Source organism: Gossypium hirsutum, chromosome A13 (assembly GCF_007990345.1).
Source record: "Gossypium hirsutum isolate 1008001.06 chromosome A13, Gossypium_hirsutum_v2.1, whole genome shotgun sequence".
Taxonomy (NCBI): Eukaryota; Viridiplantae; Streptophyta; class Magnoliopsida; order Malvales; family Malvaceae; genus Gossypium; species Gossypium hirsutum.
In genome coordinates, this window is record NC_053436.1 from 43,000,549 (window position 1) to 43,072,637 (window position 72,089).

The following is a 72,089-nucleotide window of genomic DNA, read 5'->3' on the forward strand; positions in this document are numbered from 1 at the left end:
CCAAGGTTGTTGTCCTCAGATCCTTCCATCGAAGCCCGCCACCCCTATATTCGATTTTCAGCAAGTCCCCAGAAGGACTTATATCAGCTACTTCGACTGTGACCACTAGGTTTAGGTCACTGTATTGATTGGGCTACTTTGCAATAGGTCTAATTAGCTGATCATGTGCGCGTGATTTGAGCACACTCGGGGCAACCTCGAATGCAAACCAAGATCTATTCGAGCTTCCAAAAGGCCCCATGACTCGAGCTCGAACCAAGCAAATTCAAGACGCTTTATCAGCCTTGGTGTTGCGCATTTGGGATGACAACAAGGTCCATGACGTTGGAGGAGCTAAGGACAATGCCTTGAAGACTCCATACACCCTTTTGCAATCTGATTTTAGCTCCTCTCCAGCTCCCCATGCGCCATTCAAATCCAATCAGCTCAATTGAGCTCAATTTAGCTCACTTGAGCTCGAATTTAGCTCATTTCAGCTCATTTCTTCTTCATTTTAATAAACGAAGTTTCGATTTTGTTTTTAACTAAGTTTGCTACAGCTCATGCCAAATTCCCTAGCTCAACTTAGCTCACTAAGTGCTTTTGACTATTTGAGTTAGCCGAATTTAATAGTTGACTTATAATTAATATGTCTGAATTTAGTTATTGTCATTAAGTTTTTTAGTTAATATTCTCAATTATGATTATATGAATAATTATTTTATTTAATTATGTTATTTAATTATGTAGGTTAGCCGAATATGGAGGTTCATTCATGACAAGGTGAATGTTCATTGAACGGGAAGATATATGCATGTTTCGGTTTAATGTTTGGAAGCCTTACATTCATGTACATGGAGGGTTAATGAATATTGAAAGATACATCTTCTTTGGACGGCACACATGCATGAATGGAGTACAATTAATGCAAGTGCATGTACGGCCAGGTTCAAGCCTCCTTCCAAGTTCCATGTACAGCCGATGCATGTGGGAGGACCCTTGGAGTTTTCTAAGCACCTATTTGGCCAAGAGACACCTCTTGAAAGTTTCATGCACACCTTGGCTGAACCTAGACAACCCGTTGAGCTCCCAATGGTGCACATTCATTCAAGTGATTAAAGCTCATACATGAAGCTGTCCAAACACATCCCCATCAGCCGAATCAAGACTAGTTACTTAATGTTTTCATTCTAGAACATTCTAGTTAATTCATGACCTAATTTGCTTAGTCTTTAAGCTAGCTAGTTTGTCCATTCGGTTACTACATGATTGCCTATAAATAGTTTGTTGATTTCATTGTAAAAGGACTTTTGCCAAATTTTTTAATGAACATTGTTCTTGTGAGGTTACTTCCTCTCATATCTCGTACAAGTTTCGAAGACTTATCTAGTTTGTGCTAGTGGCGTCTACCGATCTTGTTTGAACTTATCACCAGCTTTGGTGTGGCGTTCACCTATCCATCTATCCATATTTTTCACCTTAACCATATAGGAATCGGGGTGACACTTTTTAATGTTGAATCATTCCTGACGTTGAGTTCGTTTTCCATTCCCATTTCAAATTTCTTTCTTGTTAACCAAACCGAGCCTTCTATCCTTCATCCATCTTTGCTACCTTTAGCTGAACCTATTGCTAATTCTACACTTCTCGAAACCTTTCACTTATCCTATTCTATTTTTTTACTTTTATTACTAAAAATTCGAGGCATCAACAACTCTCTCGATTACGATCGGGCAACTAAGTGAATTCGACTCAACTACCCGGGCCGGATCACATCAGCACGCCTTTATTGCCACAACCTCGTGGGACTAGTTTTTTTTATCATCGAGCCTACATACACAGAGCTAACTTTAAATTTCTGCTCTACATTTACTCTCTAGCATGTGATGATGACTCATGACAAGCCAAGCATCATTACCTTCAGACTCGGTGGCCAGGCGCGACATATGAGTTTCCTTGAGTTCGGCGTTGCTTTAGGACTGTACACTGATGAGTTTATGAGTACTGGGAACTTTTTACACCTACATTGGCACATCCACTACTCTCCATCTCGTTATTGGGTTAATCTTACGGCAAGCACGGCACTTTATAACGCGAGTCGCTCGAAGGTGACTTCTCTCCCTCCAGCTTTACAGTATATTCTTGCCCTTTTAGCTCACACATTGACCTGTAAGAGGGAGAGCACTGGAACCGTCAGTACTATAGATGCCTATTTTTTATGGAGCATGGTCACAGGACATATTTTTTATTTAGTGTACTTCATTGCCCTTACCTTTTGCCATCAAATAGACCGCAACAGGAAGGGCCGTATCTGTTTAGGCCCTTATGTGACTCGACTTGCTTGACGCTTTGGTCTTCTCAACACACTAGGCAGTCCTCTACACTTACACTCGCCAGCCAAATGTCCCCACAAGGAATATTGAGCATGACCCATATGAGGATGATCGAGTGGCTTCATGGAGTGGATCCTCTTCAGTACTGATTATCTCGTTCTAACCTTCAAGATGAGCCCGAGGACTTCACTGATGATGTCTCTTTTTATCACGAGGACCCACTTCATCCCCCACCTTCGAGTCACCGTTCGATTTCTTCTGCTGCTACTTTAGAGGACCTCTCCAAGCAATTCACTTACTTCGAGCAGCATCACTTTCAGAGGCTCGATAATATTGACGCGAAACTATAGCAGAATCTGTCAGTACCTCTATATCTCCTCTTCGGCATCGACAACTCACCCTACTAATGCCTTCGACGATGAGGATCATTAATTTTATTTTTTTCTTTATTTTATTTTATTTATGTTTATGTTTATTTTTATTTTTATTTTTAGTTGTTTTGTTTTATTTTTATTTTCTTATACTTCTTTTAATTATTATATTTTGAATTATATTTTTATTGTTGTTTCTACTAGAGTTATAACCCCTCAATTTTCTTCACTATTTGTGTTTATGTTCGTATTAGTTTGCTCGAAATCATGCACTACATCTAGATTTGTCTACAATTTTGCTTTTCACCATTCTGGTAATTTCATCCAATATTCAGGGCAGTTATATTTTTCTCCCTCTCTTATGATATTCTGTTTATACTGTAATTATATATATATTTGTACATTAAGGACAATGTACATCTTAAGTGTGGGGAGGTTATTTATATTATTATTAGAAAATTATTGGATTATGTCTTGTTTTTAAGTAATTTTCTCATACTTCCATTAGAATGAATTTTTGTCGATTTGGAATTTTTGTTGATGTGTTTTAGATTAATTTGTTGATAATTATGTACTGGTTGATTTAAACTTTAAGACTTGAGAGAATCAAGCATGATAAGTTATTTTTTAGAAATTAAAATTTTTAGGTTGTTTCCCTAAATTGAAGTATTATCTTGAAGTTTGAGATTTGCAAGATTGACATCAAAAACCATGATTTTTTGTGAGATTTTGAGCCTTTAGAGCATACATTTTTCTTGCTCATTTTATTATTGGTTATGAGTGTGTCAACTTGATTTGTTATTTTAAAACTTGCTTCGATTATGCATGTCGAGACCACATATTTGACATGATTCACTAAGATGATAAAGGCACTTAGGTTTTAACCCACTTATCCTATAAAAAGCCTACCTTTTTAATTAACCCTTAGTGAACCCCATTGAGCCTAACACACCATTTCTTAATTTACCCATTAATGTTAACCCATAACTCATTTTTATTGTTGAGAATTTTTCCCGTTTTATTAACATACTTTTTGTCGAGATTTGATTTGGTTAGTTGCTTAACTATGCTCTTTTGTTTGATTTGCTGAATTATTTCTGATTGTTTTAGATAAAAAAAAGAGAAAAAATATTGATTATTATTTAGTCCTATGATTAAGCTTGAACAGTTAAATTCATATTTTGAGAAGAAGCTCATTTTCTTATTCTTGAATAGTTCTTGATTTATGCACTTGTTTTTAATTCAGCATTTGTTATTTTTCTATTTTGGTAATCTATGAATTTGGTCTCAATTTTAACCATCTTTTTCAGCCTTTCTCTACATCCTTAACCTAAGCTCTATTACAACCTATTAAAGACCTTTTGATTTGTGTATCATCTGATTTTATAGTGGTGGAGATTTGACTTTCATGCAAGCCTATGGTAATGACATTTCTTGTTTGACTATTGAGTGCTTATTCGTGAACCTTAAACACTTTGAGTGATTTGAGTGAATCTTTAGTGAGGGTGTCGATTCTTGTAGATTTTGAATTAAAGGTAACTACTTAAATAAGGGGAGACACCTATGTTTCTGTATTTAAAAATGTTAGCTTGGATTGTTTTAGAATTTAATGCTCTTTTGGTTGAATTGTCAATGCATGATTATTTTTGAATTATTTTGAGACATTATTTATGGAAATTACAAGTTGAGAAAATTAATTTTAATGTGAGTTGAGGATTTTGCTTAAGAACAAGCAAACGCTTAAGTGTGGGGATATTTGATAAGCTATAAAAGTAACATATTTTAATCCCATTCTTAATGCGTTTTTGGATGATTAATTATGCAAATTAGTGAATTTGATACTCCTAATCCTTTAAATTCATGTTTCTATACTTAGAAAAGCATTTGGGAGAAAAAGGAGCAAAAACGAGCCAAAATAAAAAAAATAGAGCTGTTTTCAGGATCCACGCGGCCTGGGCATTTCCACACAGGCTCAAAATATTTAACAATTTCACAAATTAGTCCCCAGGTTAGCTAGATTAAGTTACAATGATCTCAAAAATATAAAAATTACAAGAAATAGACTCAAAATAAACTTACATGCAAGGGGGAATCCATGGCAGAACCTTCAAGCTTTTTAGCTATGGTGTTTCGGTTTCCAATTGTTGAAGAAGATGGTCAAAAAAAGTTCTTTATTCCTTTTCTTTTTCTTATTATTATTTTAGCTTAAATTTTAACATATAAAAAAATTTATAATTTAGTGCTTTAACCGTCCACCAACATCACAATATGGTCTAGTTATCATATAAGCCTTCCATCATTCACTAATTAAGCCATTTAACTAATAATATTCAATAGCGATTAAGTTTTACATCTTTTACGATTTAGTCTTTTTTTTAATTAACTATTTAAACATTAAAATTTCTGGACCAAACTTTAATACACCTAAATTACCACTTCGTAAATATTTAATAAAAATATTTATGGGTTCGGTTTATAGAAACGAGGTCCTGATATCTCATTTTCTAAAACCACTTGACTTTAGGGACATACCACTTGAACCTAACTATTCGTTCAATTAACAAAAATCATTAAATCAACTTTCAACATATTTCTATATTTTACTCGTAAATATTAGATAATAATATTTATGGACTCACATGTCAAATTTGTGGCCATGAAACCACCGTTTTCGACACCACTGGAAAATGGGCTATTACAACATCTAAGTATATTTTTAACCTTGGCTTAGGTGCAATTTGTTGGAGTTCCAAGAAGCAACAAATTGTGACTCAGTCAACTACACAAACAAAATATATTGTTGCTACTGCTACTACAAACCAAGCAATTTGGTTGAGAAATTTACTTTTTGATCTCTATTTTGAGCAAGAAAGTGCCATTGTTCTTTTGTGTGACAATAAGTGAGCTATTGTCATTGCTGAAAATCCAGTTCAACATAGTAGAACAAAACACATCAATGTGAAGTTTCATACTATTCGTGAGGTTGAGAAAATTTGCTGATCAAGATGGAATTTTGTTATTCTGATATGCAGGTTGTTGATCTGATGACAAAGTCTCTTTCAAGGAATAGAAATTATTTTCTCAAGTGTGACCTTGGTATGTCCAATATTAACCTCAAGGTGGAGTGTTGATGTATTTTGAGTTTGGTATTGAAAATCATATATAGTTTTGTGTGCTAGTTGTTTTAGGCCTTTAGTAGTAATTACTAGCTATTTTAACTTTAGTTTTTATGTTGTAATTTTCTTTTACAATATATTTTACGTTCTTTTTTAACTCTAGTGTTAGACAACCATATCATTTAGGTTAGTTTGTATTTAAAAAACTTGTTTTTTTATTTATAAAAAGGTTGTGTGTGAAGTGAAGCGGTAACCTTCTCCATTAATTTCTAAATTTGTTTTTGTTTTCTCTTTTTCTCTTCCTCTATTTGTAATGAAAATTACACCAACAAAATAAATAAAAATTCAATTATATATATATCTCGAAATGGTTTACTTTTTTGTACTTTTTAATTATATCTTTGACAATTTTTGCTGCATTTGATTAGTCCGAGAACAATTATTTGGGGGCATAATGTTTGTCATAATCTTTCATCCTTTGGATTAGGCTACAGTTCTAACCTCATTATAAAAATAAACAAGGCAGATATTGCAACTACTTGAGGGTTGAAAATATTTTGATTTTCAAGGCGATATATGACTTTGAAAGAAAAGAAAGAAATCAACTAAAAGAAAATATTTCTTTGTCTAATTTATGGATATCTAAATTCTAGATTCTATAATTTCAGAGGATTAGCAATAATACTATAAATTACAAGGTTGGTTCATGCTTTAATTCAGTCAATTATCGTTTAAAAAATGAGGCTTAAAGAACTCCATGTGTTGGTCCAATGGCCAGAGTATTCACGGCCCCAAGTGTGGTTTGGGTTCGTGTCGCATAAATCAAGTTGTTATTAGGGCTATGACCAAGTTCTTAAGGTCTTGCTTCCATGTTAAATGCATCATACAACGCCAACTCTTATTCACCAAAATCAATCAATTGGTTTTTTTATTGATGGTCAATAATTGGTTTCTATCTATTAGTTCAAAGTGGTGAGGTTCGTGCATGATAACCTTAGTAGTCAGTTGAGAAATATTGCCTAATAGATATCAAACCACATCTTGAATTCAATTCTAGGCTACCAAAGTCACACCAAGAGTTCATTACTAGAACCTTCTCAATCGGAAACTCCACTTGTTTTTTTATCAACTATTCGTGCCTTTTTTTTTATCAGCAAGCATGTAGGGCTTGACAATACGGACTAGTAGTTGCTAGTGGAGATGACTAATTTGATATTTTGCTGGTCTCCACTTTATTGCATTTCCCCATATGACCTGCTAAGTAAAGCAATCATCTTCTGGCCTTGATTCAATGATATTAGTATTTCAAAATGGGCCACTATTGTCTATTTCATTGAATGGCGAGCCCTAATGCACTAAATTTGTCAAAATGGTATGATTTTTTGGGATGCAAGGCCATGTGATTCCCCCAATACATGTCTCTAAACCATTCTCTCTTTATCACTCAATTAGCTTGAGACTGCTGACGTCCCTACACCATTTGCTCTTTATAGATATAGATTCTAATGTATAGCTTAACCCCGTGCCAAGGCCATTCCTAACAGGTTCTCTAAGTTACAATTACATACTCACATATCCTCATCTTAACAATCTCACAAAAATCCATGGGTTTCCCCTTGCCAAGAATTGCTAGTGCTAAGCTGTGACAGCCCAAAATTGACCCTAGTCGGGAAGTGGTTTCGGGACCACAAAACCGAGTCTTATAAATAATTAAAGATTATATTCTGTGTTTATGATGTGCGTAAATGCTTGTGTGATAGTTCCATACTTTAATTTGGTCAGTGTATGTGGAATTTATTAGTAGGGACTTATGTGAGACAATTTAGAAATATGCTAGGCAAGTGTTCAAGTGGCCCATTAATATATGTGGGAAAGTGTTTGTCCTTGCATGTCAAATTAGCCAAATTAAAGCATAGTGGCTGGCCATGCTATGGGTGGAAACATGTCACCAACATGTTATGCTAGTGATGTATGCTAAGAAAAATAAAATAATGAGCATGGTGATTAAATAATGAAAGGAAGGGTGATGAAAAAAAAATAACATGGTCTCATCCATACCCCCTTGTTGCCGTGAATTGAAGAAAGAAAACAAAAAAAAAGTGTTCATTCTTGAACATCCTTGGCCGAATAGAGGAAAGAAAGGAAGGGGAAAAGCTTGAGAAAATCGGCTATGGTGGTTTGCTAGACTAAGGTATGTTTGATATTATTCTTTGAGATTCATGTATATTTTAAGTTGTGAGTGAAAATCTACCTAGCCATGGTTCAAATTTTGTTAATTGATGGAGATGATATTCGGCCATGAATGTTACATTCTTGGTTGGTATTTTGATGTCTTTGGTGATGAGGTATGAAGATGGTTGATTTTGAGTGTTTAATAAAAAGGATGCATGAATTATTGTTAAATAGTGGTCGAATGTAGCATGATTAAAGATGTGAATAAATTGAAGTTAAGGAGGTTGTCAATGAAAAATATGAGTTGGATGAGGCTTAAAGAATAAAAATCTAGGTGACTAGAGGTCAAGGACATTCGGTCATAGGCTTGTGTGCTAGCGAAATCGGCCAAGTGTTTATGTGGTGGAAATTAAGTGTTAAATGGAATGAAAATGATATTATATGGGGGTATGTATATTCGGCCATATGAGTAAGTATATAGATGATGTTAAATTTGATTATGTATAATGGGCATTAAGATGTGGAACATAAGAAATGTAGTCATATGTGGAATTACATGATGTTATAGTTGACATTGTACACACATACATCCATTCGGCCATCAACATGAGTAATTAGTGAGGATGGTTGCCGAATATACAAACATACATAAGCATGTGTAATTGAATTATGAATGTTTAACAAGATGGTTAAACTAGTGAATTATTGATTAAGCTCAAGGAGCTAAAGGAGGAGAATCAAGCAAAGGCAAAGAAAAGATCACTGAGTAGCCGAGTTGGAACCGTCTTACCCAACACAAGGTAAGTCATCAAGCATGTAGTTGGTATTATTTCAAATGGTCATAATGTTTATGTATTGATGCTGAATGGAATGAATAAATATACATATATATATGCATGTACGTATGTGATGATGAAATTGTTGAATGAAAAGAAAAGAGGTAAGATGTACTGAGTTGTTGATCTCGGCACTAAACGTGCGGGTATGACCATTTATGACCATGAGATTAGCGCTAAGTGCGCGGGATTAAATTGTACAGCACTAAGTGTGCGATTTGACTATGTTGCACTAAGTGTGCGAAATGAATATGATGCACTAAGTGTGCGAATTGACCATGCGGCACTAAGTGCGCGAGATTAATTATGTAGCACTAAGTGTGCGATTTGATTACGTAGCACTAAGTGTGCGAGTTGACTATATAGCACTGAGTGTGCGGGCTCAATATACATTCGTGAATCATTATGGACACTATGTGTGCGACACTATTGAGTCGATCGCGGACAGCGGATCGGGTAAGTGTCTTGAGTACATGGCTAATAGGTGCTATGCTTATACTTGGTGTTGAGCTCGGTAAGTTTGAACCTATGTGACAAATATATTTGAAGTCACGTACATAAAATTTATCGTAGGATGGGTGAAAGGCCGTTTAGTCGTTTGATTGTAACGAAAATAAATTGATTTATGAAAATGCTTCAATGTCCTATTGATGAGTATATGGAATGTGAATGCATGAATTGATATGAAACTGAATCGATAGGTTGGAGGAACTATGGTATGGTTCGGTATGGATGGAGTAAATTGTCTCGTTCCACTTTGTTTCCTCTTGTGATAATGTTATTGATGGATGGTAGTGCATTGCTTATGACTTACTGAGTTATAAACTCACTCGGTGTTTCCTTGTCACCCATTATAGGTTGCTTGGACTCATCTATTTTTGCGGGGTCAGGCCGTCATCGAAGTCATCACACCGGATAGCAAGTTTTGGTACTTTCTTCTTAGTTGGCTTAGAAGAACATTTTGGCATGTATAAGCTATTACGTTGTGTTTGAACTTTGGCATGTAAACTTTAAGCCATGCGAAAATGGCACGAATGTTCGATTGAGTTGGATCAAGGGTAGGCATGAAATGGACCTAGTTACTTTCGTAACAGATGCTGGCAGCAGCAGTGTCATGAGATTGAAAAATCACTAAAATAGTAGGAGTGGAATTAATTGATGAATAAATTATGTAATCGAAGCTCGATGAGTCTGTTTTCATGAGGAAGTAACGAAAAGATCATATGGGCAGTATATTAAGAGATAATCAGACTTTTGTGGGACAGGGCCAGAACGGTTTCTGGATTCCCTTGTCCGACTTTGGAAATTCATTATAAATTAACCAGAGATAATTAGGGGTCGTACCATATATGTATAGATTCCTATCTGAGTCTAGTTTTCATAGAAACAAACGGCATCAGTATTGAAGCCCCGTGCAGGGAGATATCCAAGTCGTAATGGGCAAAGGTCAGTGTAGTCGACCCCTGCAACATGGGAGACTTTGACTAATAAAATGTACTAATTGGACCGACCAAAAATTCTAGAAAAAAATACATAGATGGGCACATGAGTCTAGTTTCTGGGAAAAATTACGAAACTGATTTTCGAGTTACAAAACTCAAGATATGATTTTTGAAACGACTAGTACACAGATTGGGCAGTGTCTGGAAAATAAATTTTATAAGGGGTTAAAGTCAGTTAACACCTCGTGTTCGACTCCGGTGTCGGTTTCGGGTTCGGGGTGTTACATTTGATTGGTATCAGAGCTATGGTTTAGTCGGTTCTAGGACTACCATAGCACGTATGAGTCTAGCTATACCTGCCTTAATGTTAATGTTTAAAAGGGTGATGACTTCTGACGGTTGAAATGTTTTTGTTTTGATTAGTAAATGGACCCCGGTGAAGAAAGAACCCTAGCGGATGACGTTGAGAGTGTGGCGGCTGCTCCTGCACAAGGGACGCCGCCTGTTGAACCTCAGTCATCTGCGAATAATCAAGGTGAGGGGGCTAAACAAGCCTTCTTTACCATGATGAATGAGTGGGTCGCGCAATATGCCCGAACCAACCCGGCTGTCCAACAATTCCCAAATTTGAATAATCCACCCCAAGAGCCTGTAATGCCATCAGTCGCTGATCCTGTGAGGCTGAGTAAGCCACCTGTAGACTTGATTAGGAAGCGTGGGGCCGAGGAGTTCAAGGCCATAGTAACTGATGATGCCGAAAGGGCCGAGTTCTGGCTTGATAACACCATTCGGGTGTTCGATGAATTGTCATGCACACCTGACGAATGTCTAAAATGTGTTGTATCTTTGTTGCGAGACTCAGCCTACTATTGGTGGAGGACCTTGATTTCCATAGTCCCGAACGAGCGAGTAACTTGGGACTTCTTTCAAACGGAATTCCGAAAGAAATTTATTAGCCAACGGTTCATTGATCAGAAGCGTAAGGAGTTCTTGGAACTCAAGCAAGGCCGTATGACTGTATCTGAATACGAACATGAATTCGTAAGACTCAGTAGGTATGCCCGGGAGTGTGTAGCTGATGGGGTTGCTATGTGCAAAAGATTCGAGGAAGGATTGAATGAAGATTTAAAGCTACTAATGGGTATTTTGGAAATAAAAGAATTCGTAACACTAGTCGAACGAGCCTGCAAGGCGGAAGAACTTGGAAAGGAGAAGAGGAAGGCTGAATTTGAAGCTAGAGATTATCATAAAAGATCGACGGGTAAAGCTCCGTTCTCAGCTGTAAAGAAGTTCAGGGAGGACATTAATAAGTCGAGGGCGACTGCGGGAATTTCCATCAGGGCAAGACCATCGATGGGCTCCCGAGCTACTTCGGTAGCTAGTGTGGGCAATAATCGTCACGAGAAACCTGAATGTCCCCAATGTGGAAGACGACACCTAGGTGAATGTTGGGGCAAGTCTACTAGCAGGGCCTGTTACGGATGCGGTTCGAAGGACCACTTCATTAGAGATTGCACGGAGCTGGATGAGAAGAATAAGATTCAAGGTGCAAGACCTAGTGGAGTGACATCTAGAGGTAGACCACCGAGAATTTTAGGAGGCAGGGGTGGTAGTCAGAGGGGGGCCTCTGATACGGCCGATCGAGCCGAGAACCGTACTCCTGCTAGAGCATATGCCATTCGCGCACGAGAGGAGGCATCCTCCCCCGACGTCATCACTGGTACCTTCACTCTCTTTGATACTAATGTGATTGCATTGATTGACCCTGGTTCTACTCATTCATATGCATGCGAAACCTTAGCAACCAGTAAGACTCTACCTGTTGAGTCTACTGAGCTCGTAATTCGAGTATCAAACCCTTTGGGTCAATGCGTACTTATTGATAAAGTGTGTAAGAGATGCCCTCTAATAATCCGAGAATCCTGTTTTCCGGCTGATTTGATGCTTTTGCCGTTCGACGAGTTTGATGTTATTCTTGGTTTGGATTGGTTAACCGCGCATGATGCGGTTGTGAATTGCAAAAGCAAGACTATCGATTTGAGGTGCACAAATAACGAAATAATCCGAGTTGAGTCTGCGGACTTAAGGGGGGTTGCCAGCTGTAATATCAGCAATGTTGGCCCAGAAATATGTAAGGAAAGGGTGCGAAGCATACCTCGCGTATGTACTTGATGACAAGGAGTTAGAAAAGAAACCCGAATCGGTGCCGGTGGTTTGTGAATACCCGGATGTTTTTCCTGAAGAGTTACCGGGTTTGCCACCTGTTCGGGAGGTAGAGTTTGGTATTGAGCTTGTACCTGGAACTACGCCAATTTCGATCGCTCCGTATCGTATGGCACTAACCGAGTTAAAAGAGTTGAAAGCTCAGTTGCAAGAATTGACGGATAGAGGTTTCGCTCGACCGAGTTTCTCACCTTGGGGTGCACCAGTATTGTTCGTGAAAAAGAAGGACGGAACCATGAGGTTGTGCATTGACTATCGCCAACTGAATAAAGTGACGATAAAGAATAAGTATCCGTTACCGCGTATTGATGATCTGTTCGATCAATTAAAGGGAGCATCGGTGTTTTCAAAGATAGATTTGAGATCGGGTTATTATCAGTTGCGGATTCGAGATTCGGACGTACCCAAAACTGCTTTCAGAATGAGGTACGGTCACTACGAGTTCTTAGTGATGCCGTTCGGGCTCACTAATGCCCCTGCGGTGTTTATGGATTTGATGAATCGGATCTTCAGGCCGTATTTGGATCGGTTCGTAGTTGTGTTTATTGATGACATCTTGGTCTATTCAAGAGATGAGACCGAACATGCTGAGCATCTGAGGCAAGTGTTGCAAATTTTGCGGGATAAGCAGTTATATGCTAAGTTCAGTAAGTGTGAGTTCTAGTTAAGAGAGGTTAGCTTCTTGGGTCATGTGGTATCCGCATCGGGTATTCGAGTTGACCCGAGCAAAATTTTAGCCATACTTAACTGGAAGCCTCCGAGAAATGTTATCGAAGTCCGGAGCTTTCTAGGGCTCGCCGGTTATTACCGACGATTTGTCAAAGGTTTCTCGATGATAGCCACACCAATGACGAAGCTACTTCAAAAGGATGTTAAGTTCGAATGGACGGAGAAATGTCAGAAAAGCTTCGATCAACTGAAAACTCATTTGACTGAAGCTCCAATTTTGGTGCAACCCGAATCGGGTAAAGAGTTTGTCATTTATAGTGACGCATCCCTACTTGGGTTGGGTTGCGTATTGATGCAAGAAGGTCGAGTTGTGGCCTATGCGTCAAGACAATTAAAGCCACACGAGAGAAATTAGCTGACCCATGATCTCGAACTAGCCGCCATTGTGTTTGCATTGAAAATATGGCGACATTATTTGTTTGGTGAGAAGTGCCATGTGTTTTCGGATCACAAAAGTCTCAAATATTTGATGACTCAACGAGACTTGAATCTGCGACAAAGACGTTGGCTTGAGTTGTTGAAAGATTACGAGCTTGTCATTGATTACCACCCGGGAAAGGCTAATGTGGTTGCGGACGCCTTAAGCCGGAAATCACTGTTTGCTTTGCGAGCGATGAATGTACACTTGTCTGTTCTATCTGACAATGTGTTAGTAGCTGAGTTAAAAGCCAAACCATTATTGACTCATCAAATTCTTGAAGCTCAGGAAGTCGATGATGAATTGGTTGCAAAACGAGCTGAGTGTGTTCCGAACAAGGAATCGGAGTTTCAGATTGATGATGATGGTTGTTTGAGGTTTAGAAGTCGTTTGTGTGTTCCAAGGAATTCGGAACTCATTCCGATGATTCTGAACGAAGCCCATTGTAGCCGAATGTCAATTCACCCGGGGAGCACGAAAATGTACAACGACTTGAAACGTCGGTTTTGGTGGCATGGTATGAAACGAGACATCTCCGACTTTGTTTCGAGATGTTTAATATGTCAACAAGTGAAAGCGGAACATCAAGTGCCTTCAGGGTTACTTCAGCCGATCATGATACCCGAGTGGAAATGGGACCGAGTCACAATGGACTTTGTGTCCGGACTGCCATTGTCCGCAAGTAAGAAGGATGCGATTTGGGTTGTTGTTGATAGGCTGACTAAGTCGGCTCACTTTATCCCCGTGCGTACGGATCTTTCATTGGATAAACTAGCCGAATTGTATGTTTCTCAGATTGTGAGATTACATGGAGTACCTATTTCTATCGTGTCGGATAGAGATCCGAGATTCACCTCGCGATTTTGGAAGAAATTGCGAGAAGCTTTGGGTACCAAGCTGCATTTTAGCACCGCTTTTCATCCCCAAACCGATGGTCAATCCGAGCGGATAATTCAGATACTCGAGGATATGCTGAGATGCTGCATCCTTGAGTTTAGTGGTTCATGGGAACGGTATGTACCTTTGATTGAATTCGCTTACAACAATAGTTTTCAATCAAGTATTAAGATGGCACCTTACGAGGCTTTGTACGGTCGCAAATGCCGTACACCATTGTTTTGGACCGAGCTCGGTGAAAGTAAAATTTTCGGAGTTGATTTGATTAAAGATGCCGATTAGAAAGTAAAGGTAATCCGTGAAAGTCTGAAAGCAGCCGCAGATCGTCAAAAATCGTATGCGGATTTGAAACGAAAGGACATTGAATATCAGGTGGGAGATAAAGTGTTCCTTAAAGTTTCGCCGTGGAAAAAGGTACTCAGGTTTGGCCGTAAGGGCAAGTTGAGCCCGAGATTCATTGGGCCGTACGAAATCTCCGAACGAGTTGGTCCGGTTGCGTACAGATTGATTTTGCCCCCTGAGCTTGAAAAGATTCACGACGTCTTTCATGTTTCGATGCTTCGACGCTATCGATCTGATCCATCGCACATAATTAGCCCATCAGAGGTTGAAATTCAAGCCGATATGAGTTATGAAGAAGAGCCGATGCATATCCTAGCTCGTGAAGTGAAGGAGTTGCGAAACAAAAGGGTTCCGTTAGTGAAGGTGTTATGGCTCAAACACGGGATCGAGGAAGCTACTTGGGAAACCGAGAGCTCGATGAAAGAACGATACCCAAACCTATTTACCGGTAAGATTTTCGAGGACGAAAATTTCTTAAGTGAGGGAGAGTTGTGACAGCCCAAAATTGACCCTAGTCGGGAAGTGGTTTCGGGACCACAAAACCGAGTCTTATAAATAATTAAAGATTATATTCTGTGTTTATGATGTGCGTAAATGCTTGTGTGATAGTTCCATACTTTAATTTGGTCAGTGTATGTGGAATTTATTAGTAGGGACTTATGTGAGACAATTTAGAAATATGCTAGGCAAGTGTTCAAGTGGCCCATTAATATATGTGGGAAAGTGTTTGTCCTTGCATGTCAAATTAGCCAAATTAAAGCATAGTGGCTGGCCATGCTATGGGTGGAAACATGTCACCAACATGTTATGCTAGTGATGTATGCTAAGAAAAATAAAATAATGAGCATGGTGATTAAATAATGAAAGGAAGGGTGATGAAAAAAAAATAACATGGTCTCATCCATACCCCCTTGTTGCCGTGAATTGAAGAAAGAAAACAAAAAAAAAAGTGTTCATTCTTGAACATCCTTGGCCGAATAGAGGAAAGAAAGGAAGGGGAAAAGCTTGAGAAAATCGGCTATGGTGGTTTGCTAGACTAAGGTATGTTTGATATTATTCTTTGAGATTCATGTATATTTTAAGTTGTAAGTGAAAATCTACCTAGCCATGGTTCAAATTTTGTTAATTGATGGAGATGATATTCGGCCATGAATGTTACATTCTTGGTTGGTATTTTGATGTCTTTGGTGATGAGGTATGAAGATGGTTGATTTTGAGTGTTTAATAAAAAGGATGCATGAATTATTGTTAAATAATGGTCGAATGTAGCATGATTAAAGATGTGAATAAATTGAAGTTAAGGAGGTTGTCAATGAAAAATATGAGTTGGATGAGGCTTAAAGAATAAAAATCTAGGTGACTAGAGGTCAAGGACATTCGGTCATAGGCTTGTGTGCTAGCGAAATCGGCCAAGTGTTTATGTGGTGGAAATTAAGTGTTAAATGGAATGAAAATGATATTATATGGGGGTATGTATATTCGGCCATATGAGTAAGTATATAGATGATGTTAAATTTGATTATGTATAATGGGCATTAAGATGTGGAACATAAGAAATGTAGTCATATGTGGAATTACATGATGTTATAGTTGACATTGTACACACATACATCCATTCGGCCATCAACATGAGTAATTAGTGAGGATGGTTGCCGAATATACAAACATACATAAGCATGTGTAATTGAATTATGAATGTTTAACAAGATGGTTAAACTAGTGAATTATTGATTAAGCTCAAGGAGCTAAAGGAGGAGAATCAAGCAAAGGCAAAGAAAAGATCACTGAGTAGCCGAGTTGGAACCGTCTTACCCAACACAAGGTAAGTCATCAAGCATGTAGTTGGTATTATTTCAAATGGTCATAATGTTTATGTATTGATGCTGAATGGAATGAATAAATATACATATATATATGCATGTACGTATGTGATGATGAAATTGTTGAATGAAAAGAAAAGAGGTAAGATGTACTGAGTTGTTGATCTCGGCACTAAACGTGCGGGTATGACCATTTATGACCATGAGATTGGCGCTAAGTGCGCGGGATTAAATTGTACAGCACTAAGTGTGCGATTTGACTATGTTGCACTAAGTGTGCGAAATGAATATGATGCACTAAGTGTGCGAATTGACCATGCGGCACTAAGTGTGCGAGATTAATTATGTAGCACTAAGTGTGCGATTTGATTACGTAGCACTAAGTGTGCGAGTTGACTATATAGCACTGAGTGTGCGGGCTCAATATACATTCGTGAATCATTATGGACACTATGTGTGCGACACTATTGAGTCGATCGCGGACAGCGGATCGGGTAAGTGTCTTGAGTACATGGCTAATAGGTGCTATGCTTATACTTGGTGTTGAGCTCGGTAAGTTTGAACCTATGTGACAAATATATTTGAAGTCACGTACATAAAATTTATCGTAGGATGGGTGAAAGGCCGTTTAGTCGTTTGATTGTAACGAAAATAAATTGATTTATGAAAATGCTTCAATGTCCTATTGATGAGTATATGGAATGTGAATGCATGAATTGATATGAAACTGAATCGATAGGTTGGAGGAACTATGGTATGGTTCGGTATGGATGGAGTAAATTGTCTCGTTCCACTTTGTTTCCTCTTGTGATAATGTTATTGATGGATGGTAGTGCATTGCTTATGACTTACTGAGTTATAAACTCACTCGGTGTTTCCTTGTCACCCATTATAGGTTGCTTGGACTCATCTATTTTTGCGGGGTCAGGCCGTCATCGAAGTCATCACACCGGATAGCAAGTTTTGGTACTTTCTTCTTAGTTGGCTTAGAAGAACATTTTGGCATGTATAAGCTATTACGTTGTGTTTGAACTTTGGCATGTAAACTTTAAGCCATGCGAAAATGGCACGAATGTTCGATTGAGTTGGATCAAGGGTAGGCATGAAATGGACCTAGTTACTTTCGTAACAGATGCTGGCAGCAGCAGTGTCATGAGATTGAAAAATCACTAAAAATAGTAGGAGTGGAATTAATTGATGAATAAATTATGTAATCGAAGCTCGATGAGTCTGTTTTCATGAGGAAGTAACGAAAAGATCATATGGGCAGTATATTAAGAGATAATCAGACTTTTGTGGGACAGGGCCAGAACGGTTTCTGGATTCCCTTGTCCGACTTTGGAAATTCATTATAAATTAACCAGAGATAATTAGGGGTCGTACCATATATGTATAGATTCCTCTCTGAGTCTATTTTTCATAGAAACAAACGGCATCAGTATTGAAGCCCCGTGCAGGGAGATATCCAAGTCGTAATGGGCAAAGGTCAGTGTAGTCGACCCCTGCAACATGGGAGACTTTGACTAATAAACTGGACTAATTGGCCCGACCAAAAATTCTAGAAAAAAAATACATAGATGGGCACATGAGTCTAGTTTCTGGGAAAAATTACGAAACTGATTTTCGAGTTACGAAACTCAAGATATGATTTTTAAAACGACTAGTACACAGATTGGGCAGTGTCTGGAAAATAAATTTTATAAGGGGTTAAAGTCAGTTAACACCTCGTGTTCGACTCCGGTGTCGGTTTCGGGTTCGGGGTGTTACATAAGCCAAGTCTGAAACTGAGTCTTTCGTCATCGGAGACGATAGTAATGCCCAAAGGCCACTTTGGTGTTTATGTTGGAGAAGCAGAAAAGAAGAGATTTGTTGTTCCACTCTCATTCGTGAAGCATCTTTCATTCCAGAATTTGTTGAGTCAAGCTAGAAAAGAGTTTGGTTTAAATCATCCTATGGGTGCTTTGACAATCCCTTGCAGCGAAGAAGCTTTCATTGACCTCACTTGCAATCTACAAAACTCATGAGAAGAAATTGGCTAACCAAGTAGAGGTTGACTAATATTTAGCTCAACGGGCTGACACCTCCCAAATTTTTTTTTTAGGAATAGGAAACAAGTGCACAAGGTGGATTTTTTTCTGCATCCCATGCCCTTGTTAATTAATTTAATTATTGTAACCAAGACATAAATTAATGCAATTTTTTTAGAAGAAGAAGCTCTTTCTTTTTATGAATTTTGTCTATGATGTTGTGGTGATAATTTCGGCCAAAAATCTAATTTCATGACTTAACATATGATATCTCACTCCTGATTAAAAAGGATTCCATGCATTAACAAGATCGATTTGCTCAGAAATTGGACTTATTTTCTTAAAAAAAGTTCTCATTTCAGGAACATTGCGGTTGAGACCTATTTCTTTGCTTTCCTATGTTTTTACAGTGATGGCATGATATTGTGCTAGACAGGAGTATACATGATGAAAAGATACTTCAGACTACGTTTCCTTTAGACCCGTTTGCTGGCAGTCTGGCACACTTCAGATGAAATCCAGGACATGATGTACACAACCTCTATATTCTGACACTAAGTTAAGAAAGGTTTGTACTACTAGAAACTAGTTAAGGATTGGCTTTTTTATTTGGACTAGAAAGCTCTTTGTCCCCATAGTAGTTCAAAAGTTGACTTTAAAGTCTGGTCAACTAAAATGAGTTTTTTTTTGTCTAATCCATAGATACCTATAGTCTATTTTTGGTGACTATGGAGGATTATCCTAATCTCATTGTTTACAAGACTGGTAAGTGCTTCTATTCAACCAATGATCTCTTGAATATTGAGAAATTGAGGCTTCCCCACTTATTGAAACCATAAATTAAACAATGCATGGATTGGCAACTAGTTTCATTTTGTGTTCAACACAAACATAGAACAAATGGTATAAGCATCTCTGATGTATATTATTAGCCTCTGGTTCTAATTATTAGAAAACATGTGGGGCTTCGCGTACCAACTCATTTTGCCGATCACCACTCTCAACCACATGCTATCTCATCCATGTGACATGCCTAGTAATTTAAACTAAGGCTTTGGCAGTGGGGAAGTTGTTCTTAAATAGTGTATTTATGGAGAGAGGATTAGAAATGGTTTATGGCAAACTGAGGCTGAATGTGTGGTGGAAAAGAAATTTCAATGGAAAAATAGTTAAAAGACATATGGTTTGAGGAATCTTACGGTATTGCCTCCCAATTAATAATAACATTTGGACAAATTTGGTACCTAAATTTATCTTGTTGCAAATATACCATAACTGAACATTCAATGTAACCAAATAAGTTTCCCATTTGAAATACTATATATGGTTCAATTATGGCTTAGAAGATAATGACATTACTAGGCATATCACATGAAGTTGAGAGTGGTGAGCAGTAAAAGGAATTTGTACGCGAAGCCCTACATGTTTGTTGATAATTAGAATTAAAGACTAATAATGTATGTCAGAGATGCTTGTACCATTTGTTCTATGTCTGTGTTGAACAGAGAATGAAACTAGTTTCCAATCCATGTGCATTGTTCAATTTGTGCTTTCAAAAGTGAAGAAAACCTCAATTTCTAAATATTCAAGACATCATTGGTTGAAATTGAATAGAAGCACTAACCAGTCTTGTAAAGAATGATATTAAGATAATCCTCCATTGTCACCAAAAATAGACTACAGAGATCGATGGATTAGAAGAAAAATCTTTCATTTTAGTTGACCTGAATATTGATTTGTTAAATGATTTATTCATGGACAACAAAAAGAATGCAAAAAGAAAAAAAAGAGAGCATCTAACATAGGTTATAGGCATAGCATCTGAACTCTTTTCACAAAGACCAATCAATTACAGTAAACTTGAACTAAAATATACATGCTACTTAGCTACCATGTGCAACAAAGGGAACAGAGAGTTTTCTAGTCTAAATATAAAAGCCAATCCTCAACTAGTTTCTAGTAGTGCAAGCCTTGCTTAATTTAGTGTCGAAACATAGAATTTGTATACATCATGTCCTAGATTTTATCTGAAGTGTGCCAGCTTGCCAGCAAAGAGGTCTAAAGGAAGGTGAGAAACAAGTGCATGTTATATGCATGAAGTTCATAGGAAATGTAGTTTTAAGTACTTCCTCACCTTGTATGCTCCTGTCTAGGCCAATATCATGCCATCACAGTAGAAACCTATGAAAGCAAAGAAATAGGTATGAACTGCAATAGTCCTAAAATGAGAACTTTTATAATGAAATAAGTTGAACTTCTGTGCAAATAGGTCTTGTAAATGCCTAGAACCCTTTTTAATCAAGAGTGGCAGATCATAGGTTAGGTCATAAACGATGGGCCAGCATGTGAAATGAAAGGCTTCAGAACTTGGAAATTAGATTTTGACAAATTCATGAAACATAAGAGCTTCTTCTCTGAAAGAAATTTAGCATTAATTTATGTATTGGTTGCAACATTTAATTTAGTTGGCAAGGGCATGGGGTTGCGAGAAACAATCCACTTTATACACTTGCTTCCTACATATAAAAATGTGAGGTGTTAGTTGAGCTAAATATCAATCAATCTCTGCTTGGTTACCCAATTTTCACATCATTTCTTCTCATGAGCTTTGCAGACTGAAAGTGAGATCAATGAAAGCTTCTTGACTACAAGGGTTTCTTTTCCCTCTCTTATATCTTTTCTTCTACCTTTCTCTTCTAATTTGACTATAAAAATGTCTATCAATAGATTGGATAATAATACTATTTTTCGGTCTCTGATCTTTCTGAATAATTTTAAGACAATCTCATGACCAATGTCATGCTCATAGGCACTTACTACAACTGGTGCCCTTGTTTAGGATTTACAACTTCAAGCGTTTTAGGTATATAGCTTATCAAAGTGATTCATCCGTATGCATTTCTCTTTTTTACTTTAGTAGTTAGCCTTAATTTACAACCGCAATTTTATAACCAAGATAGAACATAGGTTAATGAAGGTGTTAATACTTCTTCAATAAAGATCCACATCAAAGACCAAACTTTCCCTTTGCCTTAAGTTATGTAGTTTTACATCTACATCTAGCATAAACTGTCACCTACCAATTTTTCCTCACCTTGGATTGTCTATTTTCTAATTTGTAATGTTGAAGTGGAAGCATAAAACTAGTCAAACCAAAAATATCAATGACAAGAATATGTCTGGTAAATTATATCATTCACCTACGAGCATAAATTAGATGTGATATAAAACTAGTCAAAGTAAAAATATCAATGACAAGAATATGTTGGATAAAAAGAATTTTTGTTTCTCTTTTCATTTATAGAGTGATTACAAAAAATAAATGAAGTTCACAAGAGCATGGGATAGCATAAAACAATCCACCAATTACACTTGCTTCCTAAGTAAAAAAAATACTTGCATTTGTCTGTTGAGTTGAAGAGAGTTAATGTTTGCTTGGTTAGCCATTTTCAAATCCAACTTTCATGAGCTTTGGAAACTGCCAATCAGATCAAGGAAGGCTTCTTCACTGCAGGGGATTGTTAGAGCTCTCATTGGATGATTGAATTCGTATTCTTCTTCAGCTTCACTAAACAACTTTTGGAAGAAAGGATGGTTTAGAAATGAAATTGGGGAAATGAATCTCTACTTTTCATCAGTTTCTCCCACATAAACAACAATGTGGCCTTTGGGCACCACTGTCTTCTCTGAAAAAGAAAGAGTTTGTTTTAGACTCTTAGCTTTAACAAATCTTGGCAAGCGAAACCCCATGATTTCCCAGTGAATATAGACTCTTCTTAGGTGTAGTAGCTGGAAAAAATGTAACTGGCTCGGCTGGGAAGGCTTTGGCAGTGGGGAAGTGTTGAGTTTTTAATCACAAAACAAAACAAAAGAACTGAAATTTGTGATGAAAGATGAAAAATGGAGCAAAACAGATGTTGAAGGAGAAACTAAAGTTGACTTCTCTCATTCATCAAATTGTTTAAAGATAAAATGTACATATATTAAACTATTACATTAAAAGAGCAATAAATTTTCTGAAAAGTAACTTGCACAAAAATAGTTCAATAGTAACATGCTGACTGTCTAAAGCTGCTTAGGTTGACTAAACTTTATCCAGGAAAAAAGTTATCAGATCAAATACAGATATAGGTCTCCTATTACAAAAAACATCCTTCATCCGGATAACATATGGTACTTTTGCATGTTGTTGATTTCATCTGGATAACGTACATATGCTGTTTGTTGCCACTCTTTAACACTCTTCCTTGGCTACAAAACAGCAAATTCCAATTTCCTTCCTTAAACACTCGAACCTTGTAGAAACCAATGGCTTGGTCAAAATATCAGCAAGCTGATCCCTCGAACAACAATGGACCAAGTTGATTTCCTTAGTCAATTCTGCTTCCCTCACAAAGAGATATCTGATCTTGAAATGCTTTATTTTGCCATGGAACACAGGGTTCTTGGCTATTGCAACAGCTGACTGATTGTCTACCTTAATCTTTGTTGCTTCTGTTTAACTAGCATTCAAATCATCCAACAGCTTTCTAAGCCAAATTGCTTTATTAATAGCAGTAGCAGCTGCAATACATTCAGCCTCTGCAGTGGACTGAGCTACTGTCTGTTGTTTCTTTGAACTCCAGCTGAAAACTCCTGAACCTAGAGTGAAGAAATATCCTTATGTGCTCTTCATATCATCAACTGAGCCAGCCCAATCACTATCTAAATAACCAACCAGCTTCAATTCTTCAGCTTTCTCAAACATCACACCATAGCCTAAGGTTCCTTTAACATACCTTAATATTCTTTTAGCAGCCTTGAAATGAGCTGTGTTGCAGCAATGCATGAACCTCGAGGAGAAGGCTAATAGCATACATAATATCTGGCCTTGTTGCTGTTAGATAGAGTAGGCAACCAACCAAACTCCTGTACCCCTTTTCATCTACTCAATCATGCTTACTGGTGCTTGACAGTTTCTCTCCTAGTGCAACGGGAGTGCTAGTAGGCTTGCACTTTGACATGCTTAATTTGCTTAGAACTTTCAGTGCAAATGCTTGCTGACTTATGAAAATGCCATGCTCATTCTGATTCACTTCCATACTAAGGAAGTAGGTCATTAAACCAAGATCAGTCATCTCGAACACATCTTGCATCTGCTTCTTAAAATCCTCAATCAACTTACTTCTGCAACTAGTAACTAATAAGTTATCCACATAAAGTGAGACTATCAACAAGGTTTCTTTCTCAGCCTTCTTCACATAGGGTGTAGGCTCACTAATACTCTTCTCGAATCCCAACCTTGACAGGTATGCATCAATCCTGTCATACCAGGCCCTAGGAGCCTGCTTTAGGCCATACAAAGCCTTTTTGAGCTTGTAGACGTTGTGTTCTTCACCAACAACCTTAAATCCATTAGGTCATTCTATGAAGATTTCTTCCTTGAGAAATCCATTCAGAAATGCTGATTTGACATCTAATTGATGGACTTTCCATTACTTCTAAGCAGCCAAGGCAAATAATAGCCTTATGGTATCTAGCGTTGCAACAGGTGCAAATGTTTCAAAGAAATCAACTCCTTACTGCTGACTGTACCCCTTCACACCTAGCCTAGCCTTATGTTTGTTCAGTGGCCGATCTACATTGTTCTTGGTCCTGAACACCCATTTGACACCAATGACCTTTCTATTTGCTGGCCTATCAACCAGCTCCCAAGTATCATTCTTATGGATCATCCTCAGTTCAGCTTCCATAACTTCTTGCCAGTAGCTCTCTCTTGAGGCTTCATCATAGCAGGAAGGCTCAACCATGGTTACATGACATCTTTCATAGATGTCTGCTAGTGTTCTAGTGCCTTTAACAGGTACATCATCATAATCACCTTCAGCTTCAGCTTCAATCTCAGCATGCTATAGGTCAAGATCATTTTGGTCCTCCTCAAGTAAACTTGCATTAGTTCCATCCCATTTCCAGTAGCTTGCTTCATTAAACTTCACATCCTTGCTCACTACAATCTTTTTGGTCAATGGATCAAAGACCCTGTATCCCTTTTTCACGTTGCTATAGCCAACAAACACTCCTGGCATGGACTTCTTCTCGAGCTTGGTTCTTTTTTCAGCTAGCACTAATACATAGCACAAGCAACCAAACACTTTCAAGTGTGAAACAATTGGTTTTTGTCCAAACCAAGCTTCAAAGGGTGTTTTACCCCTAACTGTATTAGTTGGTAGCCTATTCAACAAGTAGACAGATGTGTTTACAGCCTCAGCCCAAAAATTGTTAGGCATATTGGCCTCAAATAGAAGGCACCTGGCCATATCGAGGACTGTCCTATTCTTCCTCTCACAGACACCATTTTGCTGTAGTGTGTAACTGGTTGTCAATTGGTGTTGAATCCCACTTTCATCACAAATCTTTTGAAACCTCTGAGACACATACTCAGTTTCATTATCTGATTTTATCAACTTCAGCTTACAACTGGCTTGGTTCTCAGCCGATTCCTTGAATTTGCAAAGAAATTCAGCCACATTTGACTTTTGTTTCAAGAAGCTCACCCAACAAAATTTGGTGCAATCATCAATGAATAGTGCAAAGTACTTGTTTCCATTCAAAGAGGTGGTCTTCATAGGTCCACAAGTGTCTGTATGAACCAGTTGGAGCCTCTCTTGAGCTCTCCAAGCTTTGTTGATAGGAAAAGGCATTCTGGTTTGCTTGCCAAGTTGACAAACCTTACATACATCATTCTTGAGCTCGATCCTGGACATGTCTTCAACTAAGCTCATTTTTTGCAGTAAGCTTAGTGACTTATTATTCACATGCCCTATTCTCTTATGCCACAAACTTGATTCATCAGCCTGAGCCATATATGTCTTTGGTTCTAGCTGATTCACATCTAAAGTGAAGCTTCAATCATTCATGGCTACTGTTCCTAACACTTGATCAACAGCATATTTGATCACACAAGCCTTCCTTTCAAAAAAGAGAGAATACCCCTTCTCCAATAGTTGACCAACACTCAGCAAATTTTGGTCAATGTCAAGTACATAGAGAACCTCAGAAATGGTTTTGTTACCTGACTTTGTGCCAATCACAGTCTTGCCTTTGCCTTTGGCCTCTATGAGCTCACCATTTCCTATTCTGACTTTGGACACAAAGGTGGTGTCTAGCTCCTTGAACATGCTTTTGTCTGAAGCCATATGGTGTGTACATCCACTATCAATTAGCCATATCTTGCTGACCTTGCTTGAGCTTGCAAAACAAGAAGCTGTGAAGACATGCTATTCTTGTGCTTCAACATCCTCAATATCCTGAGCTTGGTTCTGGTGTTGTGGTTGTGCTCTTACTTTGTTCTTACAAACTTTCTCAATGTGGCCAAGTTGCTTGCAGCCTCTACACTGAATGTGAGGCCTGTACCAGCAGTATTTTTCAAGGTGAGTAGTCTTCTTGCAATGAGCACAAGGTGGAAACTTCTTTTTGGCACCATCTTTCTTGCCTTTCTCTTTCTTTTCTAGCCAAAGCTTCTTGCCTTTGTAACTTGAGCTTGAGCTTGAGTTTTCTCTACTCCTGGCCTGAAAAGCTCCCTCAGAGTGCTCCTCCATTCTGTTTACTCTTCTTTGCTCTTGTGCATAGAGAGCATTTATCAACTCTGTCAAGGGAATGGCTGATAGGTCTCTCGAGTCTTCAAAAGAAGAATTTTTTATTCATACTTCTCTAGTAAGGTTGTTATGACTTTCTCAACCACCCTTTGGTCACTAGACTCATCTCCAAGTAGTTTTATGTTGTTGACTGTGGCCATAATCCTGTCAGCATACTGCTTGATGGTCTCTGAGTCATTCATTCTCAGATTTTCGAACTCCTTTCTCAAGTTTATCAATTGTTCTGCCTAGTCTTGTCTGACCTCTGAAACTCCTCCTTGAGTTTGTCGCAGGCCTGCTTTAGAGTGTCACAAGCCATTATCCTTGTGAAGATGACATCTGAAACTCCACTCTGAAGGCACAACATGGCCTTGTACTTCTTGGTAGTGTCCTCACTATGCTGCCTGATTTGAGCTATGGTCGGATTAGCTCTCAAGGGAGGTAGCTCTGTGTCATTTAGAGCAACATTCCATAGGTCATGTGCCTGCAGATATGTCTTCATTTTTACAGCCCAAATGTTGTAGTTTTCACAAGCAAAAACAAGTGGTGGTGGTGGTGGTGGTGGTGAAAAACTCATCTTTGCAGCAACCAAACATGCCAACAAAAACAACTTCTGTTTCTTTTCTTTCAAACACTAGTCTCTCACAAACAACACACAACCAAGGCCCTTAAAGACAACAGGCTCTGATACCATTTGTTGAGTTTTTAATCACAAAACAAAACAAAAGAACTGAAATTTGTGATGAAAGATAAAAAACGGAGCAAAACAAATGTTGAAGGAGAAACTAAAGTTAACTTCTCTCATTCATCAAATTGTTTAAAGATAAAATGTACATATATTAAACTATTACATTGAAAGAGCAATAAATTTTCTAAAAAGTAACTTTCACAAAAACAATTCAATAGTAACCTGCTGACTGTCTAAAGCTTCTTAGGTTGACTAAACTTTATCCAGGAAAAATGTTGTCAGATCAAATACAGATATAGGTCTCCTATTACAAAAAACGTACTTCATCCGGATAACATATGGTACTTTTGCATGTTGTTGTATTTCATCCGGATAACGTACATATGCTGTTTGTTGCCACTCTTTAACAGGAAGTTGTTCTTAGAATGTGTATTTATAGAGAGAGGATTAGAAATGGTTTGTGGAAACTAAGGTTGAATGGATAGTGGAAAAGAAATTTCAATGGAAAAATCTTTAAAAGACATGGTTTGAGGAATCACATAGTATTGCCTCCAAACTAATGGTGACATTTTGATAAATTTAGTACCTAAGTTTATCTTGTTGCAAATCTACCTCAATGTAACCAAATAAGTTGCCCATTTAAAATATTACTATCTATGGTTCAACCTTGGCTTTGAAGATAATGATATTACTAAGCATATCATAAGTAGTTGAGAGTGGTGACCAGTAAAAGGAATCGCTATGTACAGCCCTACATGTTTGCTGATAATTAGAATCAAAGACTAATTATATACATCAGAGATGTTTGTACCATTTTTGAACAGAGAATAAAACTAGTTGCCAATCCATGTGCATTGTTCAATTTATTTAATTCATGTGGGGAAAGCCTCAATTTCTCAATATTCAAGACATCATTGGTTGAATTTGAATAGAAGTAGTAACCAATCCTGTAAAGAATGGTATTAGGATAATCCTCCGTAGCCACCAGATATAGACAACAGGCCTCAAACTTTTATTTGTTTTCTTTTTCTTTTTTTTTCTCGTGTTTTAAGTCAGCTCTTCAGCAACCACGAAAACAAAGAATTTTGAAATATATAAACCAAATCCTCAACTAGTTGCAAGCAAACCTGTAAAATGCTATCCTGGATTATACATACACACTCTAAATATAGAATTGTATATATTTTGTCCTGGATTTCGCAACTAAAAATAGAATGCAATAACATTCCAATTTCTGTATAATTGCAATTTTGGCATTGAAACCATACACTAAACCGAGGATAATTGATATTTTATCTAAAGAATGCCATAAAGTACTTTCTCATATTGTATGTTTTGGTTTAGGCAAATATAACATGCCAACCATAATACTTAATCAGGAGTTAATGATCATAGGTTAAGTGATAATCGATGGCAGAATGTAAAACAAAAGGCTTCAGAACTGGAAATTAGATTTTGGCTGAAATTATCCACATAATATTAGAAACAAGATTCATGAAAAGAATGTTTCATTGAAAAATTTATATATTGGTTACAGAAATCAATTTCATTGACAAGGGCATGGGATTGGAAAAACCAATCCACCTTACTGACTTGCTTCCTAAAACTAAAATTTGGGAGGTTTTAGCTGAGCTAAAGATCAATTAATCTCTTCTTTGTTAGCAAATTTCTTCTCATGAACTTTGCAGATTGCAAGTGAGATCAATGAAAGCTTCTTCGCTATAATGGATTGTCAATGCACCCTTGGGGTTAGTGAAACCAAATTCTTCTTAGCTTGAATCAACAAATTCTAGAATGAAGGATGCTTCAATAATGATATAGGAACAGCAAATCACTTCTTTTCATCAACTTGTCCAACATAAACAACAAAGTGTCCTTTGGACGCCATTGTTGTCTCCGAAGATGAAAGGCTCCGTTTCATGTTAGGTTTAGCATTAACAATTCTTGGCAGGTGAAAACTGATGGCTTTTTTGTGAGATGGTTAGGACAAGGAAATGTGAGTAACTTAGAGAACCTCCTAGGAAAGGCTTTGGCGCTGGGTGAAGCTATCCATCAGAATCTGTATTTATAAAGAGCAAATGGTGTAGGTTCAGCAGTCTTAGGCTAATTGAGTGGTGAAGAGTGAATGGTTTGGAGACATGTATTTGGAGGAATCACATGGCCTTGCATCCCAACAGATCATAATATTTCGACAAGTTTGGTACCTTAGAGCTCACCATTTAATGAAACCAACAAAAGTGGCCCATTTGAAATACTAATATCATTGAATCAAGGCTAGATGATGATGACTTCACTTAATAAACACTTAGCAGATCATACGGATGAAATACAATGAAGTACAGACCAGAAAAATATCAAAATGATAATTTCCACTAGCAACTATCAATCGATAAGTAAGGTCCTACATGTTTGCTTGAACACATAAACAAACAAGTTAGCAGTCCATGTGACTTTGTATGGTGCATTCAACAAGGAAGACCTAAAGAACTTGGTCAGTTGATCCTTGATTTTTAAGGGATGATTGATTAAACTAAAGCACGAAACAACCTTGTAATTTTATGGTTATTGCTAATCCTCTAGAATCACAAGAGATCCATGGATTAGACAAATAAATCTTCAAGTATCATTAAGATAAGAGGACTTTATAGTCTAAATAACTGTCAACTCTCAAGTAGTTGCAATCCCTGCCCTGTTTATTTTCATCATTGCTAGACACAAGAACGAGGAAGCCAATGCTGCTTAAAACATCTTGGAGGAGTGATGATAAGAACTGTGGCCTAATCCAAAGGAGTAAATGATTTAAGCGCAACATTAAGCCCCTAAACATGTGATATTGCTCCTAGAATGATCAAATCCAGTAACTTATAAAAATATAAGAGAACTTAAAAACATATATTTGTGTGTGTTGAATGACTGAAAAGTATAAAAAAGAAAGTAAATCACTTCAAGATAAAAGTAATTGACTATTTACTTATTCCTTTCTTTGAATTTACTTGAACAAAAAACAAGTTTACACAATTTTCAGGGATTAAAATCCTGAATTAAAGTTTAATTAAATGATTTAGTAGTCACATTTTCTTGTCACTTTAATTTTCTCACCTCACACTGAATTAAAGGACTTGGTCCCTTGCTAAAGGATGGCCTGAATCTCCAGACTCAGTAAATTATGGACAGATTTGATTTTTTTTGACTCCTACTGATAATACGCACAAGAAAAGTGGTAGCAAGAAGTAATTTTAGATCAAGATAGATCATGTAAGGTAGAATTAAATATCAAACAAGAACAATGGAGCGTCGAAAATTCAGAAAAGAAACAAAATCTTCAATTGAATGATACGTTACATGCCATCATTTTGATAGAAAAGTTACAGTAACCACCATCTCTAATTTTCCACTTAGGGAGATGCATATCTGCTCCCTAAGGGAGAAGGATGGGAAAAAGTGTCTACATGGTATTGTTGATGTTTTCTTTGCAAAATTGTATAGGGAGAGATTAGTGTTAATTCTTTGAAAATCAATTCAAGCAAAAGGTAACTTGAAGAAACATGTCTTCATTGCAGGGAATTGTGAGACCCCTAGTAGAATGACTATATCCGAACTCTTCTTCTGATAAGCCTAGCAACTTCTGAAACTGTAGCTGATTCAAGAATGAGACTGGTATCACAAACCGCTTCTGATTTTCTCCAACATAAACTGCAAAGTATCCTTTGGGAACTTTATTAACACTAACAATACGATGGAGGTGGATAGCCATAGTTTTCTTTGTTTTTGATGGATTTGTGCCTCTAGAAAGGAAGAAGTTTAGTAATTGAGAATGTGAAGATAAATGTTATCATTACCTGTATATAAAGATGTAACTTTTACGAGGGAAATGTTGGTCTATCAAGTGGGGTATGTTGAATGAGTGAGGAAGTGTTGAGCGTTGGCCTGCAATGCAACATGTGACCAGCAGCTCAACAAGCAGACCAGCAATGGAGTAGAAACGAGTGTAATAGCTTGTTTGGTCCATTTTGTTTCATTTTGTTCAAATGTAACTTGCTTAGTTAGCTTGTAACTTGTAATCAAAGTTAGTAGGATTAGTTTTTGATTTGTACTTGATGTAATGGCTGATGTATTAGCTAGCTTTAGTTTGAAATTTAACTTGTATTAGTTGTGTATTTGCTGGAGCAGTTACATTGTCAGGTAACTGTCTAATTTCATGTAACCTTCACATATATTTTGATTTCATTAAATGAAAATGATTATCCGGTTACATTCTTTCAAGTTTCAAACTTTTTCTTATTTTGTTTTGCTTTGGTTCCTTCTTGGCTTTTGTTTTTGTTTTGATTCATGTTTAAGTTGCTGCCATTATTCCAATGGGAAGGGACAATCAGAGCCTAAGTCTTTGAGGGCCTCTGTTGTTGGTTGTTTCATTTGAGAAAACAAAAGCTCGAGAAGTAAAACTTTGAAGCTGTTGAGCCTGTTTCAGCAGGATGAGTTTCACTCCACCTCCACCTCCAGTGTTTGCTAGTGAGAACTACCACATTTGGGTAGTCAAGATGAAGACATACCTTCAAGCACAAGATCTGTGGAGTGTAATTGAAAATGACATCGAACCACCACCATTGAGGGCTAATCCCACGATTGCTCAAATAAAGCAGCATGTTGAAGAAAGTACAAAGAAGCACAAAGCCTAAGCTTGCTTGCAAAATGGAGTAACAGATGTAATCTTCACTCGAATCATGGCTTGCAGCACACCTGAGGAAGCATGGGAAAGGCTAAAGGAGGTGTTCATGGGGTTGGATAAGACTAGGCAGTAACAATTAATCAACTTAAGGAGAGACTTTGAGAACCTGAAGATGAAGGAATCAGAGAACACTAAGCAATACTCAGACATGATCATGGCCAGTGTCAATAGCATGAGGTTGCTTGGTGAAGATTTTAGTGATAGCAAGGTTGTTGAAAAGGTAATCACCACTCTTCCTGAGAGATTTGAGTCCAAAATCTCATCACTCAAGGACTCAAGGGACTTGAAAACCATTTCTTTGTTTGAATTGGTGAACTCCCTTTATGCATTAGAGCAAAGAAGGGCCAATAGGCAGGAAGAACATCCTGAAGGAACCTTCCAAGCAAAGGCCAAAGAGAGCTCCAGTTCAAGCCAGAAAGGAAAGAAGCCTTGGCTCGATAAGAGGGATAAATTAAGGAGAGATTCAGGCAAGAGAATGTTTCCACCTTGTGTCCACTGCAAGAAGACCACACACTTGGAGAAATATTACTGGTATAGGCCAGACATCTAATACAGAAGCTACAAACAGCTTGGCCATGTTGAGAAGGTGTGCAAGAACAAAGGGAAGGCACCAATTCAGTAGCAAATTCAAGCTTAGGTTGTTGAGGACTTTCAAGCTCAAGAGGAGCATGTCTTCACAGCCTCCTATTTTGTATCCTCAAGCAAAGTCAAATCCAACTGGCTAGTGGATAGTGGCTGTACACATCATATGTCTGCTGATGAAGGTTTGTTCAGAGATCTAGATAGAAGCTATGCTTCAAAAGTCAGAATTGGCAATGGAGATTTAATTGAAGCTAAAGGCAAGGGCAATGTGGTGATCAACACTGGCTCAGGTAACAAGGTTATTTCAGATGTGCTTTATGTGCCTGATATAGATCAGAATATACTTAGTGTTGGATAACTAGTAGAGAAAGGGTATTCACTGATCTTTGAGAATGGTGCCTGTATTGTTAAGATACACAAGGGCAGGAGTTGGTATCAGTAGCTATGGCTGATAAGTGCTTCATGCTTAACATGAATCAGCTTGAAAAGAAGGCTTACACTAGCCTTGTTGATAGTACTGGCCTTTGGCATAAGAGACTAGGTCATGTCAACTACAGATCACTTGATCTGCTGCATAAAATGAATATGGTGGATGATATGTCAAAAGTTGAAGTAAAAGACACTGTGTGAAATTTGTCAACTTGGCAAGCAGGCCAGATTGCCTTTTCCAGCTAACATGGTATGGAGAGCTCGAAACAAGCTTGAGCTACTCCACTCTGATGTCTGTGGACCAATGAAGACTTCTTCTCTGAATGACAGCAAGTACTTTGTGTTGTTCATAGATGATCTAACTAGGTTTTTCTGGGTCTACTTCTTGAAATAGAAGTATGAGGTGTTTGATGCCTTCAGTAGATTTAAGGCACTAGTAAAGAACCAGTCAGGTTGCAAGATCAAAGCCTTGAGAACTGACAATGGCAGTGAGTATTTGTCTGAAAGATTTCAGAAGTTGTGTGAGGAATCTGGTATTCATCATCAACTCACAAATGTCTATACTCCTCAACAAAATAGAGTATATGAAAGAAAGAATAGAACAGTGCTGAACATGGCCAGATGTCTGCTGTTCTAGAGCAAGCTACCAAGCAATTTTTGGGCTGAAGCAGTCAAAACTTCAGTATATCTCCTTAACAAGCTACCAACTCATGCTGTTAAGGATAAGACCTTCTTTGAAGCCCGGCATGGACTCAAGCCAACAATTTCTCACCTCAAGGTGTTTGTATGTGTCTTTTAGGTACACATTCCTGTTGAAAAGAGGAGCAAACTTGAAGAAAGGGCTGTCCTTGGAATATTTGTTGGCTATAGCAGTACAAAAAAGAGGTACAGGGTGTATGACCATTCAACAAAAAGAATTTTGGTAAGCAGAGATGTAAAGTTTGATAAAGATAAAATTTGGAGCTGGAATGGTGCTGATGCTAAGCTAATTGAGGAAGATCAGTCCAACAACAACTTAAAACCAACTGAAAACGAGCTGAGCAATGAAGACTTTGATGATACTCCTGTAAGAGGCACCAGGACCACTGCAAATATTTACCAAAGATGCAATACTGCATTAGTTGAACCATCAGACTATGAAGAAGCTGTCAAGGACAAATATTGGAAGAAAGCCATGAAAGCTGAGCTGGAGATGATTCATAAGAATAAGACCTGGGAACTAGTGAACAGACCAGATCACCAGAAGGTAATTGGTGTCAAATGGGTTTTTAGAACCAAATATAATGTTGATGGCTCTCTAAACAAACACAAAGCAAGACTTGTAGCGAAGGGCTACAGTCAGCAATATGGTATCGATTTTATGAAAACTTTTGTACCAGTAGCAAGACTTGATACAATCAAGCTATTGTTTGCTTTAGCTACACAGAAACATTGGAAAGTTCACCAGTTGGATGTTAAGTCAGCATTTCTTAATGGCTTTCTGAGGAAGGAGATTTTCATTGAGCAACCAGAAGGCTTTAAAGTCCAAGGACAAGAGGACAAGGTTTATAGGCTGAAGAAGGCCTTATATGGCCTGAAGCAGGCACCAAGAGCCTGGTATGACAGGATTGACACCTACCTGTCTAGGCTCAGATTTGAAAAGAGTGTTAGTGGAGCTACACTCTATGTAAAAAAATCAGAAGGTGAGACTTTATTGATTGTGTCATTCTATGTAGATGATCTACCTGTGATTGGAAGCAAAGAAAAACTGATCAGTGAATTCAAAGAACAAATGCTGGAAGTTTTTGAGCTGATGGACTTGGGAGTCATGCCATACTTCCTTGGAATAGAAGTAAATCAATCTGATCAAGGCATTTTTATCAGCCAACATGCCTTTGCACTGAAGATTCTCAATAAATTTTACATGGCTAACTGTAAATCTGTCAATATACCAGTGGCACAAAGGGAGAAACTGACTAAAAATGGGAATCAAGACAAGGTTGATGAGAAGGAATATCGAAGCCTAGTAGGGTGTTTGCTTTACTTAATAGCAACTAGGATTGATGTTATGTCTGGTGTTAGTCTCTTGTCGAGATTCATGCATTACTGTAATGTGGTTCATTTTAAGGCAGCAAAAAGGATCCTCAGATATATCAAAGGGACCTTGAACTATGGAGTCATGTTCAGGAAGGAAGAGGAATATAAACTGATTGGTTTTTCTGATAATGATTGGGCTAGCTATGTTGATGACATGAAGAGCACCTCTAGTTACTTATTCACACTTGGCTCAAGGGTATTTTGCTGGAGTTCAAAGAAGCAACAAACTGTTGCTCAATCTACACCTGAAGCAGAGTACATTGCAGCTGCTACAGCAGTGAACCATGCCATTTGGCTTAGGAAGTTGTTATTTGATTTGAATGAAGAAAAAATGGAAGCAACTGAAATCAAAGTTGATAACCAATTAGCAAATGTTATAGCTAAAAATCCAGTCTTTCATGGCAAGACCAAACATTTTAAGATTAAGTTTTATTGTGTTCGAGAGGCTGAGCAATCAGGTGAAGTCAGCCTTATTCATTACAGCTCACAAGACCAATTGGCAGATATTTTGACTAAGCCACTTGGTTCAACAAGGTTCGAGGACTTAAGAAGCAAGATTGATGTATGTTGCATACAGTCCAAGGAGGAGTGTTGAGCATTGGCCTGTAATGCAACATATGACCAGCAGCTCAACAAGCAGACCAGCAATGGAGCAGAACCGAGTGCAGTAGCTTGTTTGGTCCATTGTGTTTCATTTTGTTCAAATGTAACTTGCTTAGTTAGCTTGTAACTTGTAATCAAAGTTAGTAGGATTAGTTTTTGATTTGTACTTGATGTAATGGTTGATGTATCAGCTAGCTTTAGTTTGAAATTTAACTTGTATTAGTTGTGTATTAGTGGGAGCAATTACATTGTTAGGTAACTGTCTAATTTCATGTAACCTTCACATATATTTTGATTTCATTCAATGAAAATGATTATCCAGTTACATTCTTTCAAGTTTCAAACTTTTTCTTCTTTTGTTTTGCTTTGGTTCCTTCTTGGCTTTTGTTTTTGTTTTGATTCATGTTTAAGTTGCTGCCATTGTTCCAACAGGAAGGGACAATTGCTGTAGTGAGTCTGATCAGTAATGGGGAATGGAGAATCACATGGTGTTGTTTTCCAACTCATTTATCAATAATACCATGGCAAAGATGGTAATGAAAAGTTTGGCTAGCCCTTCTAGTAAGACAAACCGACCCAGACCTTCGTGATCTGTGTTAGGCATGCTTGAGACATATAAGACCTGTTGGTGTTTTGAACAAGGCTGAGCTATGCTTCAGCTTTAATTTTTGCAGCAACCTCGTGGCTTGGTGAAGAAACAAGAGCAGAAATGTTGCTTAAGAACAAGAACAGAATCGGTAGCAATGAAAACAATGGAGAATATGAATGAAAAATAATAATTTTCATTGAAATTGAACATTGGCATATTTCCATTACATATACCAGACAATGGCTGGTCAAAATCAATAAATACATCACCTAAATATTACCTAACTCCACTTAACACATTTGAACTAGGTGAAATTAACTTGCACACTAAGCAAAGCTGGTAATCAGCTTTTTACCATCAAGTTACATCAAATACAAACTAAACTAAGTTCAAAATGAACTAGAACACATTACATTAACTAAAGTTACAAAATAAAATAAAAAAAACAAAAAATAGCTGCAACACTTGGCTTCACAGCTTCTTGCTTGGCATGAGCTACTCGATCTGCTTGCTGGTGCATGTGCTGCATGGAGGGCCATTCTCTAACACTCCTCCTTGGCCTCCATGCTGCTAACTCCTAACCGCTTCCTTAGTTTAATGAAACTTGACATATTAAGGGCCTTTGTGAAGATGTCAGCAATTTGTTCTTCAGAATTGTAATGAATCAGCTCCGCCTCTCGAGAATGCTCCATTTCCCTTACCACATGTAGCTTGATGCTAAAATGCTTCATTCTTCCATGGAAAATAGGGTTCTTTGCAATTGCAATAGCAGATTTGTTATCACAATAAATCTCTGTTGCTTCCCTTTGATGTAGGTTCAAATCAGCTAAGATTTTCCTTAGCCAAATGGCTTGATTAACAGCACTTGCAGTTGCAACATGCTCAGCTTATACTGTTGACTAAGCCACTATCGATTGCTTCCTTGAACTCCAACAGAATATAGCTAAGCCAAGTGTAAATGCATAACCAGAAGTGCTTTTCATATCATCTTTTGAACTAGCCCAGTCACTTTCAGTATAGCATATCAGCTTCAAGTTTTCAGTTTTTTCAAACTGTATTCCACAGCTCAAGGTACCTTTAATGTACCTGAGCACTCTTTTTGTTGCTTGTTGCAGCAATGCATAAACCTTGATAGCATACTTACAGCAAACATGATATTTGGTCTAGTTGCTGTCAAGTATAGTAAACAACCAACTAGACTCCTATAGGCATATTCCCTGACCTGTTCATGATCCTTTTGGCTTGACAACTTCATTCCAACAGCCATAGGTGTGCTTGTTGGCTTGCAATTCTCCATAGAGAACTTGCTTAAGACCTTTCCAACAAATGTCTTTTGTCTCAAGAAGATTCCACATTGTGTTTGTAGCACTTCCATTCCTAGGAAATATGTTATCTGCCCCAAATCAGACATCTCAAATATGTCCTTCATTTTGGCTTTAAAATCAGTCAACATAACCTGGTCTCCTCTTGTCACCAAGAGATCATCTACATAAAGGGACACAATAAGCTATGCTTTAACTTGTTCCTTCTTGGCATACAGTATTGACTCACTGATGCTTCTCTCGAATCCCAAGCTAACCAAGTAGCTATCAATTCTAGCATACCAGGCTCTAGGAACCTGTTTCAGGCCATACAAGGCCTTTTTAAGCCTGTATACCATGTGTTCTTTGCCAGACACAACAAAACCCTGAGGCTTCTCAATATAGATTTCCTCTTCAAGTATGCCATTGAGAAATGTAGATTTAATATCTAGCTGATAAATTATCCACTGTTTTTTAGCAGCCAAAGCAACCAGTAATCTGATTATGTCAAGTCTGGCTGCTGGTAGAAAAGTCTCCATGTATTCCAGGCCATACCTTTGACTAAACCCTTTGACAACAAGCCTAGCTTTCAGCTTGTTTAAACTACCATCAGCATTTTGTTTGGCTCAATAGACCCATTTCACACTAATGGTCTTTCTGTTGGCAGGCCTTTCTGCCAGCTCCCATGTTTGATTCTTCTGAATCATCTTGGTTTCATCAACCATGGCTTGCTTCCACCCTTCATGAGCTTCAGCTTCTTCAAAACTGCTTGGTTCCACTATGGCAACTTGGCTCTTTCATAAATCTCAGCCAAGGGTCTTGTCCCCCTGATTGGCATATCATCAACGTTCATTTTAGGACCAATTTGATCAGGTTCAACCTGATCAGCTATCAGCTCTTTAGAAATAGCCTCTGGCTCATTTCTTTCCCAATTCGAGCATGCTTTTTCATCAAAGACCACACATTTGCTCACTTGGATTTTGTTTGTTGAAGGATCTAGGATTCTATAGCCTTTCTTGACCATGCTGTAGCCTACCAAAATACTAGGTAGAGCATTTTTGGACAGTTTGTCCCTCTTCACAGTTGATATATGGCTGTAACATAGGCAACCAAAGACCTTCAAATGAGCCAATGATGGTTTAAACCCAAACCAAGCTTTGAATAGAGTCTTGGTGTTCAACGCCTTGGTTGGTAACCTATTCTGAATGTAAACAGCAGTGTTAACTACTTCGACCCACATGGTTTTAGGCAAATTCTTCTCAAACAAAAGACATCTGGCCATATCCATCAAACTCCTATTTTTTCTTTCACTAACTCCATTATACTGAGGGGTATAAACATTAGTCAGCTGGTGTTTGATGCCTGCATCATTGTAAAGAGCTTGAAACTGAGCTGAGGAATACTTAACTCCATTGTCTGACCTGATGGTCTTGAGTTTGCATCTTGTTTCTATTTCAGCTGTAGCTTTAAACTTTAAGAACACTTGAGCTACCTCAGACTTAAATTTCAAGAAGAAAATCCAACAATATCTAGTACAGTCATCAATAAAAAGAATGAAGTATATGTTACCATTAATTGACTCAGTCTTTGTGGGGCCACACACATCAGTGTGCACCAGCTGCAATCTCTATGAGGCTCTCCAGGCCTTGTTGGTAGGAAATAGCAGTCTAACCTGTTTTTCAAGTTGAGAAACCTCACAAACCTTATCTTTCTTAATAGAGTTGGTGAAGTTTTCAACCAAATCTTCACTGACCATTTGAGCCATTGATCTAAAGTTGGCATGACCAAGCCTTTGGTAACAAAGCTTGGAATCTTCAGTAGAGGCAATACAGGCTGAGTGTGAGTCACTTGGCCAATTGAATTTAAAGCATTTATCAGTCACAGTGACTGAAATGAAGCTTGATCCATTTGGGTCAGCAATTTGGCACTCATTGCCCTTGAACATAACTGAATAGCCTTTCTCAAGCAACTGAGTAATGCTGAGAATGTTCCTGTCAATTTCAGGCACCAACAGCACGTTTGAGATGACCTTATCACCTGTGGGAGTGCATATCAACACATCCCATTTTCCTTCAGCCTTGATAAATTGCCCATTACCAACTTTCACTTTGGTTTTGTAGCTTCTGTCCAAGGTTTTGAAAATGGTTGCATCCGGTGACATGTGGTTAGTGCAACCACTGTCCAATAGCCATCCTTTTGAGCTCTTCTTCTGACCAGCTGAGCATGACACAACAAAGACCTGTTCCTCATGGTCACTACTGTCTTCAGCTACTTGAGCTTCAACATTTTTCTGTTGTGCTTGGTTCTGCCTAGGTCTGCATTTTTTTTTTGTAAACCCTTTCAACATGCCCCATCTTCTTACAATGTTGACATTGTGCATCTGGTCTAAACCAGCATCTTTCTTCTAGATGACCAGGCCTTTTACAGTGCTTGCAAAGTTGGTCCCCTCTTCTTGCAGCATCAGGCTTAGGCCTATTTTTCCAATTCTTTTTGCCTTTGTAGGAATGGTGCTCGAGGCAGCTTTGGCCTTGGCTTGAAAAGCACCTTCTTGGTGCTCCTCCATCCTACTAGCTCTACTTTGCTCCTAAGCATAGAGGGCATTAATAAGCTCAGTTAATGAGATGCTTGCTAAGTTTCTCGAATCCTTAAGGGATGAGATTTTTACCTCATATCTTTCAGGAAATATTGAGAGCACCTTCTCCACGATCCTTGCTTCACTGAACTGTTCTCCTAGCAACCTTATGTTGTTCACCACAGCCATAATTCTATCTGAATACTGTTTCACTGTTTCTTCCACCTTCATCTTCAAGTTTTCAAAATCTCTTCTTAGATTCAACAACTGTTGCTGCCTTGTCCTCTCTATGCCTTGGAACTCCTCTTTGAGCGTGTCCCAGGCTTGCTTTGGTGTCTCACAAGCCATAATTCTTGTGAATATGAAATTTGACACACAGTTCTGAAATACAAGACATGGCTTTGTGCCTCTTGGTCTTCTCATCAGCATGTTGTCTGATTTGAGCCACTATGGGATTAGCCCTAAGTGGTGCTAGCTCAGCATCGGTGTTTACAACTTCCTACAGATAAAAGGCCTGTAGGTAAGTCCTCATCTTAACCACTCATATATGAAAGCCTTCTCCATTGAAGATTGGTGGAGCTGCTGGAAAAAAACTTGAAGAAGCCATTCGAGTTATGATTCAAATGCAACAGGTCCACTAAGACAAGGCTCTAGATACCAATTATTGGTGTTTTGAACAAGGCTGAGCTATGCTTTAGCTTTGAATTGTGCAGCAAGCCTCGTGGCTTGGTGAAGAAACATGAGCAAAAATGTTGCTTAAGAACAAGAACAGAATCGAGACCAATGAAAATAATGGAAAATATGAATGAAAAATAATAATTTTCATTGAAATTGAACATTGGCATATTGCCATTATTTATACCAGACAATGGCTGGTCAAAATCAACAAATACATCACTTAAACATTACCTAACTCCACTTAATACATCGGAACCAGGTGAAATTAACTTGCACACTTAAGCAAAGCTAGTAATCAGCTTTTTACCATCAAGTTACATCAAATACAAACTAAAATAAGTTCAAAATGAACTAGAACACATTACATTAACTAAAGTTACAAAATAAACAAAAAATAAAAAATAGCTGCAACACTTGGCTCGACAGCTTCTTGCTTGGCATGAGCTGCTCTATCTGCTTGCTGGTACATGTGCTGTATGGAGAGCCATTCTCTAACAAGACCTCAAGAGGACTAAAACCACATATATATCTACCAAGTTCTAAATCATGTCATCAATAAAAGAAACTTTTCTTATCCCAAAACTCCTTGATTTCAGTTTGGGTCCATGAATGGCTGGCCAATAATGCATTCTAACAGATGTATAGTCTCAATATCAACCTATTTCTTGATGATCTGTTGGAAGACAAAACCATGTGATCTTGAGCTTCTTATGTCTTCTAACCAAACCCCACCAGAATGTATTATAACCACTCAATCTGCACTTCATTAGTTTCCTAAATACATTCTTCCATCTATATAAACAAGTGCATTATCCACACCACAGCCAAGGCATTCTCACGTCCTCCTCTACAAAAAATCTCACCATTCATTTTCTAGAGTTTTCTCTAATCTCCTTCACAGTAATGGCTATCCATGTGACAAAATTTATACATGCTAAGCAGATTCTTCATCACTCTAAACTGTTTGCAAATCAATCAGCCTCAACCTCAACCCATATTCCCACAGAATACTTTTCAGTGTATTTTGGGGAGAGCCAAAAGAAAAGATTCATATTTCCAATTTCATGCTTGAATCAACCTTCGTTTCAGAAGTTGTTAAGTATAGTAGAGGAAGAATTCGGATTCAGTCATCCAATGGGTGGTCCCAAAATTCCTTACAGAGAAGAGATATTCGTTGATCTCACTTGAAGCTTGCTTTAGTTTCCTAGTACTAAAAATAATTAATTAATCAACTGAAACAATTTTTGACCATTGATGTCCATCCTTCTATTCATTTGGTAGAAATAGATGATCAAATGTAATATACTCTTTTGAAAAATTATTTTAATACAAATTATAGCTATTCCATTCTCAAATTTTACTCCTGTTAAATCAATTGTGTAATTCATATTGTTGATTCAAGAATGAAATTGGAACTACAAACCTCTTCTTTTGGCTCTCCCCAACATACACTACAAAGTATCCTTTGGGAACATGTTGAAGTTGGCATGCATGTAGCACATGAACAACCAAGGAGCATTCTATATAGTCCAAGTTATGTGGATGAAGTATGAAGATCAAGATGCTGTAGTACTTCCGAATGAAGTACATGCAGCTACTGGAGTTGATACTACTGTTCAATTTCGGTTTCATTTTGTTACTTCAAGTAATATTTTGTAACTTAGTTTAATTAGAACTAAGTAGGTAATATATTTAATGTAATTGGGTGCTGATAAGATTGATAGATGTGCTTACCTAATTGTGCAAGTTATGATTTGCAAGTTGTAATGTGCAAGTTGTGCAAGTTGCAATGAAGCCTAAAAATAGTAAATGAAACCTGTCAAAGTTGACCAGCTTATGACTGGTATATGTATTGGCATTATTCTATCTTTTTAATTAATGAGTTTCAATAGAAATCATTCAAGAAAAATACTCTCAATTTTTTCATTCATAGTTCAAACCAGATTTTGTTCGTTTGCTTAAAAACCCTCCAAACTTGAATTTCAAGCTTTTATCATTCTTTATCTAAATTTATTATGTTGTTGCTCAAGTTTTTGACTGAGCTTCATACTTCCTTCGGATAAATTGTTCCAAAATACTCCTCCTTCAGTTTAACCCAAGCCTGCTTTGGTGACTCACAAGCCATGATTCTTGTGAAAATCACATCAGACACACTATTTTGGATGCAAGACATGACTTTGTGCCTTTTAGTTCTTTCATTTGCATGTTGTCTGATTTGAGCCACTGTTGGATTGGCTTTAAAAGGTGCTAGTTCAACATCTGAGTTGACAACCTCCTACAAATCGAATGCTTGCAGGTAGGTCTTCATTTTCACTACCCAAATGTGGTAGCCTTCTTCATTGAAGACTGCCTTCGTTTCAGAAGTTGTTAAGTATAGCAGAGGAAGAATTCAGATTCAGTCATCCAATGGGCAGTCTCACAATTCCTTGGAGAGAAGAGATATTCATTGATCTCACTTCAAGCTTGCTTTAGTTTCCTAGTGCTAAAAATAATTAATTTATCAGTTGAAACAATTTTTGACCATTGATGTCCATCCTTCTATTTATTTGGTAGAAAGGGATGATCAAATGTAATATACTTATTAGAATTAAATAACCCGAATCTTTATTTAAATAAAATACAATGATAAAATAAAATAAAAGTAAAATTCATATAGAACTACACATCTTTTATTTTATTTTAGAATAAGGTTTTTTAAACCTTATTAAACTCCATCTATTTTATATTGACTAGAATAAGGTGTTTCAATCTTACTACACTCCTATTAGAATATGGCTTTATAAGCCTATAAATAGACATAGTCTATTCCTCTTGTAATTAATTTGAATTCGACATAGTGAATTTTCTTCTCATCTGCCCGTGATTTTTTCCTAAAATGGTTTCCATTAAAAATATGTGTTCTTTATTTTATTTTATTTTATTTTTTCACAAATTGGTATCAGAGCTTCTGGGTTGTTCATCTCGATCATGATAATGGTGTCTTTGAAGTATGAAATTTCGCTGTTGGATCGCAACACCAGATTTGCGTTGTGATACATTAAGATGCAAGCAGTGCTTGCACAAATGGATCTGGAGGATGCCCTGCTAGGGATAGATAAGATGCATTCGACATTAACAGATAAAGAGAAGAAGCGTAAGAATCGAAAGGTATTAACATAATTATATCTACATTTGTCCAACAAAATTTTGTAGGATGTGAGAAAGAGAAGACCGCCGCTGCATTATGGAAAAGGCTAAAACAAATATTTATGTCGAAAACTCTAGCAAGCAAGTTGCATATGAAGCAACGTCTTTATGCTCATCGTTTAGAGGAAGGTGTGTCTGTACACGAACACTTAACAATGTTTAAAAAAAAATTATCTCAAACTTGGAGGCCATGGAGGTTCAGTATGATAAGGAAGATCTAGGGTTGATTCTACTTTGTTCATTACCCCCGTCTTATTCAACCTTTAGAGAAACGATTTTATGTAGCCGCGAGTTTCTCACAGTTGATGAGGTTTATGATTCTTTGACATCGTATGATAAGATGAAGCATTTTTTGGTTAAACCCGACTCTCAAGGAGAGGGTCTCATTGTTCGTGAGAGACAAGATCGGAATTTTGATGATGATCGTGGAAGCACACAAGAACAGAATCCTCGCGATAAATCTAAGGGTAGATCAAAATTTTCAAATAGAGGTAAAACTTGTAACTTCTGCAATAAGAAAGGGCACATTAAATCTGAGTGTTATAAGCTACAGAACAAGATTAAAATGGAGGTTGCGAATCAAAAGAGAAAACAACCAGAAAATTCTGGTGAAGCTGATATTGTAGAAGACTACAGCGATAGTGAACTTCTAGTCACTTCTATCAATGATTCTAAAGTAAGTGATGAGTGGATACTTCATTCAGGCTGCACCTTCCATATGAGTCCTAATCGGGATTGGTTTACAACTTACGAAATAGTGTCTGAAGGTGTTGTTTTGATGGGAAATAATGCTTCGTGTAAAATCACAAGTGTTGGAACAATTAAAGTTAAGATGTTTGATGGAGTTGTCAGAACACTTAGTGACGTACGAAATGTTTTAGAATTGAAGAGAAATTTAATTTCATTAAGTACTCTTGATTCAAAAGGGTATAGCTGCACAGCTGAAAGTGGGGTTTTAAAGATTTCCAAATGTTCGCTTGTCGCAATGAAAAGGCAGAGAAAGACTGCTAAGTTATTTGTTTTGCAGGGTTCTACTGTTACTGGTGATGCAACTATTGCTTCCTCTTCCTTGTCAGATGATGATATTACTAAACTTTGGCATATGCGCCTAAGGCATATGAGTGAGAATGACATGGCAAAATTGAGCAAAAGAGGACTTCTTGATGGGTAAGGAATTTTCAAACTGAATTTTTGTGAGCACTGTGTCTTGGGGAAGCAAAATAGACTTTGATTCACTAAAGGAATCCATAACACGAAGGGAACATTGGAGCATATTCATTCTGATCTGTGGGGGCCATCCAGAGTGCCTTCGAGAGGTAGAGCTAATTATATGCTAACTTTTATTAGTGATTTTTCCAGAAAAGTTTAGGCGTTCTTCCTGAAACAGAAAAGTGATGTGTTTTCCGCATTTAAGTCTTGGAAAATTATGATTGAAAAACAGACGGGAAAACAAATAAAATACCTCCGCACAAACAATGGCTTAGAGTTCTGTTCTAATGAGTTTAATAGATTGTGCAAGTCAGAAGGGATCGTGAGACACTTGACAGTTCGTCATACTCCACAGCAAAATGGTGTTGCAAAAAGAATGAATAGAACGATCATGGAGAAGGTTTGATGTATGTTGTCAAATGCCAACTTACAAAGTCCTTTTGGGAAGAAGCAGCCTCTACTGCATATTTTTTGATCAATCGATCTCCATCCATTGCCATTGAGAAAAGACTCCATAAGAGGTATGGTCTGGTAATCCTGCTAATTATTCTGATTTAAAGATCTTTAGGTGTCCTGCATATGCTCATGTTGATAATGGAAAATTGGAATCGAGATCCATTAAATGTGTTTTTCTTGGTTATAAAGCTAGTGTAAAAGGGTATAAGTTATGGTGTCCTGAAAATAGAAAATTTGTGATTAGCAGAGATGTTGTTTTTAATGAAACTATTATGCTACCTAACTTATCTCTTAAAGACTCTTCCAATAAAGAAAATCAAAAGCAGGTGGAGCATCAGATTAATACAGAGTCGACTCCTCAAGCCAATATAAAAATTGAGAATAAAGTTGCTTCTTCACCGCAATACTCTATCGCCAGAAACAGAACTAGAAGAGAAATTAAACTTCCAAAAAAGTATGCTGAGGCTGATCTAGTTGCTTATACTTTAAATGTGGCTGAAGATATAAATGCGAATTACGAGCCATCTAATTATTCTAAGGTAGTTAGCTGTGAAGACTCAGAAAAGTGGATGTTTGCTATACAAGAGGAGATTGAATCACTCCATAAAAACATAACATAGGATCTTGTGAAACTTCCTAAAGGTAAAAAGATTGTTCGTTGTAAATGGGTATTTAAAAAAAGAAAAAAGGGACTCTAGGAGTTGAAGAACCCAGATATAAAGTAAGGCTTGTTGCAAAGGGTTACAGTCAAATTCCAGAGTGGACTTCACAGATGTGTTCTCCCCAGTTGTGAAGCATAGTTCGATTCGAGCTTTGTTTGGTATTGTGGCCATGAATGATTTGGAGCTTAAGTAGTTAGATGTAAAAACTGCATTTTTACATGGAGAACTTGAGGAAGATATTTACATGCAACAATCAGGGGGTTTTACAGTCTCAGAACAAGAGGACAATGTTTGATTGCTAAAAAAGTCCCTTTACGGCTTGAAACAATCACCAAGACAGTGGTACAAGAGGTTTGATTCCTTTATGACTTCTCATTATTTCAAAAGAAGTAGTTTTGACAATTGTGTTTACTTTAAGAAAAACAATGATGGTTCTTTTTTGTATCTACTTCTTTATGTTGATGACATGTTGATAGCAGCAAAATATAAAGGAGAGATAAGAAAGGTCAGAGCCCAACTAAGTGAAGAATTTGAGATGAAAGATTTGGGACCAGCAAAGAAGATACTTGGTATGAAGATTCTTAGAGATAGAAAGTAAGTAAATTGTACTAAGTCAGAAGGGGTACATTGAGAATGTTCTTTGCAGGTTCAATATGTAGAGTGCTAAGCCTGTTAGTACTCCTTTAGCAGCTCATTTCAAACTTTCATCAGCTTTGTCTCCACAATTAGATGATGAGATTGAGTACATGTCACATGTTCCACACTCTAATGCAGTGGGATCTCTCATGTATGCTATGGTTTGTTCACGTCCAGATTTATCATATGCAGATAGTGCAGTTAGCAGATACATGGCGAATCTCGGTAAAGAACACTGAAAAGCAGTTCAGTGGATTTTAAGATACTTATGAGATACTACTGATGTTTTTCTTATAGTTTGAAAGAATTAGAGATGGAGTCATTGGGTATGTTGATGATGATTTTACTAGAGACCTTGATAGAACAAGATCTCTCAAAGGTTATGTCTTTACAATCAGAGGTTGTGCAATCAGTTGGAAAGCCACTTTGCAAACTACAGTTGCTTTGTCTACCACTGAAGTTGAGTACATGGCGATTACTGAGGCTTGTAAATAAGCTATTTTGTTGAAGGGACTCTTTAGTGAACTCAATGAAGACCTTCAAATCAGTACAGTATTTTGTAATAGTCAAAGTGCAATCTTTCTTACAAAACATCATATGTTTCATGAGAGAACAAAACACATTGATGTTCGGTATCATTTAGTTCGTGATATTATTGCTCGTGGTGATATTGTTGTGAGCAAAATTAGTACTCACGAAAATCCTGCAGATATGATGACTAAGTCACTTCTTATAACCAAGTTTGAGCATTGCTTAGACTTGGTTGGTGTTTATTGTTGAAGTTAAACCCTTAAGGGGTTTTATGGAAGAGGTGGAGAACTTGTTCGTTGAGAGTTCGCGATGAAGAACTTGTTCATTGAGAATTCGTGTCAAGGTGGAGATTGTTAGAATTATGTGACCCGAATCCTTCTTTAAATAAAATACAATGGTAAAATAAAATAAAAGTAAAATCCATATAGAACTACACTTCTTTTATTTTATTTTAGAATAAGGTTTTTTAAACCTTATTAAACTCCATCTATTTTATAATGATTAGAATAAGGTGTTTCAATCTTACTACACTCCTATTAGAATATGGCTTTACAAGCCTATAAACAGACATAGTCTATTCCTCTTATAATTAATTCGAATTCGACATAGTAAATTTTCTTCTCCTCTGCCCGTGATTTTTTCCTCAAAGGGTTTTCACGTAAAAATATGTATTTTTTATTTTATTTTATTTTATTTTTTCACAATACTCTTCTGAGAAATTATTTTAATACAAATTACAGCTATTCCATTCTCAAATTTTGCTCCCGTTAAATCAATTGTGCAGTTCATGTTGCTCCTTTTCAAGAGTACTGTCAATCATTGGATTGAAAAACGGACTCTTCTTAGCATTAACAATTCTCTGCAAGTGCAAACCCGTTACTTTTGTGATTTGTGATTTTTTCTTTTACAAGTACTTAACTGCCTAGGAATGGCTTTGGCAATTGGCACGGAGTGGCTGGCTATCCATTAGCATTTGTATTTATAGAGAGCAAACTCTTTATGGTCATTGGTAAGCAGTCACAGTCAAATTGAATGGTGAACACTGAAGAAAGAGTGACTTAGAGACATATGTTTTGAGGAATCTCGTGGCCTTGAGTCCCAACAAATAATAACATTTTGACAAAGTAGGTACCTTACTGTATTCTGTTGCAATCTATAATAGGTCACCATTCAATGAAACCGACAATCATGGCCCATTTCAAACACTACTTATCATTCAACCATGGCCAGATGATAATGACTTTACATGTGATCGATAATTAGTCTGGCCTGGCAACAACTTAAAATGGGAAAAAAATGGCCAATAGAGAACAGGCTAAAGATTGGAAAAGGACTGTTGGGCGCTCAAGATTTTAAACATATGAGAAGCTCGTTGAACTTGGATAGAATATGCTTTGGACTTGATTAAAAAGATCCGAAATGCTAATATCAGTTGGCATTTAATATTGTTCGAGGCATCAACTTGCAGGACAAAGCCTTGTGAAGTACACGTGAAGTACCCCTTGGTAGCTTGTACTAGTAGCTCTCGTCACAACTAGGCCAATCTAGAACCACCAAATTGACGCTTGAAGATCAGTGATCAAATTGATTTGCAGACAAACAAAAGGAAAAAAAGATTGGCAGCCAACTCTGTTTTGAAAGGTCATTTCCTCAGACTTTAACTTCGTCAGTTGCCATTGTGTCAGCAATCAACATGGTAGGGGCAAAGTCTCATCATGTGGACAGCATTGCAACAAGCCTTGCATGGGATGGATCATATTTTACCTGCAATATCTTCAAGGACAGTTCCTCAAAATTGACTCATTATACTAAACAAAATTAACCTACACATTTTCAATAAATCGAAACTTTAAGCAAGAATGGTAAACGAAAAAAGAAGATTCAAATAGAAACCCGAAGAGATTTGTGCCTTCTGCTTTCATATTTATCCATACTGTATAGTTTAGACAAAATGATTTAAGGATAGGATCAATTATTATATGTGATAAAGAAGAGGACCGAGACAATGATTATTGAATATTAAGCCTTATATGATTTTAGCTTTTACAATTCTAAGCAAGGTCGAGATAATATGTCCACGGTGAACATTATAAAGGGTTTCATAAGTGTATCAATGTCTTCTCATTATAATGAGTTATAATTAACTCGTTCAGAGTGCTTATATCATTAGATCAGTGATAACAAAATAGGGAAAAGAAACAAATGTTTCAGGTAAGCTACCTTTAACCCTTTGTTACAGCTTCATCAGACACGGATTTAGAGAAAAGTTATGTCGTTTTTCAATCCAATGATTGACAGTACTCCTGAAAAGGAGCAATATGAACTGCACAATTGATTTAACAGGAGCAAAATTTGAGAATGGAGTAGCTGAAATTTGTATTAAAATAATTTCTTAGAAGAGTATATTACATTTGATCATCTCTTTCTACCAAATGAATAGAAGGATGGACATCAATGGTCAAAAATTGTTTCAGCTGATTAATTAATTATTTTTAGCACTAGGAAACTAAAGCAAGCTTGAAGTGAGATCAACGAATATCTCTTCTCTGCAAGGAATTGTGAGACCACCCATTGGATGACTGAATCCGAATTCTTCCTCTGCTATACTTAACAACTTCTGAAACGAAGGCTGATTCAAGAATGAAATCGGAACTACGAACCTCTTCTTTTGGCTCCCCAACATACACTGCAAAGTATCCTTTGGGAACATGGGTTGAGGCTGAAGCTGCTTGATTTGCAAACAGTTTAGAGTGACGAAGAATCTGCTTAGCATGCATAAGTTTCGTCACGTGGATAGCCATTACTGTGAAGAAGATCAGAGAAGACTCTAGAAAATGAATGGTAAGATTTGTTTGTAGAGGAGGATGTGAGAATGCCTTGGCTGTGGTGTGGATAATGCACTTGTTTATATAGATGGAAGAATGTATTTAGCAAACTAATGAAGTGCAGATTGAGTGGTTATAATGCATTCTGGTGGGGTTTGGTTAGAAGACATAAGAAGCTCAAGATCACATGGTTTTGTCTTCCAACAGATCATCAAGAAATAGGTTGATATTGAGACTATACATCTGTTAGAATGCATTTTTGGCCAGCCATTAATGGACCCAAACTGAAATCAAGGAGATTTGGGGTAAGAAAAGTTTCTTTTGTTGATGACATGATTTAGAACTTGGTAGATATATCTGTGGTTTCAGTCCTTTTGAGGTCTTATATGTCTCAAGCATGCCTAACACAGATCACGAAGGTCTGGGTCGGTTTGTCTTACTGGAAGGACTAGCCAAACTTTTCATTACCATCTTTCCCATGGAATTGTTGATAAATGAGTTGGAAAACAACACCATGTGATTCTCCATTCCCCATTACTGATCAGACTCACTCCAGCAATTGTCCCTTCCTCACTCATTCAACATACCCCACTCGATAGACCAACATTTCCCTCGTAACCGTTACATCTATATATACAGGTAATGATAACATTTATCTTCACATTCTCAATTACTAAACTTCCTCCTTTCTAGAGGCACAAATCCATCAAAAACAAAGAGAACTATGGCTATCCGCCTCCATCGTATTGTTAGTGTTAATAAAGTTCCCAAAGGATACTTTGCAGTTTATGTTGGAGAAAACCAGAAGCGGTTTGTGATACCAGTCTCATTCTTGAATCAACCACAGTTTCAGGAGTTGCTAGGCTTATCAGAAGAAGAGTTCGGATATAGTCATCCTACTAGGGGTCTCACAATTCCCTGCAATGAAGAAATGTTTCTTCAAGTTAACTCTCGCTTGAATTGATTGTCAAAGAATTAACACTAATCTCACCCTATACAATTTTGCAAAGAAAACATCAGCAATACCATGTAGACACTTTTTCCCATCCTTCTTCCCTTGGGGAGCAGATATGCGTCTCCCTAAGTGGAAAATTAGAGATGGTGGTTACTGTAACTTTTCTATCAATATGACGGTATGTAATGTATTTGAAGATTTTGTTTCTTTTCTGAATTTCCGACGCTCCCTTGTTCTTGTTTGATCTTTAATTCTACCGTACATGATCTATCTTGGTCTAAAATTACTTCCTGCTACCACTTTTCTTTTGCGTATTATCAGTAGGATTCTAAAAAATCAAATCTGTCCATAATTTACAGAGTCTGCAGATTCAGGCCGTCCTTTAGCAGGGGACCAAGTCCTTTAATTCAGTGTGAGGTGAGAAAATTAAAGTGACAAGAAAATGTGACTACTAAATCATTTAATTAAACTTTAATTCCGGATTTTAATCCCTGAAAATTGTGTAAACTTGTTTTTTGTTCAAGTAAATTCAAAGAAAGGAATAAATAAATCGTTAGTTACTTGTATCTTGAAGTGATTTACTTTCTTTTTTATACTTTTCAGTCATTTAGCACACACACATATATGTTTTTAAGTTCTCTTATATTTTTATAAGTTGCTGGATTTGATCATTCTGGGAGCAATATCACATGTTTAGGGGCTTAATGTTGCGCTTAAATCATTCACTCCTTTGGATTAGGCCACAGTTCTTATCATCACTCCTCCATGATGTTTCAAGCAGCATTGGCTTCCTCGTTCTTGTGTCTGGCAATGATGAAAATAAACAGAGCAGAGATTGCAACTACTTGAGAGTTGACAATTATTTAGACTATAAAGCCCTCTTATCCTAATGATACTTGAAGATTTCTTTGCCTAATCCATGGATCTCTTGTGATTCTGGAGGATTAGCAATAACCATAAAATTACAAGGTTGGTTCGTGCTTTAGTTTAATCAATCATCCTTTAAAAATCAAGGCTCAACTGACCAAGTTCTTTAGGTCTTCCTCGTTGAATGCACCATACAAAGTCACATGGACTGCTAACTTGTTTGTTTATGTGTTCAAGCAAACATGTAGGACCTTACTTATCGACTGATAGTTGCTAGTGGAAATTATCATTTTGATATTTTTCTGGTCTGCACTTCATTGCATTTCATCCATATGTTAATTGTTTATTAAGTGAAGTCATCATCATCTAGCCTTGATTCAATGATATTAGTATTTCAAATGGGCCACTTTTGTTGGTTTCATTAAATGCTGAGCTCTAAGGTACCAAACTTGTCGAAATATTATGATTTGTTGGGATGCAAGGCAATGTGATTCCTCCCAATACATGTCTCTAAACCATTCACTCTTCACCACTCAATTAGCCTGAGATTGCTGACCCTACACCATTTGCTCTTAATAAATACAGATTCTGATGGATAGCTTCACCCAGCGCCAAAGCCTTTCCTAGGAGGTTCTCTAAGTTACTCACATTTCCTTGTCCTAACCATCTTACAAAAAAGCCATGGGTTTCTGCTTGCGAGAATTGTTAATGCTAAGCCTAGTCTGAAACGGAGCCTTTCATCTTTGGAGACAACAATGGTGCCCAAAGGCCACTTTGCTATTTATGTTGGAGAAGTTGATGAAAAGAAGCGATTCGTTGTTCCTATATCATTATTGAAGCATCCTTCATTCCAGAATTTGTTGAGTCAAGCTGAAGAAGAATTTGGTTTCAATAACCCCAAGGGTGCATTGACAATCCCTTGTAGCGAAGAAGCTTTCATTGATCTCACTTGCAATCTGCAAAGCTCATGAGAAGAAATTGGCTAACCAAGCAGAGATTAATTGATCTTTAGCTCAGCTAAAACCTCCCAAATTTTAGTTTTAGGAAGCAAGTCTGTAAGGTGGATTGTTTTTTTCAATCCCATGCCCTTGTCAACGAAATTGATTTTTGTAACCAATATATAAATTTTTCAATGAAACTTTCTTTTCATGAATCTTGTTTCTGATATTATGTGGATAATTTCAGCCAAAATCTAATTTCCAGTTCTGAAGCCTTTTGTTTTACATTCTGCCATCGATTATCACTTAACCTATGATCATTAACTCCTGATTAAGTACTATGATTGGCATGTTATATTGGACATACAATATGAGAAAGTACTTTATGGCATTCTTCAAATAAAATATCAATTATCCTCGGTTTAGTGTATGGTTTCAATGCCAAAATTGCAATTATACTGAAATTGGCATGTTATTGCATTCTGTTTTTAGTTGTGAAATCCAGGACAAAATATATACAATTCTATATTCAGAGTGTGTATATATAATCTAGTATATCATTTTACATGTTTGCCTATAACTAGTTGAGGATTTGGTTTATATATTTCAAAATTCTTTGTTTTCGTGGTTGCTGAAAAGCTAACTTAAAACACGAGAAAAGAAAAAAAAAGTGTTGAAATTGGCTTCCGTGTAGACCAAGAAGCAAACCAAGCTGTCCGAGCCATACAAGTTGTAACTAAAGCTTATGCTACTATTTTGTTACTTTCAAGTTAATGTTTTGTTACTTAGATATAAACTAAATTGTTGATATAATTGATGTAATTAGGTGCTGATAGATTGATAAATCAGCTTTACCAAGTGTACAAGCAATGTTTATCAAGTTACTAAGCTACTTAGTGGAGTTAGGTATGTGTTTAGCTAACATTTTCTTATTTTCACCAGTTTTGGTATATGTAATGGCATTGTGCCTTCATTAAAATACAAAGAAATCTTTCAAAAAATTATTCTTCAATTGGTATTTACTTAAGCATTTTTGTTCACTAAACTCTAGTTGATTTTCTTATTTGTTCAACAAGATATCGATGCTTCATGCTTAAGTTTCTATCAAAATTTCCCGTTCTGTTTTCTTAGTTCCTACAATTGGTATCAGAGCTGATTTCTTAGTGGACCTTTCTCTTTTCAGTCCTCAAAAACAATGTCTTAATCTAGTTTCTCTCTAGCTCCACCACCAATGTTCAATAATGAAGGCTACCTCATCTGGGTAGTGAAAATGAAGACCTACATGCAGGTATTTGACTTGTGAGAGGTTGTCAATGCTGATGTTGAACCACCACCCTTGAGAGCTAATCCCACGGTAGCTCATATCAGACAGCACTTTGATGATAGAGCTAAAAGATACAAGGCAAATGTCCTACATTCAAAATAGTGTGTCAGACTTGATTTTCACAAGGATTATGGCTTGTGAGTCTCCAAAATAGGCTTGGGACAAGCTTAAGGAGGAGTTTCAAGGAACTAAAAGAACAAGATAGCAACAACTCTTGAATTTGACCAGGGACTTTGAAAATTTAGAGATGAAGGAATCAAAGACAGTTAAGCAATACTCAGACAGGATCATGTATGTTATGAATAGTATTAGATTGCTTGGGGACTAGTTCAGTGAAGCAAGAATAGTGGAAAAGGTTATTTCAACCTTACCTGAAAGATATGAAGCCAAAATCTCTTCCTTGGAAGACTCAAGAGATCTATCAAGCATCTCTTTGACTGAGCCAATCAATGCCCTTTATGCTCAGGAACAAAAAAGAGCTAGCAGACAGAAAGAGCATCAAGAAGGCACCTTTCAAGCCAAGAGCAGACCGACCTCGTGCTCCTCTGGCTAGAAAGGGAAGAAGAATTGGATAGACAAGCCTAAAAGAGATGGAGAAAAAAGAATATATCCATCTTACTCACATTATAGAAGGCTTAGCCATCTATAAGCAAAGACTTGATGTGTAGTGCAAAATTTGCAAATAGATGGGCCATGTTGATAAAGTTTGCAAAAACAAAGGCAAGTAGAAGCAAAATCAGCCTCAATAGCCTAGGCCTTAAGCTCAAATGGCAGAAGAAGGTTGTGATCAAGAAAAACAAGTCTTTGTTGTCTCCTACTTAGCCACCAGAAGATAAACCACAAAAGGGTGGCTGGTTGACAATGGTTGCACAAATCACAAGGCACTTGATGATACTATTTTCAAAAATATTGATAGATCCTTCAACACAAGAGTAAAAGTGGGCAATGGACATTACATTAAAGTAGAAGGCAAGAGAGATGTGTTGATTGACACTCTTATAGATACCAAACTTGTTTCTAATGTCCTGCTAGTACCTGAAATAGATAGAAATCTGCTCAGTATAACTCAGTTGCTTGAAAAGGGTTGCTCTATAGTTTTTAAAGACAAAGAGTGCCTGATTAGTGATCCAAGTGGATCCAAGCTCATGTTAGTAACTATGACTGATAGAAGCTTTGTTGTTGATTAGAGCAAGAACTCAGTTTGTACCTACACAACTGCTTTAGGTGAATCTAAGCTGTGGCACAAAAGGTTAGGCTATGTCAACTACAAGTCACCAATTCAGTTGACCAAAAGGGACTTAGTTGAAAATTTCACAAAATCAGTTAAAAAGGAGGATGTTTGTAAAGTGTGTCAGCTCGGAAAGTAAGCCAGATTGCCATTTCTTTTGAACAAGGCCTGAAGAGCCTCTGAAAAGTTACAGTTAGTCCACACTGATGTGTGTGGCCCTATGCAGACATAGTCTTTGAATGGTAGCAGGTACTTCATTCTTTTCATTGATGATCACTCAAGGTTCTACTAGGTTTACTTTTTAAAGCTCAAGTCAGAAGTGGCTTTAGTGGTTTGGAAATTCAAGGCTGCAGCAGAAATAGAATCAGGTTACAAGCTCAAGACACTGAGGTCAGACAACGGCACAGAGTACACTTCAACAATGTTTCAAAGCGTTTGTGATGAAACAGGCATTAAACACCAGCTCACAAACGTCTACACACCTCAACAAAATGGTGTTAGTAAGAGGAAGAATCAAACTTTGATGGATATAGCTAGATGCTTGATGTTTGAGAAATATTTGCCTAAGACTTTTTGGGCTGAGGTAGTAAACACTGTAGTCTATCTTCAAAATAGGCTACCTACCAAGGCTTTGCTTCAAAAAAACACCATTTGAGGCCTGGTTTGGGTTCATTCCTGCAGTCAAAAGGGACAAACTGGCAAAGAAAGTTCAGCCTGGCATATTAGTGGGCTACAGCAATGTCAAAAAGGGCCATAGGATTTTGGATCCCACAACCTACAAAGTCTCTATGAGCAGGGATGTTATGTTTGATGAAAGATCAAGCTGGAATTAGGACAAAAGTGAACCTGAAAGTATTGTTGAAGACTTAGTAATAGAGTAGATAGAAGCTGATCAAAATGATCCTGAAATGGACATAGACCATGAACCAGTTAGGGGAACCAGACCACTAACTAAAATATATGAAAGAGTAGATGTGGCTATTGTAGAACCAAGTTTTTTTAAAGAATCTCAAGCTCAATAAGGATGAAGGAAAGCCATGCTTGATGAAATGAGCATGATTGACAATAACTAGACCTGGGAGTTAGTTACAAGGCCAGCTAATAGGAAGGTCATAAGAGTAAAATGGCTGTTTCGAGCCAAACACAATGCTGATGGAACTTTAAACAAGCTGAAAGCAAGGTTAGTAGTGAAGGGATTCAGTCAGAAGTATGGTTTGCACCAGTAGCTAGACTTGACACTATCAGATTGCTGGTTGCATTGGCTGCTCAAAAGCAATAGAAAATACGTCAACTTGATGTAAAATCTAATTTCCTCAATTTCTTTCTTAAAGGGGAGATATTTGTTGAACAGCCAAAATGTAACACTCCAATCCCGTATCCGTCGCCGGAATAGGTAAAGGGGCATTACCGGACTTGAAACTCATATTAGAACAGTAAAATTTTTTTTGAACATTTCTTTAAATAAGTACTAAAGACAGTCAGGGATACAATTTAAACTTCTATAAGTACACATTCAAAAGATGTCATTTTCGCATGGCTTATATACATTAACCAAAATATTCTTCGACCACTGGTCTATTCTATACATGCCATAAAATAATTCTAAACATAACAGTAACAAGCAGTGGATAGTGAGAGTGTGACTAGTTGCTGACGATCCCCGAGCCTGTAGCTTCGAAATGAGATCTATAAAACAGAGAAAACAAAGTAAACGGAGTAAGCATTACAATGCTTAGTAAGTTTTAAGCAGTGTCAACAGATAACAATCAAATTATAACATAGTTGTTCGTATTTTTATTTCACTCTTCCTTCGGGCATACCATCCCTTTACCGAATATGCACCTCTCATCATATACAATAGGCAGATAAACTTTCACATAAAAGTGAGCTCATGTGACATAGATATATTGTATAATTTCACATAACCTCTCACATTGATCCGATGTCACATAATCATAGGAATAGTCTCATAGATTGCTCTCATATGCATCACATAACTACCTTATGATTTAGTTCAAATCAAGCTCACATATAAACTTGGAGTACATACCTGTTTAACCTTTCGCATTGAATATATTTATAAGCAATTCTTATTATGAAGTCTTATAGCTTTAACCTCTACTCGGATTATCGGCGAGACCTTTAGCTCAGACGAAATCTCCACACGAAGTTATCGGGTCTTACCCAGACAAAATCTCCACACGTAGTCATCGGGTCTTACCCGGACATAATCTCCACACGTAGTCATCGGGTCTTACCCGGAATATATTTCCAAGTTTCATGTACATTTAATCACAAGTTACAACATTCACATCGACTGTCATATTTGTAATTCATTTGCCTCATCAAATATCTAATAATACACACCTTTCACATTTGGTCGTTCGGCCACAATATACGCACATCGCCTACATGTTTCACACTAGCCATTCGGCTTTACCACATATACATATCTCATACATATTTCACACTAGCCATTCGGCTTTACCACATATACATATCTCATATATATATTTCACATTGACCATTCGGCTTTACCACATATGCATATTCATACATATTTCACATTAGCCATTCGGCTTTACCACATATACATATCTCATACATATTTCACATTAGCCATTCGGCGCTTTACCACATATACATATCTCATACATATTTCACATTAGCCATTCGGCTTTACCACATATACATATCTTATACATCAATTTCAGCAATATCTTATAAGCAACTCAAATAGTTTCATCAATGTTTACAACAAATTCACATATTCACTACAAGCTATTTTCCTGAGCAATAGTCACTAAATTATTTATAACTAGAGCTACAAAACTCAAAATCAATTTCCATTAATTTTCCCTGAATATAGACTCATATATCTTCCATCCATAAAATTTTCAGAATTTTAGGTTTGGCCAATCAATACCAGATTTTTCTTAAAGTTTCCCCTGTTTCACTATTTGACTAATCTAACCACTCTTCACTACGAATCAAATTTCTCATTGTACAGAATTCAAAATGTGTTTTATTTGATTTCATTTGAAACTAGACTCATTAAGGAGTCTAAGAATATAAATTTTATCTTATAAAAATTTTTGTACAAATTATAATGATTTTCTAAAAACCGAACAGGGGATTTCGGAGTCATTCTGACACCGTCTCACTCAACTTTAAATATCTCTTTATAGAAAATTTTTTTTCTCACACGGCCTCTTTTATAAGAAACTAGACTAATTAAGATTTGATTACATATTTTATTCAGCCTATAATTCCACACCATCAATTTATGGTGATTTTCTAAAATCATGTTACTGCTGCTGTCCTAAGCAAAATATTACAATTTGCTCTTAAATTTCCAAGTCCAAACACTTATGAACTCACCATTTGAGTTTAAAACATATCATGGCCACATCATATCTTATTAAATCAACTCATTATGTCCTATTATGATTGAATTTACTCAACGTTTAATCACTTAAAACTTACCTCGGAAGTGGTCGACGACTAGATATCCACGGCTATTCGTTTACTTTCTCTTTTCCCCTATCCGACTTTGATCCTCTTTGCTCTTAAGCTTAAGTAAAACAATAGATTTGCTTAAGTACTTAACTAATATTATTCACTTAACAATCGCATTTGGCAATCACATATCATTTAATCTATATCTAAAACAATAGATTTCAATATGTATCATATTTAATAATTCATGCCATGACTCGATCTCATGCTTATTTAATTTATATCTAATTCACATTCACAAGCAAAGAGCCACTTAATTTATCATGCTTCCTTATACATGAATTTAATCATATTGCCGAATATTAACCCAACATCACAAGCATAATCACCATGAACTTGCCTTAATACACATTTTATCCCATTGCCGAATACATATATATATCATCAAACAAATATTTATTCACATAACAACAATTCAGTCACATCTCTATAAATGGTCATACTCGGACATTATAAACAAATCAACTAGTTTAGCATTCAAATTCTTCTAACCATTCCTCAATCATTTACTCAATGAACAACAATCCAAGCACATCAAAGCATAGTCGAATGTATCATTCTTCTTAAATTCAAAAATAAATGCATGGGCTAACTTCAAAATCTATTTAACAACTCAACTTTATAAACACATATTCGGCTAGGAAGAAAGATTGATAATTTAACAACCTTAGCTTAACATATAATTTGTTGTAACACATCTTTAAGCATTCTTTTATTCCATCAACTCAAAACACATTCATCACTCACAATAACTAAGTTCATATTCGGCAATGGCCTCCAATATAGTGACCGATTCTTCTCAACTAGCACCTAGTGTACACACATGATCATTTGTTTGATTCAAACACCTATCCACCAAAAATTCATCCAAATTAACAAGAACAACAACTACATTCCATGTTATCTACCATGACCGAAACCCATATTCATTCACCAAATATCAAAAATTTAACATGGGTCCAATAAGGAACTTAGAAATTTACTAGGATTTAACTAATATTTCAAAAATTAACCAAAACTTCTTACCTTAATATTGACCTTAGATGACCGAATGCTTCATTCCCTTCTTCCTCTTTTCATTTCGGCCAAGAAGAACCGATTTCTTCTCTTGTTTTCATCACACTTTCATTCTTTTCTTTCTTTATTATCCTTAGTATTTCTTTTATTTATTTCCTTTCTTTTACATAAAATAATGACCATTTCATGAAGATTCACTACATATTCTAATATATGCACCATCATGGCCGGCCACTATGTATAAAAAAGGAGTATTTGAAATGCAAAACCATTGTTTTCACTACATGCTTTAATAGGTCCTTATAGATTAACCTATCACATTTCACAAGTGTCACACATAAGTCCTATTAACTAAATTCACAAGCAATTAACTAAATCGAAGCTTAAAACTTTCACACATTCATATTCACATATTTTAGACAATAATTATCATATTCAAATAATTTGGTGACTCGATTTAGCGGTCCCGAAACCGCTTTCTGACTAGGGTCACTTTAGGGTTGTCACACAAAAGGTTTTAATGTTACTGGTGAAGAAGACAAAGTATTCAAGCTCAGAAAAGCCTTGTATGGCTGAAAATAGGCACCAAGGGCCTAGTATGATAGAATTGATACCTACCTAGTAAGCCTGGGGTTCGAGAAAAGCATCAATGAGCCAACACTTTATGTGAAGAAGGAAGGTGATGAAACACAACTCATAGTCTTATTGTATGTGGATAACTTGCTGGTGACTGAAGGAAACAATGCTATGCTGACAGACTTTAAAGGCAAAATGGAGAGCATGTTTGAGATGTCAAATTTAGGAGAAATGACCTATTTTCTTGGTATTGAAGTATCACAAACTCAACAAGGCCTTTGCCTTGAAGATTCTGAATAGGTTCTCCATGTTGAATTGTAAAGCAACCAGCACACCAGTTGCTATTGGAGAAAAGTTGACAAGCCAGGGTGATTTCGAGAAGGTAGCTGAGTCAACATACAAGAGCTTAGTTAGATGCCTGTTATACTTAATAGCCACAAGACCAGACATAATGTCTACAGTCAGGCTTCTATCCAGGTTCATGCATTGTTGTAATGAGATCCATTTTCAGGCTGGTAAGAGAGTTCTCAGGTACATCAAAGGTACTCTAAGTTTTGGAATGATGTTTACCAAGGTTGACAGCATTAAGCTCCTTGGTTTTGCTGATAGTGATTGGGAAAGATCAATTGATGATATGAAAAACACTTCAAGGTATCTGTTTACCCTTGGTTCAACCATTTTTTGTTGGAGTTCAAAGAAGCAAACTGTCGTTGCTCAATCAATAGCTAAGGTAGAGTATGTAGCAGCTGTAGAAGCTGTTAACCAAGCAATTTGGTTAAGAAATTTTATGGCAGACATGAACTTGCATCAAAGAGAAGCAACAGAGATCAGATGTGATAACCACTCTACTATTGTAATTGCAAAGAATCCAGTGTTTCATGGGAAAACAAAGAATTTTAAGATAAAGTTTCATTTTGTTAGGGAAATAGAATAATCTCAAGAAATCAAACTGGTTTATTAAAGTCTTAAAGATTAGCTTGTTGATCTCTTGACAAAGTCTCTTTATGTGTCAAGATTCAAGGATTTGAGAGCCAAATTGGGAGTTTACAGTATGCAAGCCAAGGAGGAGTGTTGAAGTTGGCTTCCATGAAGACCAAGAAGTAGACCAAGCTATCCGAACTATGCAAGTTGCAGCTGAAGCTTATGCTGCGATTTTGTTACTTTCAAGTTAATGTTTTGTTACTTAGTTAGATATGAACTAAGTTGTTGATATACTTGATGTAATTAGCTGCTGATAGATTGATAAAATAGCTTTTCCAAGTGTACAAGCAATGTTTATCTAGTTACTAGGCTACTTAGTGGAGTTAGGTATGTGTTTAGGTAACATTTTCTTATTTTGACCATCTGATTGCTTGGTATATGTAATGGCATTGTGCCTTTATTCAAATGCAATAAAATCTTTCATAAAATTCTTCTTCAATTGGTATTTACTTAAGCATTTTTGTTTATTAAACTCTAGCTGATTTTCTTGTTTGTTCAGCAAGATATCGATGCTTCATGCTTAAGTTTCTGTCAAAATTTCTCATTATGTTTTCTTAGTTCCTACAAAAAGAAAACAAATAAAAGTTTGAGCATATTGTCTATATTTGTTGACTGCGGAGGATTATCCTAATATCATTCTTTACAGGACTAGTTACTACTTCTATTCAACTTCATCCAATGATGTCTTGAATATTGAGAAATTGAGGCTTTCCCCATATGAATAAAATAAATTTAACAATGCACATGGATTGGCAACTAGTTTCATTCTCTGTTCAAAAATGGTACAAGCATCTCCGATGTATATAATTAGCCTTTAATTCTAATTATCAGCAAACATGTAGGGCTGAGCATAGCAATTCCTTTTGCTGGTAACTATTCTCAACTACTTGTGATATGCCTAGTAATGTCATTATCTTCAGGGCAACTTATTTGGTTAGATTGAGGTAGATTTGCAACAAGATACACTTAGGTACCAAATTTGTCAAAATGTTACCATTAGTTTGGAAGCAATACCATGTGATTCCTCAATCCATGTTTTTTAAAGACTTTTTCATTGAAATTTCTTTTCCACCACCCATTCAACCTTAGTTTCCACAAACCATTTCTAATCCTCTCTCTATAAATACACATTCTAAGAATAACTTCCCACTGCCAAAGCCTTCCCAGCCAAGCCGCTTACATTTCTTCCAACTACTACACCTAAGAAGAGTCTACATTCATCGGGAAATCATGGAGTTTGACTTGCCAATAATTGTTAAAGCTAAGAGTCTAAAACAATCTCTTTCGCTTTCGAAGAAGACAGTGGTGCCCAAAGGTCACTTTTTTGTTTATGTGGGAGAAGCTGATAAAAAGAAGAGATTTGTTTCCCCAAATTCACTTTTGAACCATCATTCCTTCCAAAAGTTGTTGAGTGAAGCTAAAGAAGAATATGAATTCAATCATCCAATGGGAGCTCTAACAATCCTCTGCAGTGAAGAAGCCTTCCTCGATCTGATTGACAGTTTCCAAAGCTTATGAAAGTTGGATTTAAAAATGGCTAACCAAGCAAACATTAACTCTCTTCAACTCAACAAACAAATGCAAGTATTTTTTTACATAGGAAGTAAGTGTAATTGGTGGATTGTTTTATGCTATCCCATGCTCTTGTGAACTTCATTTATGTTTTGTAATCACTCTATAAATGAAAAGAGAAACAAAAATTCTTTTTATCCAACATATTTTTGTCATTGATATTTTTACTTTGACTAGTTTTATATCACATCTAATTTATGCTGGTAGTGAATGATATAACTTACCAAACACATTTTTGTTATTGATATTTTTGGTTTGACTAGTTTTATGCTTCCACTTCAACGCTACAAATTAGTAAATAGACAATCCAAGGTGAGAAAAAATTGGTAGGTGACGGTTAATGCTAGATGTAGATGTAGAACTATGCAACTCAAGGAAAAGGGAAAGTTGGGTCTTTGATGTGGATATTTATTGAAGAAGTATTAACACCTTTATTAACCTATGTTCTATCTTGGTTGTAAAATTGTAGTTGTAAATTAAGGCTAACTACTGAAGTAAAAAAGAGAAATGCATGCAGATGAATCACTTTGATGAGATATCTACCTAAAATGCTTGAAGCTGTAAATCCTAAACAAGGGCACCAGTGCCTATGAGCATGACATTGTTCATGAGATTGTCTTAAAATTGTTCAGAAAGATCAGAAACCAAAAATAAGTATTATTTTCCAATCCATTGATTGACATTTGTATAGTCAAATTTGAAGGGAAATGAGCAGAAAAGATATAAGGAGGGAAAAGAAACCTTTGTAGTCAAGAAGCTTTCATTGATCTCACTTTTAGTCTGCAAAGCTCATGAGAAGAAATGATGTGAAAATTAGGTAACAAGCAAGGATTGATTGATATTTAGTGAAAGTTTTCAATAGAGCATTTAATAAAACTATTATATACTTTATTAACTAAAGAACTGAACTTAAATATTCCATAATTCTTTTTAACCACATCATATCACAAATTTCTTGAGCCATTGATCTAAACTCAGCCTTTGCACTATTCTTGCTACAACATTTTACTTTTTGCTTTGGAAATTCACAAGGTTTCCCAAACAAATGTACAATATCCTGATGTAGATCTTCTATTTGTTATTGAGATTGTCCAATTTGCATCTGTATCAGCTTCAATTCCTCTTTGTTCTGATTTCTTGAAGAACAAGCCTTTTCCAGGTGAATTCTTCAAGTATCTTAGAATCCAAAACACTGCTTCTTCATGTTCCTCTATTGGGTGGACTTGTATGTGATAAGTAAATTAGCTTACCAATTAATCTTTGGTGTAACAACCCATTTTTGGTCAAATTAGAACAATGGTTTTAGAACCACAAATTTGAAATCAAAATATTTATTTTATTATTATTTTAATGTTTACATCATGATAGCATGTATGTGTGAAAATTTCGTGAAGAAATTTTATCATTTAACTGGTCAATTTGAAAAAAAGGACTAAATCGCATAAAGTGCAAAAGTAGTGTTCTATTAGCTAAAGGTATCTAATAGCTATAGAGCCTTAAGGTTGAGGTCCTTATGTGGTAAATATACCATTGGTTTTTTAATTGGACATTTATGGACATTATAAATGAATTTATAAAGGTTAAACTTGAGGTTAAATGAGTAACTAAGTTAATATGTTTAATAAAACAAAAAGAAATTAAGTGTCATCTTATTGAATATGAGAAACCACCAAAATTAAGGATTCAAAACACCATTTCAAAGCTTGGAAATTTCAGCTATGGTATATTGAGCATGTAAGTCCATTTTTAGTTCTGTTTTTAATGATTTTTATGTTTTTGTAATCGTTGCTTTGTATTTTAGCTAGCCTGTACCTTAAATTTCAAATTGTTAAAGATTTATCATGTTGCCATTGTTGAATGCTTGAGTAATTTGATGATTTGTTATAGATTTGGAAGGTTTAATGTTAGATTGATAGCTTTTGTAAAGTGATTTTTGACAAAAATGTCAAAAAGGGATTAATTTGAGAAAATGTGAAATATGGTGGTTAAAAGTGTGAATAAATTGAAAATATGGATTGCTAGTAACATGTATTAAATTTGGCTAAGCATGGGTTTGTACTTAATAGTATGAATTTGCAATTTTATGTGATAAGGACTAAAATGTAAAAATGTAAAAGTTTAGGGAAAAATGTGTAAAATAACCCTAATGTGTGTTTTGGATTGAATTGAATAAATAGAAGAATAAATAAGTTGATTTTGATTACTTATAGATCAAGAAAAGAGGAATTTGAACTTAGATCGGGGAGAAAGCAAAGTAATTGAATAGTCGGTCCATTTCGTCATTTCCGTACATGAGGTAAGTTCGTATAATTAAACTTAAATGTGTATCTATTTATTTGATGGATGAATTGAGATAGTATTTATTCTAATAGATAAATATGGAGATATTAAATTAATGTACGGTTAACATAAATCAGATGTTGAATAAGACCATAGCTGGGCTATGGCAAATCGGATAATAAGACCATAACTGGGTTATGGCATGTGAATGTAAGACCACGTCAGGGCCTTGGCAACTTATGTGTAAAACCATAGTTGGACTATGATACCGGAAAATTGAAGTATTTGTATCTTAAACATTTATAAGCCGAGTGGTTTGATAAGAGAATTGTTGAGAAATAGATAAGTATCGGTACAGGTATGTATAGAAAACTAATTCAAGTAAGAGTTAGAAGAAGTTGAGAAATTACGAGTTATGATATGGATAAACTTTATGTTAGCCCATTGTTGGATTCTTTAAATGTTAATTATGTTATCTATTTTGAAATGTTAATGAATGTTGTGATTATTTCATATTTACGTACAAACTTACTAAGCTTTATAGCTTACTTTGTTTAATTTTCGATGTTTTATAGTTTTACAAAGCTAGCTTGGATCCATGGATCGTCAGAGACTTCATCGCACTATCGGACATCTATTTGGTACTTTTGAGTTGTGTAAATATGGTATATGACATGTATAGGCTTGTGTCATTTTGGTATGTTTGATGAACATGTATTTAGGCCATTTGAGTTGGCTTGTGATGATGAATTTGTGAATGTATAAAGATGTGTAAATGACTTTTTTTTAAGTTAGATAATTGACCTATATTGAGTAAATGAGGTTGAATTGATAATGCATGTTTGGAATGGTTTAACTAAATGAATTATATATGTGAATTATGTATAGTATGGCAATTTGAGTTGATAGGTATTTGAATAGGTAAATGGAATTGAATTGAGTATTGAAATGATTGAATGTATGAGAAAAGTATATTTTTATGTATTGTAAGCCCGGAGAAAAGTATATTTTATGTATTGTAAGTCCAGTAATGCTCTGCAACCCTATTTCGACATTGAATATGGGTGAGGGGTGTTACATTTGGCATTGCCCTTTATCAACTAATCGACCTTCTTTATTTTTGAATTTTACATTTGGATCAATTGGTGTGTCAGTTGGGTGGCAACCACTCATCCCAGCCTCTTTTAAAAGATCAATCACATATTTTTTCTGACAGACCACAAGACCATTATTTAATCGAGCAACTTCCATTCCAAGAAAGTATTTCAAAAGACCCAAGTCTTTGATCTCAAACTCCAATGCTAGATGCTCCTTGAGATGCCTTCTTTCATCCACATCATCTCCTGTAAGAATGATATCATCGACATAAACTATAATAACTGTTATTCTACCTCTTTGTGAATATCGATAGAATATTGTGTGATCAGCTTACCCTTTTAAGTAACCTTGTTTTTTAACAACTTGAGTGAACCATTGAAACCAAGCTCAAGGAGACTACTTTAGACCATACAAAGATTTCTTGAGTTTACATACTCAAGTTCCAAATTTTTCTTCAAAACTTGGAGGAGGATCCATGTAAACTTCTTGTTCTAGTTTCCCATTTAGGAAAGCATTCTTCACATCTAGCTATTGTAAATACCAATAAAGATTAACAGCAATTAATAAAAGAACTCTAACGGAATTTAATATGGCTACTGAAGAAAATGTTTCAAGATAATCTATCCCATATGTTTGAGTGTACCCTTTAGCCACTAGCTAGGCTTTGTATCTATCTAAAGATCCATCCTGTTTGAATTTGGTTGTGAACACCCATTTACAGCCCATTGTTTTTTTCCCTACAGGTAATTCCACTATTTTCCATGTACCTATTTTTTCAAAAGCGTGCAACTCCTCTAAAAAAGCATCCTTCCACTTAGGAACCTGTAAAGCATCTTTTACATTTTTAGGTATTTTCACAGTATCAAGACATGAAACAAAGGCTGAGAATGTTGAAGATAAGGTTTTATAGGATACAAAGTTAGACATGGGATATTTGACAACATTTCTAACACCTTTTCTTTTAGCAATTGGAATATCTAAATTAGAAAATTCATTAACTGGATTATGAGCTTTACCTGGACATTTGTCAAGATCTTGCAAGTCAGATTCTTGGTGATGAATTTGGTGGCTTCCTCTTTCTTGATTTCGATTTCTTCTTGAGTAAACAATTAACTCATTTGTTTGTTCTTTATTCTCATGATCAGATTCTACACCTTCATACTCCTTTTTATTAATAACATTAACATCATTAATTTCTGTGTTAATCATAAATTCACATTCCCTAGCATTAGAATCTTTATGTTGTATATTCCTAGTATTTTCTTGATCAATTATAAAATCTTCCTTACTATAATTCCCTCCCTGAAGTTTAGAATCAAAATAAGATTGCGTTAAAACAATGTGACATCCATGGTAACAATAATCTTCCTATCAAGTGGATCATAACATTTGTAACCCTTTTTATTAGAAGCATAGCCAACAAAGACTCATTTTTTTTGCTCTAGGATCTAGTTTACCTTGGTTGTGAAGATGAACAAAAACACTACACCCAAAAACTCGGAGGGTTAAATCTATGATCAATTTAGAGTTAAGAAAGTTATCTTTAAAGAGACAAAAATGATTTCTATAGTTTAGAGTTTTACTAGGCATTCTATTAATAAGATATGTAGCTGTTAACAAAGCTTCGCTTGAAAGATAAGTGGTACCTAACTAGTGAACATCAAGGCTCTAGTTACTTCCAAAAGATGTTGGTTTTTTCTTTCTGCAATTCCTTTTTGTTGTGGTGTATTTGTACAAGAGCTTTGGTGAACTATTCCATGTTTGGCACTAAAAATTCCCCACCATTTTCACTCCAAAATGCTTCTATTTTCACACCAAATTGTTTTTTCACCATAGCATAAAAAGACTGAAACACATTTTTAACTTCAGACTTATCTTTTAATAAAAAAAATCCAACAAATACGAGTATGATCATCAATAAATGTGACAAACCAATGTTTTCATAAAATAGTTGAGACTTTTGAAGGTCCCCAAACATCAGTATGAATTAACAAAAAAGGTTTGGAAGCTTTATATTTTTTAGGTGAAAAGAATGACCGATGATGTTGAGCCAATTCACAAAATTTACAGTGATATGAAGAATGACTTTTATTTTTAAATAGATTAGGTAACAAATATATTAAATAATAAAAATTAGGATGTCCAAGCTTATAATGCCAAATCATAACCTTATAAAAACCAAAAACAAAATTTAAACATAAAGTAGTATTTGGTTGACTTAGATGGTCGCCATTGAGAAAGTAAATTCCACCAGATTCTTTAGCATTGCCAATCATCCTCCCCGAGACCATGTCCCGAAATTTATACATAGAGGAGTTAAATATAACATGACAATTCGAGGATTGGGATAACTTACTGACCGATATGAGATTACAAGCTAGATTTGGCACATGCAAAACATCATGTAAAACCAAGGTAGATAAAATTTTAATAGTGCCTTTCCCGACTATTGTCGAGAATGACCCATCTGCTACTTTGATCTTTTTTTTTTCCTACACAAGGTGTATAAGTTGAAAAAAGAAAATGACTACTAGTCATATGATCACTAGCTCCAGGATCAACAATCCATGTGTTTATTTTACAAAGGCTTGGCACTAAAAAAAATAGAAAAACTAGTATCTGATTGGGCAAAGGAGGAAGAAGGATTATTGGATGAGTTAGGAACAGAAGAATTTATTCGAAACTGTGGTGATTGAAAAAGTTTGTGTAGATGCTCTAATTGTTCCTTAGTGAATGCAGACCCTCTAGAAAACTTTGGCCCTCATAATTTTCATTAGTTGTTTGGAAAGCTCTGCTATCCCCTGATTGTGAACCACGACCATTGTCACTCTTTTTTCTTCCATTTGTCGATTTTCCATAGAGCTTTCAATACGTTTCTCGAGTGTGCCAATATTTTTTGCAGTGATCGCACCAAGGTTTTTTTTTTCTTTTTTTCACTATTATCATTATTTTTAATAGTTATAAGAGTAGAATTATCATCATTAGCTTCAAACCCTGGCCTTAACATTACTTTTCTCCTTGTCTCCTCTCTTCTAACCTCAGAAAAAATCTCACGGGGTCTTGGAAGCGGTTTTTTTCCTAAGATTCGAGATATTACTTTATCAAAATCTTTATTTAAACCAGCCAGAAACTGATAAGTCATATATATAAATATTTTTATCCTATGCTTGGCATATTTTTGGATAATTTATCATAAGATTTAGTGAATTTGATGATCCTAATCCTTTAATTTCATTTTTTATACTCAGGTGAGCATCGGAAGGTGAAAAGAGTAAGAAACGGACCAAAAACGGACAAAATGGGCTTATCTCAGTATTTCACATGGCCTAGGCATTTTCACACGGGTAAACCACATACCTATGTGAACACACGGGTAGGCCGCACGCTCGAGTGTCATGGCTGTGTCGACTAAAAACCAACTCAAAATTACACAGGGCCTGAACACCATCACAAGGGCGTGCCACACGGCCGTGTCCCTGTCGAGCCCGAGTCTAATTCTACTTAGAAAAGGCTAATTTTAAAGGTTTTGAAGCATTCCAAAGTCTATATAAACACCCTAGAAGAGGATTAAAGGGAACACGCATAGTGGAAGGCAGAAAATACTCAAGGACAGCCATCGGAATCAGCTTGGAAGCAGGATCTACTTCAAGACTGAAGATCTCCATTCAATTTCCTTAAAAGTTCTTTGGGTTCTTTATGTTTAGTTGTTTTCCCAATCTTGAGATGTTTTCCATTATTATGAACTAAACTCCCTAAATACCTAAGGGAGATGAAACCTAGAACAGATCTTATTACTATTTGAATTATATGATAAATACTTGTTCTTATTCTTAATTGTGAGTTCTAATTCTTGCTTTAATATTCCAAGATATTAATTCAAGTTTTGATGTGCTTATTTAGTAAAAGTCCCTATTTAAGAGTAGATCATTCATAATTAAGCGGAGTTGCATGCAATCCTAGAGATAGGACGACATAAATCTGCAGGATTAGAGTCAAATCTAATAAGGGAATCCATAGACCGAGTTAATGCGACAATAGGGGTTTTAATTAGAAAGAGATTTCAATTAATCAACCTAGAGTTAGTTGCTTTTAGTCTCGAAAGAGATGTTAACATAAATCAGGGATTTCTACGGATTAAGTCAAGTAAATAAATCGTCTAATTCAGAAGTGATAAGTAAAGTCTAGGTGGGTTATTCCTTGGGTATTGTCTTCTCCATTGGTTTTATAAAAAGTATTTTCCAACTTTAATTTCTTTCGTAATCTTAGTTAATTAGATAATTAGTTTTAGTTTAAAAACATCCTTTAATTATTAGGCTAGATAATAAAAAGATAGTAATTACTAGTACTTTTAGTCCTCGTGGATACGATATTCCCGGTCTCACCATAACTATACTACTGCTCATTAGGTGCGCTTACCTTAGTCGAATTTTTAGTTAGTTTCATGATCATCAGAAACAAATAAGCTCATTCATTTTCTTCTTTTTTCATAGCTTTTACACCATCTTTGAGACACTCCCATTCATCATTATAACACTGACCCAGTTCTTGCCAAAAAGACGTCATCTCGTTATGATAAAAAGTAACTTCTTTTTCCCCTTGTCTAACTTTCCAGAGTTGTATTTTTAACTCAAAGATCTGTGAAGCATTTTCTAAATTTGAATAGGTGTCTTTCATAGTGTCCCAAAAATTTTTAACATGCGGGAGAAAAATAAAAGGTTTACCTACGGATGCTTCCATAGAATTAATAAGCCATGCAATTATCATAGAATTTTCCGACCTCCACTTGCTCACCTTTGGATCGCCCACCTATGGTTGCTTGACTTCTCTAGTTAAATGACCTAGCTTGCCGCGCCCATTAATTGCTAATTTTATGGACTACGACCATTCCACATAATTCTTGCCATTCAACTTGTGACATGTTAGCTGAAAAGAAAGGTGAGAAGTCTCTGTCCCTTGAGTCATTGTACTATCGGTAGTTGTTTTAACGGTAGAACTTTCTTCCTTTGTTTAATTGCTGAATCTTTTATCTCCAATGAAGGTTGTTTTAACCATGAAGTTATTAGAGATTTAACTTAGTTCAGATGCTATGAAATTTTTCAAGAGAGCATTTAATAAAACTGTTCTATACTTTATTAACTAAAGAATTGATCTTAAATAGAGAAAAGAGTCCTAATCTTAATTGGAAAAATAATTCCACCATTTTTATATGTAGGAAGCAAGTGTAAAAGGTGGATTGTTTTTTCGCAACCCCATTCCTTTGTCAACTAAATTAAATGTTGTAACCAATACATAAATTAAAGCTATATTTCTTTCAGAGAAAAAGCTCTTTTGTTTCATGAATTTGTTTGTGGTGTTGTGTTTGAGTCAAAATCTAATTTCCAAGTTTTGAAGCCATTCATTTCACATGCTGGCCCATTGTTATGACCTAACCTATGATCTGCCACTCCTGATTAAAAAGGGTTCTAGGCATTTACAAGACCTATTTGCACAGAAGTTCAACTTATTTCATTATAAAAGTTCTCATTTTAGGAATATTGCCTGTAACACCCAATACCCGAGACTGTTGCCGGAGTCGAACACAAGGTGCTAACGGACTTAACTCCTTACTTAAACAGCTCATATAATTCATTTTTAAAATTTCCAGACGAGCTGGCTAACTGCATCACA

General features: G+C 36.4%; 2 protein-coding genes and 1 pseudogene across 2 annotated transcripts; 1 reads left to right on the forward strand and 2 right to left on the reverse strand.

Moving 5' to 3' along the window:
- Positions 1-30,520: 30,520 nt before the first annotated feature.
- LOC107894594 (indole-3-acetic acid-induced protein ARG7) lies at positions 30,521-31,015 on the reverse strand. Its single transcript, XM_016819851.1, has 2 exons — positions 30,846-31,015; positions 30,521-30,791 (listed from the first exon to the last, which is right to left on the reverse strand). The coding sequence occupies exons 1-2, from the start codon at positions 31,013-31,015 to the stop codon at positions 30,521-30,523; spliced, it is 441 nt and encodes a 146-aa protein (XP_016675340.1).
- Positions 31,016-49,748: 18,733 nt separating this feature from the next.
- Positions 49,749-50,043, reverse strand: LOC107894593 (auxin-responsive protein SAUR21-like; annotated as a pseudogene).
- Positions 50,044-50,791: 748 nt separating this feature from the next.
- On the forward strand, positions 50,792-52,860 carry LOC107894592 (uncharacterized). Its single transcript, XM_016819850.1, has 2 exons — positions 50,792-51,010; positions 52,489-52,860. Exons 1-2 carry the CDS (start codon positions 50,792-50,794, stop codon positions 52,858-52,860), a joined length of 591 nt encoding a protein of 196 aa, XP_016675339.1.
- Positions 52,861-72,089: the final 19,229 nt, after the last annotated feature.

Coding starts and splice junctions, on each gene's coding strand:
- LOC107894592 (XM_016819850.1), top strand. CDS start 50,792: ATGGCTATCCGCCTCCATCGTATTGTTAGTGTTAATAAAGTTCCCAAA. Junction 51,011..52,488: donor ATGAAGAAATGTTTCTTCAA/GTTAACTCTCGC, acceptor TCTGATGGATAG/CTTCACCCAGCGCCAAAGCC.
- LOC107894594 (XM_016819851.1), bottom strand. CDS start 31,015: ATGGACCAAACAAGCTATTACACTCGTTTCTACTCCATTGCTGGTCTG. Junction 30,792..30,845: donor AGTTACATCTTTATATACAG/GTAATGATAACA, acceptor CTTCCTTTCTAG/AGGCACAAATCCATCAAAAA.